The following is a 68,903-nucleotide window of genomic DNA, read 5'->3' as shown; positions in this document are numbered from 1 at the left end:
GAACCAACTGCTTTTTAGTCAATGCCCGGATGTTTCAGCAATGATGGAGAGATTGGAAGGTCGCCTGTCATTTTGAAATATTGCATTATTAAGGGCCTATCTTCTCAGTGTTTTCAGAGTCGCCGACTTCTGAGAGATAATCAAAGTACTGAAGAAATATTTTCAGTTACAAGGTAAATATTAGGTATTTTTGTGACACAAAACAAAAAAAAAAAAGTTAAACATGAGAGTATTTTGGGAACAATATGGGTATTGTTTACATGATGGGAGGGTTATCAAAATGTTTAGTGCCCAAAATGTGTCACTGACGGAAAAACACGCAATAAAATGGGTTGAGTTAAAGGTTAAGAAAAAAAAGTGTCATAAGAATGATTCACAAATAAATATACTAGTCTATTTCTCTTTTCTGCTAATGTCTTTGTGTTGTGCTGCAGGCAAGTCATTTGTCCATCCGATTAATTATCAAACACAGCAGCTCTGAATCCATGTCTAAAAAAACAAAACGGCAGAAATTCAAAAGAACTGAAATTAAAATAAGAGTTTTTACAGTGAGAATGCGCAAAAGTGGCACAACTTATATTTTACTTTTAATTGCAGTAAAAGGCCCTTCAAAATGTCGAGTCTTTATACGCAAAAAAAAAAAAAAAAACACACACACACACACTAAATTTTGCGTAACTCATACGTACACCTTCTGGTTTTGAGAGATAGTGATCTTTGTACTCGTGTCATAATACATTCGAAGGAAAATACAAGCTGACAAACTTCCCCTAAGACCCGCTTACCCACATCCTGTCATGCTGACACAAAGAGAGAAGTGAAAATCTGAGAATCTGCACATAAACTAGGTCAAACAGACAGACGCCGAAACACACACACACACACACACACACACACACACACACACACACACACACACACACAGCAAACTGACAGAGGGGAAAGGAAACGATGAGTACAGCGACCGGCGGCAGAGATATGCGGAGTTATCTGCTGCTGCAGAAACACTGCAGTGCTGCAAACACAATCCTCCTATCTGTTCAAAACACAGAGAGAACAACGGAGATCAGCTGTTATCTCCTTCCCTGAGCAACTTTTAGTTGCGTCGTACATTCTGTAAACATGCGAGCGCCCCTCCGCGAGGCCGTGAGAAAGGAAAACTCTCCGTGACGTGAATATTTACGAGACAGCTATTTCATCACAGGACAGCTGTCCGGCCCCGCTTGGTGAGCCGCCGTGAGTCACGGCCTGTTATGTCACCTCCCGTCACGCTCAGAACAAGTCGTGCATGAGTCTCGGCTGTCAGACAGGTGAATGTGTCGGAATGCAGGTGACTGTTGTCTCGCATCCACAAAGGTTACACATGAAGGACGCTGACAGTTTTGTTTCTTGTTTTGCGTTGGCGTGTCGGATTCTCGACCAGCGCTGACAAAAGAACATCCACTGTAGTTTCTGGATATCCGTTGTCAGTTTCATATACTCATCTGTTTTTTAATCATTAGTTTTCCCCCTGCATTTGTCATTTACTGCTTTGACAGTGGCAGTGCCTCAGCTGGTAAAATACACTTTGTTGTCGTCCCAAGTTAAACCCAAGTTGGTCCCAATGGAGGTCAGGCACCATGCATTTGCATGGCAGATGCCATCAGTGTGTGTGAGTGTGTGTGTGAGTGTGAATGGTGACTTATTGAGTAAAGAGAGTGCTTTTAGACCACTGAAGCGGTTAGAAATGCTGAAGTCCATTTACCATTTGCATTCTTAAAATTCTTATCTGAACTTGTAGTGTACGTTTATTTCATTGATCACTCTGTTTCCATGAGGTTTTTTTTAATTTGACCTTTTTTTTAAATTCTGATTTATAGTTTTTGTGTTTGTTTCTCACTTATCTTATACTGTAATTACCGTTCTGATCATCTGTGAAGCACTTTGAATTGTAGTAAACTGCATGAAAGTTGCCGGGAAAGCAAATCTTGATGGATTGAAACAGATGACGCACAAGTTTCTTGGTACCTTGATGAGGTGGATCTTGTCGTTGGTATCTTTCTGGAAGACCGTGGCCTCCTCCGACTGCGACTGAACTCTCTCCAGTGCCACAGAGAGTTTATCCTGAGAATCACATGCAATACGTGATTAACAAGCAGCGGCCAATCAGATTATACTCAAAATATCCAGTTAATTTGTTTGGTGTGCCACTCTGAACAACAACAACATCCCATCTTTAATCTGAGTCTTATGATGGTTACCCAACCTCCCCTGAGCTCCCGCGACCACAAGCTCAAACAAAAATGGGAATTTAGCACAGAGAGGCCTTTCAGACCGAGGCTCCCAACAAACTGCGAAGTTAAGAGTGTGGAGCTGACACCGGCCTGCTGGTTTCCCATGAAACACTGAATACCCAGGGGTTACCGGGGTAAAGAGGGAGGGTTCCTTTAAAACATGACAGTCAGTCAGGTCTGTTCTTTCACTGGCTAACTCGGTCATGTTTAACGACACTCAGCTTTACTTACAGGGGTCGACTGCACTTTATGCTTTGTTTGTTAACACTGGAACAACTCTGTCAAACTGCTTCTTCAGTCAAGTGGCATTTCAAGCAGTCTGAACCTTTAACTTAAACTTTTTCCTTGGTCTTCAAACTGTGTGGAGAAAACAACTGAACAAGCTATGGAGCCCAAATGAATGTTTATTAATCCGTATTTCTAAAAGGTGATGTTGGCTTCCAGGGTAGGAGCTAAGAAATCACAAAAACTCACATTAATAGTAATAACAGCATTTTAGGGCACTTTTAAGTAGCTGTACTCCTACTTGGTTACAGATTACACAGTGTTTTTCACCTTTCAAACTCATAAATAACTTCCCACGGACTGAGTAACTTTTCCTTAACGTGTTGCTTTGCACTGACATTTCTACATTTGTGACATTTCTGCTGAAGTCACGCAGACTTCTGGTCGCCTGAGGAAACCTGGGAGTCAGGCGATCCCAGCCTACCTTGTAGATGTCGAACGCCTCGGTGATCGGGATGACATTGTGCGTCTTGTGGTCGCGGGACATCCCGCACACCAGGCAGATGGGGAGCTGGTCGTCCTCGCAGTAGAGCTTCAGCTTCTCCTCGTGTTCCTCACACATGTCCACACCCAGGTGCGGCCAGTGCCCGATGGACGAGGCCACGCTGCTCATGCTGGACCCGGGCTCGCGCTCCTCGGGCATCTCCAGCGCGCCTTCGTGGTCCCATCCGGACGTGCCCGCGGCCGCGTCCATGGCCCGGGCTTTGCGCACGCTGTCCACCACGTTGCACAGGAGCGAGTTGGGGCGCAGCTTGCGCCCGCACGACTTTCTGCACTTGGGACAGCTCGACAGCTCGTCCGCCTTGGCCTCCCAGCACTGGATGATGCACACCTGGCAGAAGTGGTGTCCGCATTCCAGGATCACCGGGTCGTGGAACAGCTCCAGACACACCGGGCAGGTGAGCTCCGACTGCAGCTCGTCAAGCGCGCTGCTGTCCGCCATTCTCCGCTGCGCGCATAATCCTGAGCGCACAGAACGCTGGATGGCAACTCGGCGACAAGTAAAGACTAGACTGCTGCTGTTCTCCGTGAGAGAGGGAGGGAGGGAGGGAGGGGCCTGACGCGCACAGCTGTGCAAATGTTTTCAGCAAAGGATGCGGAAGGCGTGCAGGGACAGGCTCCGCCGCGCGGCAGGACAGGACGCACGGCTTTATCCACCAAACTGGTTTCCTCAGACAGACTCGGCTGCAGCAGAAGGAATGAAGAGCATTTCCCTCATTAAGAAAGTCAGATGTGCTTTGAGAATTTTTTTTTTTTTCATTTCAAACCCTTTGATGATGGAACCACGCCCTAATAAAAAACAACTTGTTGCAGAACACAGCTGTATGAAGGTGACAAAGGAGAAATGTTTTATAATTGTGCTGTACGGATCAGATAAGTGTCGAATGGTGTGGTGAGTAACTTCAAATACACACCCACAGCCTCTGAGTCACCAACACAAAGAAGGAGGCTGGAAAGTCGCTGACATGACGGGGTTTAGACTCAGCAACTTTAATTTATGTGGAAACTAAACTAGCACTGATAATATTACAATATGAATTCCTTCTTTGTATTAACAAAACAGATAACGTCTTCAGTGACCTGCAAATAGAGACGTATCACTCCAGGCCAGGGAAGTTTCACAGACTTGAAAGTTTCATTGTTCCAAAGTCAGTCAGATGTCATACAGTCAAGTTTCCACGAGATGGAGACAAAGAGTCATTCACACGGTGCTGGCCTGAAACTAAGTTTAATCATTTTGACATAAATATCCCTTCTCTTTATGGATATAATATTAATTGATGTACTAGAATGATAACTAAAGACAACGTCGGCTTGTCAGAGGCTCCTCTACATGCCTTATTATGCCTACATTAATTTATCTCGTACAGAAAAAAATAAATGTAGAAATGATAGAAATATTGTCATATAGATGGAAATTATAAATAGCAATAAAAAAGGGGAAATATTTTGTGGTTTTGGTATTTCGTGTCCAGGTTATAAGCAGTGTTGCTGTGTGCAGCAAATCGGTTTCTTTTTGTGGAGGGTTACCTAACTGTTCCATACAACGTACCAGTCAGTTTACAGGCATGCTCTGTAGTTTTTTGAAAATGTATTGAATACATGGACACTACCATTATCTTCATCCCATTGTACACAATAAATTTGTTTTTTTTTTAATGGACTACTCAAATAAAAGTAGCATGTATTTTTCAGAAGAACTCAACATCTCAAACATTCTGGATCTTGCAGCGACCGTGCAAGCTGACCATCCTGTAGCGGGGAAGCCTTCACCTTACGGTCATGATGTGCTTCACAATGGTTTTCTGCAGCATGTACCTGCTTTATGGCTCCTTCAAACACCTGGAGTCTGGTTTGCTGCTCCACAATCCAGTCATTTTCATTTGTTGATTTGGAAACTTCTCTGAAAATAAACCCTTTAAAATATTTCTAAACTAAAACCAACACTTTCCAACTCTAAAATACCATTTTAAAGCTACATTGTCATCATTGAATTATATTTAAACTTTGTTATGTCGCTGAGGGAGTTTAGATTACAGTATCACCTCTTACGTTGTTTGCTGTAAAGGAACAAATGTGAACAATGGCATTTTAGTTAGTCTTTTATGAAAGTCTTCAGAAAAAACTGATTTAAATCACACAAACGTACTGACAGTGGAATTATCTGACAGTCCATCACAGTGAAGAATCAGTAAAACACTGTTCAGTAGTCTTTAGTCTAAAACAAGTCTGAATTTCAGTTGGGATCAAATTTTAGTCAAAGAGATGAAACTACTTCTTGACCACAGCAAGGACCAGAATACCAAAGACAGTTGGGCAGTACTTGACGATTACAAAAAGTCTGGATCCACCGAGGGCCATCTCATTTCCCCACTGATGATGCAGCTGGAAGAAACAACTCAACAGTCAAGACAATATTTTGCCAGTGAACGTCACAGTGAAAACAACAAAACGGGCCTCTGGCGTGAAGGAGAGGCCCCTCGAGACTTTGGAACACATCCTGGCAGAAAGGCTTGGAACAAACACGAGTCTGTTAGATTGAAACTGTCAGAGAAAAATCAAAAGAAGAATTTTCATTTTACACTCCAATTTCCAATACTGAAAAATTTTGAAGGTGAGCCTGAACAAGTTAGACTGACATTTTCTTCTGACTCGTGCTTCAGAAGCAATAAACCAGCAAATGAAAGTGTTTTGATGTTTTTATTGAATACAGTTAAACCAGAAATTCTCCAGTATTTGTAAAACTGACGTGATTAAAAGAAGCAACATGTCCACTTTTGTCAGTAATATAGGAAAATTTGCCCTTCGTAAAATCAGTGACACTGTTCATGCCATTAAGTGTCCTTTTTTAAAATGGAGGGAAGTACCCTTAATAATCATTAGCTCATCTTAAAGGAAGTTTAATAACTTCTCAAACTTCTTTATGAACAAAGTGCAAGAAATCAGGGCTAATATCAAACCTCCCTCAAAAATTTGATTTGCTCCAACATTTCCTTCACACTCCTGGTCCTCCTTCTCTCCTGTCAGCCTGCAGGAGCCGAAGGCTTTAGTCTGCAGGATGAAACCATCATCAAGCCCTGCTGATATTGTGCTGATTCCACTTTTCCAAAATGCTTTTGATACTGTTGCTCCTTGAGTTGTGAAACTGAAAAATCTTTCCCTTAAATCTGGCTGACTATTCATGCTTTTATTTCATCTCGTATTGATTGTAATGTTCTTTTAATTTGTTTTAACACAACTGTTCTAATCAAACTCTTTGGTACAAAACTGTCCTGCAGGTTCATCCAGAACATCCCACATTACCCCTGTTCTGTCCAGTCTTCACTGTCTTCCTGTCAAGTCTCGGATTGATTTTAAAATTTTAGTTCTCACTTTCCGAGCGTCGCATGTGGCATGGTGGACCCCCGCCCCCTAGTATATTACACACTTGTTGAGCCCCGACTCCTCACAGTGAACCCTTTGGTCTTCAGGCCAGAAACTCCTGAAGATCCCAAAGACACGGTTTGAGACCCGGGGAGACCGATCCTTTGGTCTCTTCGTATGACCGAGTCTGTGGACTTGTTCAAAAAGGACTAAAAGAGAAGCTCCATTTAGAGAAGCTCTTAGCTGAATATCTCACCAGTAAATTCTATATGTAAATATATATGTTCTGTGCAGCACTTTGTGATTTTATCTGTGAGAAGTACTTTATAAATTAACCTTACTTACTTTTTGGGCTTGTCTACATGTCAGTGATTTATCTCAGTTTTGTTTCTACTGCTTCCAGATGTCACTGTTTTTCACAAGAAGCTCGAACATCCAGATAAAAAAAAAACAGCTTCCTCAAACTGACTGATGTGACTTCAACTAAACTTAATGTGTTAATCAGTCAGACTGACCCGCACAGTGCTGACAGATCAGCTAATGTGACTGAGCACTGCTTAAATATTACAGCAACTTGCGCATGAAGGCGAGCCTAACTCAAAAAGACACGTCAAAGTACCGCAAGACATACTTTCCCAGGTAACGTCCTACGTCTGTATTTACTTTAACTTGTTGTCCGCTGCTTTCAAATAGGTCAGTGCAATTAATCATGATGTTTTTCATTAGGTTGCTCAATGCTGGTCAATAGTAGCATAATGAGAAACCCTGTATTCATCCATCTTTAATACCCGCCCCGTCCCGAGTGTCTCTTCCTGCTGGCGCTGTTTAAAAACCAGGGTCGGCTTCACACTGGACAGGGGGACAAACATCCATTCATCTCCTGTATTGTTTTGTTTGATATTGATTGGATACTTTAGGGCGCTGCAGCCACTCCCAGATGACTCGGAAAGTCTGGTTACACCCTGAGCAAATCTCCAGTTCATCACAGGGCAACCTGCAAACTGACATGTGACGTGATGATAACACGTTCACTTGAAAATCTACTGGAGTCAAGACTCCATATTTTCACTTGGAAGATACAAGTAAGCACTCCACAGAAGCACAAACAGTGACGTATTTCAAGTGGGCCCTGGTTTTCAGTAGGGAGGGTATTATTTTGTAGCAGGTGCTGCTTTAGTGGTTCAGTACAGGAACATGGAGGGGGCAGTAAAGGTAAGGCACTGCCGAGCTTCCAGCTGGAGTCTTCCAGTTGACTGTGGGTGAAGGAGCAGAGGCAGCGACAGTACAATATACTCAATTACACTTACAGCTTGAAACAAATCAACCTACAGTGCAAGCTTTATGAACTTTAGGAGGTCACTATAAAACCTGGAGGAACCTCACCAAAAAAAAAAAAAAAAAAAATGATGTAAACAGAAAGGCCCAAAGGATCGATCCACAGTCTCTCAGTATGAGGGTGAAAGACCCACTGCTCCACTGTGTGGGCCTGCAGGCAATTCTGCATATGTGCCCTGTAATTCAGTTTGCTTTGGAGACATCTAGTGTTGAGTGCCTGTTGCTTTGATCAGTTTAATTTCTTCTCTGTACAATAATATTGTGAACAGCGCACTACATTCAGCACATGGATGCAAGCCTCACACGATCAGAAGGATGTGATTGTCAGACTAATATCTACCGACAAACATAATATTACCTCTGTCATTAAAGCAAACATGTTCACTGTAAATAATAAAGCTCATAAATGAGTCTTTGGATGAATTGAAAGGTTTATTTCTTACCAATGTGACCAAAACACAAACATACAAAATACTGAACCGTCAATTATATTGTTGGAAAAAGACAAGGCCATCGGCTTCCGTGTGAGTTAAGCAAGTTTAAAAACATAAAAATGTACAATTTTTTTCATTTTAAACAAGTTCCTGCTTTGTACATACATACACATATGACCTCCAGTTGAAATGGCTGAGATTGAATTCATTCTCCCCTTTATTAAAAAGAAACACCACTTACAGTCGACTGTCAACTTTGGGAAGCAGCTTTCTCTGCTTGACAATAATAATCCGCTGTGTATGTGCTTCTCTATTGTAATCATTGCGAATAATACAAGAATGTAACTGTCACTTCCCTCACCTAAATTCTACCACAATCAAATAAAAGACAGCTATGTTTTTTTCTTTTGTTTGTTTAAAAAGAAAGTTCCGCTGGAGCTTTTAAGGACGAGGCTTTAAAAACACTGGTGGTTTTTAAGCTGCTCCACATCGCTAAAGCCTGTTCCGCAGTTGGAGCACTGGAGCGTTGGCTTCTCACCGTTGTGTATGAGCTGGTGTCTCTTCAAGTACTCCACTCGACTGAAGCGTTTTCCGCACGCCTCGCAGCCGTACGGCCGCTCGCCGGTGTGAATGCGCTGGTGCCGCTCCAGGTTGCCGAGGCGACTGAAGCTGCGTCCGCACTGCAGACAGCGGTGCGGCCTCTCGCCCGTGTGCACCAGGTGGTGGCGCTCCAGCGAGCGCGAGTGCGTGAAGCGCTTCCCGCAGATCTCGCAGCTGTGCGGCCGCTCGGCGGCGCAGGCGCACTCGTGGTTCTTGAGGGCCCAGGCGTGGCTGAAGGTGTTGCCGCAGTGAGTGCAGGGGTAGAGCCGGTCCTCCTCGCCGTTGTTCTGCATGTGGGCGCCCCCCAGCGGACAGGGGTGCTCTTCCAGCTCCGCCTCGGAGGTGAAGCCTCCTCCACACTGGGGGCAGAAATGGAGCAGGTCTCCGCTCCCCTCCTCCTCCCCTCCGCTCTCCCCGACGCTTCCTGGAGCGGACAGGTGAGGGATATGCTCCGGCTCTCCCGGCTCCACCATGTTGCCTCCGGGCATCCCCGCGGAGGAGTCGCCCTCTCTCAGCTTCTTTGGCCAGCCTAGCCTCATCTCGCCGAGCAGCCCGGCTCGCACGGACTCTTTCACCCTGCTTTCCCTGCTTTGCCCCACGTGCTCCTCTCTGTGCAGAGTGGGTGGCTGAGGGTCCTGCTCGCCGTCCTGCTCCATTCCATCCAGACCGATGTACTTTGGGGCCAGGCTCGTCTCGCTGGCTCGCACCAGCTCGGGGTTAGGGCTGTCAGACTGAGAAGCCGTCATGGCAGCCTGCTCACGTCCTCTCTCGGCTCTTAAAGCGGACTCCAGACCCCTGAGCTCCTCCATGGTCATTCCTCCCTCTGACGGTTCGGCCGAGTCGACGTCCCAGTCCTCCTCTTCGGTGTCTCCTGGATGAAGCGTCGGGGGGCGATCTGACAAGTCTCCTGAGAATAGCGAGGGGAGACAGAGAGCTGCTGTGAGAAACCGTTTCCATTTTTCAACCTACTGAGCATTTGACTAACTTGCCCTCCCTCAGTAAGGAAGACGTGAGCTCATTACCTTCACTTTGGGATCTGGAGCCAGAATGGAGGTCCTGGTTGGGAAGCTCCATCTTCAAAGCCTCTTTGATTAGATGGAGAGAGGCGGGCGGATAATCTTCTGTTTGAGAAAACTGCATCGAGAAGCACAGAGAGCTTTAAGTAAACATCTGCGTTGAGGCACATCGTCATGTTCAAGTGTAAATTTGCAGATGTTATTTAGAGCAACCAGGCACACAATGAGATACAGCTGCATTGCACACAAAATCAAACTGCTGTCATTGACTTTACTCCATTGCAACATCTTTAAAGACTTCACAGTGACAATCAGAATATAGTGAATAATTTGAATATTCAGCTCTGGAAGAGTAGGAAGAGTGGATATTTGCCCGTCAAATTGGTCATGTGGTGTAATAGCCAAAAGCTTTCCACCCTACCAATAGCATTTTATCCAAAGGCTGACAGCACTCGAGATGTGAAGGGCCCTACTGAACAAGTCCTCTGGAAGCTTAACATCAGATCAATGGCCTTCGTTTTACCCACTACATCGCTGTAGTGATTTGATGTCTGATCCGCACAAAACTCATCTCTCATTTCTGTCAACACTTTTTCTTGGTGCATATGAAGCTGCTGAGCTGTGCAGAGATGCTGTGCCACTTTCTCCTCCTACTCCTCCTCTGAGAAAGATCGTCTCCCTCACCTCCTCTTTGATGTTGGCCGTCTCCTCCCCCTCACCACTGAGGCTGCCCTCCCCTTCCTCGTCCTCCACCATCCCTCCCTCGTCTTCTTCATCTCGGGGGTACTGAACGAGGTACATCTCTCTGGCCTCTTTCCCCACTCTTCCTTCTGCTCCTGCTACCATCCCTGTGGCTCCTCTACTTCCTCCTCCTCCTCCTCCTCCTCCCCCGCCACTGCTGCTGCCGCTGCTGCCGCCGCCGCTGCTGCTGCCGCCTCCTCCTCCTCCTCCTTCCTCCCACACACCTTCAGGCCAGGCTTTGCCACAGGCTGCTGCTGGGCCCTTTTTTGACTTGCCTCCTGCGGAGAAGGGAGGGCAATGAAGGAAGGGAGAGAGAGTGATGAAGGAAGGGTGGGTGGGCGGGAGGTGAAAGACGGAAGAAAAAGTGTGAGGGGGTGCGGGTAAAACGGAGAGCATCGGGAGACAGGAGAGAGAGCAAGTGAAATATGAGGGAGAGAGAGGTAAATGGGAGGACATGATTGGAAGGCCAAGCGAGAGAAACGGGTGAGAAGAGGGTGGAGAAGTAGGAGATGAGGAAGAGGATGACAGGATTGAAGAGGCAGAGGGAAAAGGAGGAGAGGAGAGGGAGAGACCAAAAGGAGCTCAGAGGAGGAGGAGGAGGAGTGAGCATGATGAACGAGTGAGGAGAGGGGGCGTAGAAGGACAGACAACAGAGCGGGAAGGAGAGGAAAGACACGTGACAGGGAGGAGAGGAGTGAGAGAAGCAGAGGAGAGGGGAAAAAGTGGAGTTTGGGAGGGTCAGAGGGGGGAGAAAGAGGGAGAAGGAGGAAGAAGAGGAGAGGGAGGGCATGATGAAGGAGACAAAGATGAAGTAGGATAAAAAAAAAAGTGAAAAGAGGAGATAGAGAGAGCAGAGAAGTGGAAGTGGAGAGGGAGTGTGTAATTATGGTGGGTGGTGGAGGTGGAGAGAAGGAGAAGGGGAGCGGAGGAGGAAAGGAGGCGGGGGAGTGTGTGTGCACCGTGATGAAGGAGAGAGCAGAGCAGGAGGAGGTGGGGGAAGGGAGAAGAGGAGGAGGAGAGGGCGTGAAGAGAGAGGAGCAGGAAGGGGAGGAGGTAGACAGAGAGGCACAGGAGGAGGTGGGGGCAGGGAGAAAAGAAGGAGGAGTAGGAGGAGAGGACGTCAAGGAGAGAGCAGAGCAGGAGGAGGTGGGGGAAGGGAGAAAAGAAGGAGGAGGAGCAGAAGGAGGAGGAGGAGAGAGCAGAGCAGGAGCATATGGGGGAAGGGAGAAGAGGAGGAGGAGGATTAGGAGGAGGAGAGGGCGTGAAGGAGAGAGGAGCGGGAAGGGGAGGAGGTAGAGTTGGAGAGACACAGAAGGAGGTGGGGGGAGGGAGAGGAGCAAAGCAGGAAGGGAGGGAGTGAGCCAAAGCACAGAGGAGTGGGAGGGACAGAATGCAGTGGAGAGAGAGGAGAGGGGGAGGTGAAGGACAGAGGGAGCGATCATGAGGAGGAGGCGGAGGAGGAAGGGAGGAGAGGAGGAGGAGGGAGGAAGGAGGGAGGGAGAGATCAGCTCTTGCCAGATGGTTTCAAACAAAACAAGTGCGTCTTCGCATAAGCCGCAACTGCATAACAAGAACACTGCTTCTCACATTAAAAAACAGCAATGTGTAGGATGTGTTGATAAAGTGCCATTTAATTGATATGGCAGCTGTATCACGTAACACAAAGGACAGCTAGTGTAATCATTAAAGAGAGGCATTCAAGTTATCCACCACAGAAATACTTACGGCCCGGGTTAACTCTTCGCTTCTTCCGACCTCCACCTTCTTCTTCTGACAGTCCCGCGTTGCGGCGGTTGGTGGCCCAGTCCATCCCGTACTTGCGTTCATTTCTCAGCTGGTTCTCTGTGTGCCTCAGTCGCAGTTTGAGTGCGTCGTTCTCCTTCCTGTTGAGGGACAGCTCCACCAGGTAGTCGTTCACAGTCTCCTGGAAGAGTTTGGTGATCTCACAGACCGAGGCTCGGATCAGACTGTCCATGACAGCCGTCAGGTGTGTCTCAAACGTGTTCACTGATTCCTCCATCATCTTTGCTGGAGGGGGGCTGCAGATCTGATGAACAATTCAACGAGATTTTTTGTCAATACTCAACAAAATAATTAACAAAAACATATCTCACAGTTGGTTTTAGATATATTTTAATGATTTTTTTTAAATCGTCTATATAACCTTTATCGTGTCATAAACTGCCTATAAATCATTTTTAAATGTGTGATAATAAGGGTGGTAATCTTCATGTTATTAAGCCAGCATTGTAACAGTTTTCCTGTTCGGATCACAAAACTTCTAAATTGTCTCATGTTCGTGATGAAGCCACTGATGGATACGTCTCTGATCCATATGCCAAGCGTCTGTTAACTTTACCAGACAGCTCGCTTTTAAAGCTCATAATAGCGTCAGTAATGTCGGACAGGGCTCAGTAACGGTGTGGTAACTGCAGCTCTGTTACAATTCATTTATACACGACACCTTCCCTGCTTACTGACTCAAAGACACTACAGTTCAGTCGACACACAACACGCAGTCTGCGTCATGTTAGCCTGAGAGAAAACTTGTAATGCTGGTCGACATGCTATCGTGTCAGAGTAGAAAGGGAGCAGCAGCCTCGGACGCTGGAAAGTGTTAGCAGGTCGGCTAATGATTTCGCTCGGTATACGTACCGTGTAGGTGGGAGGAATCGGGAGGGCTAGTGCTGGTGTGAACCGACGAGAAGAGGAACGGTGTTACAAATCACTGAGGAGCCTCGTAGCCGTTGGTGAACTCATAGACGCGGCGACAAAAGAAAGCGCCATCCAACTTCTGCCCCGTCTTCCTCTCGTTCTCTCTCTCTGCCTGCTACTGTTTTCCTGATCGCCTCCTCCTGCGCTGCCTACGAGCCTGAAGACACACTGCGCATGCGCGTTACCGTAATCACCCGAGTCGGGAGCAGGCGCACGGTTAAAAAAACACACGTGCCCTCATTTCAAGATTCTTTTACTTATGTAACACCAATTACAGCGCCGCCATGTCAAGGAACATAGATTTTAAAGAACTAGATCTGAAACAAGCGATTTCCTTGTAAATTATCAATATAATTGTATTAAATTCAATTCAGTCAGTACTATTCTATTTTGTTCAACCTAATATATTTTATTTTATTTGTTTCTAAACGATTCCATCCTGGTTTATTCAATTAATTAATTAATTAATTACCTTAATTGAATTAAAATAAAACAAGGTTCAAGGTTGTCAGCCGTCTGTCTCAACCAGTTCAGGTCTGATGTCAGAATATTATGGAGAGGAAACATCAGTTAGGAGAACAACAAACAACTGGCAACATGTAGCCCATAATTACACACTCAAAGCCTCAGACTCACAGATACCTGCAAGATGATAAACGTTCCAGAGACAGAGAGAGAGAGAGAGAGAGAGAGAGAGAGAGAGAGAGAGAGAGAGAGAGAGAGAGAGAGAGAGAGAGAGAGAGAGAGAGACAGAGACAGAGAGAGAGGGAGAGGAAAAAGTAAAAAAAAAATCAAGTTAGTACATGGACATACTATATGCAGAGACTAGAGTGTTCTCTACATTGAATAAGGTTCTGCAGAGGCATACTATGGCAGTCATACTTTAGCCAATACCTTAATATAAGATCATTTTCATGATCATCTCAAAATTTGACAGTGTTTGGCGTCACAAAATATAACTGATTCTCCAAGTAAGGTGACTGACAGCTTATGTTCAACCTGTAAAATCTGATGACAATAGTGAGGGGTCATGTAGTGACACAATCAACAGGATGAAGCAAGGGAGTTGTGGGTTCAAATCCAGGCTAGGCCCTGTGTGGTGTTTGTATGTTCTCTCTATGTGTGAGAGTTTTCATCAGTTTCCTGTCATAGTCCATAGTCCAAAAACATTCTTGTGAGTGTGTTCGTCTGTGTCTCTGTTTGGTCTGTGATGGAAGCCCTGTCTTGGTTTTACCCTGCCCTTAACAATAGTTATCTTGGATTGTCCAGTGTGAGTGTTGATGTAGTGAGAATACATGCCCTGCATGTATGAGGTCTCTAGATAAATACCCACCTTGCCTTGTGATGGACTGGTGATCTGTCCAGGGTTGCATCCTTGCACTCGCCCATACTTGAGATTGCCTGTGACCATACTTGCTTGTGACCCTGAGCAAAGTAAAATTGTATATAGAAAATGGATGAACAGAAGCAAAACCTGTGACCTTGAGACGAATGGAAAAATGTGAGTGAGTTTGGTTAAAAACACTTTTATGTGTAAAGACGGTTTTGTTTCTACTTTTTTGGTTTGCTTGTTTTGTCTTTCTCTCAAGGAATCACAAGTATTGTCAGGTTGTTTGGGGTTTCCCTAAATTGGGAAACTGGGTGAAACATTAGACTGTGTTGACACAGGACTAGATGAAATATTATCAGCAGCCTTTCACATTTCAAATAGGTGCTGGATGACTTTGTGATGGTTGTAATCAGTGAAAGGGTTTTTCTTGGCTCTTTAGTTGCACTATTGCACTCTTGGAAATCCTATTTGTGCTTCCATGTTATTTGAATATTTATTACATTTGTTAAGCTATGTGTGCTTACAGCATGTCCTTTACTAACCATTAGGGGTTTTTTTTTCTTTTTGTACATGGGCTGGTGGATAGCATCTGATTTTAAGACGGACCTCCTATTCGATGAAAAATCCACCCAGTCAATAGTGAAGCCATGACATGGACCTGGGATACCCACTTTCATGCTGTGAGTTTCTTTTTTCCATTTATCATTAGAACAATACTAAACCTGAAATACTTCACTGTTAATTCTTTCACTATTGCATGTCAATAACTAATTGTCTTTTCTTTTAAACTGTAGTGGAACTGAAACGTTGTGATGTGTTTTTTAAGGCCATTAACACTTTCACATGTGGATTAACTTGCTGTCTGTGTCAACTTGATCATTTTTTTCTGTTTTCTTTCTCCCGACTCCTTCCCAATCCTAAACTCCTGCTTTTGAAGTGCCTCATCAACAGGAGCCAGTCTCCTAAACCAGTACACTACCCTACACACCAACCTTCCGTTTTTTTCATTAAGTAAAGCTCGCCCTGACGTTTGTGTATTTGTGTGTGGTTGTATGTGGCCCCTCCCTGACAGAGGGGGCGCTGTGGTTAACATCAGCTCTCGCCCTGCAGCAGAGGAAGACCGCCCTCCCCCGTCTTCTCTCCCGCACGCGCACTCTGTGTCCACTCTGCAGTTTGAGAGGAGACGGTCTGCATCAGAAGAGGAAAACATGCCGGTTTTCGCAGTGAACACTAACGTGGCCAAGGGCGATGTGCCGCCGGCTCTCTTGTCAGAGGCCACGGAGAAGCTGGCCGCAGCAATGGGTAAACCTGCACAGGTAGGCCGGGACGGGGCTTATCCTAGGCTGAAAGGGCTGTCCGTCTATCGCCACCATTCTCCTCGGATTTCTGCATCATTTAACAAGAATTTTGCAGTGTTTGTTGGGATTACTTGATTTTTTGGGGGTTTTAAATTCACAACCAAACCGTTTATTGCCCCCTTTCCCTTAAGTATATCAAAAGTAAATCATATTTAAAAGAAAAAAAAAATACTGAACTTAAGGGGGGGAGAAACTAATTGACTAAAATATGCAATCTTTAATTTACTAGAGTTTGTACAGTCTGGGATCTCTATATGTTTAGTTCCTCATAAGTGTGAGACGAGATGTGCATTTGACTGTTATTTTACTGCTAGATCACCCCAGACCTGTTTGGATTGTGAAATCATGGAATCACAACAGTGACCTTTTTGCACAGAGCCTGAAATAGTAAATGATTGATGAAGTTCTTATTATTTATTACGTTGTAAAGTGATTCAGCATATTTTTGCACGGTTCCAGTTTAGGCATGTCTGGCATGGAGCATTTAGCCGTGAACTTTGCAAAATGTATCGATGACTAGCATGTCACTTTGTTACCAAAAGATTTCCATCCATGTGTCTTCTATACTTCTTGATCTATCTATAGTCACTGTTGAAACACATTAGAGATTATGTGTAGATTTGGTATTGCTCAAGTAAACTAAACTATAAGCTTCAAATGTATCATTCTCGACAAATGTCATTAGAAATATTGACAGGCAATTTTAAATTCTATTTTATTATTCAACATAGTTTTCTATGCAATTATAATATTATTAACAATACAGCTCTTTTATAGGATCAAATTGTCAGATGTGGTCCATGTTGGGTGATGGTTACTTATCACATTGACCAGGGGTTTCCAAACCTGGTCCTAGAGTACATCTGTTCTGCATGTTTTAAGTCTCTCCCTTGGATGCACCAGATTGTAATTGGACTTTCTTTGTTGGGCTTTCTGCTGAAATGATTATTCGTGTTCAGTTTTTTTAAAGCACTGATTATTGAAAACATACGTGACTGACCTCGACTTTACCACTGTGAAGCCTGTGCCTTCCTCAAGCTGCTTTTCAGTGACTCATCTTGTGGATGAAACCTGAATATTTCAAAGTTGAAGACCCTTTTGAATTTATTTTAAAGACCAGGAGCACATCACATTTGTTTTTAATCTCATGACATCTTTACTGTTTTTTTTTTCTCTTTCAGTACATTGCTGTCCACATCATTTCTGACCAAACGATATTGTTTGGAGGAAAGGGGGATCCTTGCGCTCTTTGTTCACTGCACAGCATCGGCAAGATCAGTGGAGCACAGAACAAGGAATACTCCAAACTCCTGTGTGGACTACTGAACAAGCACCTGGGAATCTCTACTGACAGGTAATACATAATCAAACAGCACAATCAGTGTATGTAATGTAATCACTTATGATAACATGATTACGGCTTCATACAAACTCAAAGAGTTGTATATTTGCTCTACATTAATGCTGGCTTTCATTAACCTATTTTTCATGGTTTCTGTTAGGATTTACATCAACTTTTTCGACATGGATGCTGCCAATGTGGGCTGGAACAACTCTACATTTGCCTGAGATGGAGGGCTATCAAAGTGAATTAGAAGGTCATTCCTAAGTGTTTGAGTGTGGTTACCGCTTAAATAAAAAAGAGCAAAGATGAATTGTAATCCACACTGTGATATGTTGTATGACTTACAAGCACTTAGCCCCTTAGATTTGCACTGAACCTTTTAGAATGCAATAAAGCACATCGAGTTGACCATGAATATGCTGTTGTCATTGTTTTATTGCAGTTGTTGAATAACCATCACATTTTACAGTGTTCCAATATTTCTTTAAAGCCTGTGGGACAAAAACCATCCATCGCTCTTCATTTATAACTGCTTCATCGAACTTGAAGTTCTCTGGAGCCCATTATTTTCATCACAGGATTCAATCACAAACGTAAAAAAAAAAAAAGGGGGTTATTAAATGTCAGGTTTTGTGTGTGAGAGAGTGAATCTCCTCTGTCTTATTACATGAAGGTTTTTTTTTTGAGACTTTTCATTATAAGTTTTGACATGGAACAAGCAAGCAACAATAGCAAAAGCAGACAGGCTCAGTACAGGTTCAACTTGTATTAAATCAAGAACTGGATTGGTGATAGTGTAACCAAAAGCTTTGTCACTGAGACACATTGTTTGTACATGAGCTTCACCTGTATCCTTAGAAAGGGAGGGGGGGGGGGGGGGGGGGGGTACAAGACTTCACCTCACTAAAAAAATAGAATGTGACATCAGTATGGAACAGAAGAGGACTTTCAGAGTTTTTCACTGCGGTCCAGCCAGCCGACACTCTTAACAGTCAAAGTTTGCCGACATGCTGCTTAGCGGAGCGCACATATTCTAAGCATTACGGTAGAAGCGAAATGAAGGGACTGCATGATAAGCGTGAAGTGCCACAAATCACAACCCACTTTATAATTATTAATAGACGTATTATTACTGTTGCTAAAAAACTTAACCGAACGACGAAGTACATCAAGTAAAGCTTTAATAATGCTGATTTTGAGTCAATAAGTGGCAGAACGTGGCACTAATTGCACTGAGACGCTACAATTTTCATCAAAATATCAATAGAAACTAGTGACAATATTAGCAGCTTCAACAACGAGGTGTGTCTGAACCAGACACTGTTGTAATGTGATTCACAAGTGATTTGAGATCAATAGGTTAAATAATCTGGAAGCGATTGAGCTAAAATGCTGAAAAATTCTTAAAAATATTAATAAAATTATTGAAAACATTAAAAGCTAAAAGAAAGAAGTGTGTCTGAACCAGACAATGTAGTAATGTGAATTACAAGTGTTTTGGAGTCAATAAGTCGAATAATCTGGGAGCTATTGAGCTAAAATACTGAAATTTTCATAAAAATAGTGAACAAAGGGGTGTGTCTGGACCAGACACCATAGTGCTGTGATTCACAAGTGAATTGAATTCAAAAGGTCAAATAACCTGGGAGCAATTGAGGTAAAATGTAATATTTTAACACTCCACATACTTTTTGGGGGGCATTTTAATGAAAAATATGGTATTTTAGCTAAATATCTCCCAGATTATTTGACCAATTGGACCTATTGATCTCAAATCACTTGTGAATCACATTACTGCAGTGTGTGGTTCAGACAAACCTCTTCGTTTTAGCTTTTAATATTCAATAATTTTTATTAATATTTTTATGAAAAATACAGTATTTTACATTGCCCTGGTTATTTGACCCATTTACTCCAAATCACTTTTGAATCACATTACTACAGTGTCTGGTTCTGACACACCTAATTGTTAAGGCTGATATTATTATCAATAGTTTATAATAATATTTTAATTCAAAATGTTGTGTTTTTGCTTAATTAGTGCCAGATTATTTGACTTATTGACTCAAAATCAGCATTATTACAGCTTTCCCTAATGAACTTCGTCATTCAGTTATGTTTTCGCAACACTAATAATACATCTTCTATTATTTATAAATAAGGTGGGATTGTGATTCGTGGCACGTGACGCTTATCGTGTAGTGCCTTCGATTTCCCTTTTACCGTAATGCAATATGTGCGCACCGATAAACAACGTGTCGGCGGACTTGACTGTTTTTCAGAGCGTCGGCTGGCTGGACCGCAGTAGTATTTTCGATGTGAATTGCTCTCAAAAGCGCTCAGTAACTCGCAACCTTGCATATCTCTGCCACCCTCACCACCTGTAGAACCACGCAGAGCAGGAGATCAGATCTGATCTCCTGCTCTGAACAGGGGTCCTCGAGGACCCTCCCCGTTTGACCGATCGGCGGACGTTATTAGTGTATGAAGGATTTTATTACATGTTTGCATTTGACTTGATTTCCTTACTTAGTTTTCACGTGACCATTTTAATCAGATTTTTTTGGGTCGCTGTGATTACTATACATGCTACGTCACTACTCGGCGCAGCGGGAAAACCTAAAATGTAAAGGTTTACTTATTTCTTTATAGTTGTTCCTCACAGCAACGCGAACCGTGTACAACCAAAATAGAACACTCTTGGGCGAGTTTGTTACGTTTTTTTTTTAAATGTATCTACTGTGTAAAGGAGTTACACGTTTCCGTTTAGGCCACTGTTGCTATAGTAACTGGGGTGGATACCAAAAGTGTTTAGGGATTTTTTTTTCTGTCTTTTACTGACACTCTGTGTTGTGAAGCATGTTTGAATTGATACTTCAAACTGAAATTAAAGCACGGTGCGTGAAATAATCGGGTTTATTTGAATTTGCAAGAACACTGCCTGTCGCGGGTATATGACGTCACTGCCCATTTAGCTTGAACCGCCGCGGAAGAGATGGTGGAGCTCTATTCAGGCTCATTACTCTTCGGTTAATCAACCACAGGTAAACGCCGCTGTTTGGAATTTTTTAGTCTTTACCTAGATACCTAGTGCCTAGTTTTATGTTACATATACGTATCATTGTGGTCTGTTTTCGAGGCGAAGCAGGGACTGGTCGGTATTTAGCGTAGACTGCCCCCCGTTACCCGCCATGTGACCGCCCTGCTTTTCTGAAATGTTTTACCAGCATCGTTCCAATCTTTGTTTTCAGTGTCACGGTCATAGCAGTGAAAACCTGTGACTGATTACGCAGGTAGATAGTAAAGTGATGGCGACAAAAGACTGTTTTGTGTCGTTTCTGTCACTTTTTGTCGGGAACGTGACATACTGGGGAGTCGCTTTAAGATTATCTGAGATAATTTCAGTAGCGGAATCAATCCTGAAATGTGTTGAACGTTGTGGTACATATGCATACACAACGTGATAGATAAATCATATTCAGGGTCCTTTATTGGTTGACAGCTGGCCAATAGTAATGAAATCTGTCTTTCTCTAGGTTGGAGGAGCCACCCCTGCAACACTTTAGGCTTTCTCTCTTTAATCTGGAAGCATCTGTTCGCCACCCTGAAGGATGTCGGACACTCTGACCAGAGGGTTTCGTTCCCAGCTGACCACGTCAATGGACGTAGTCTTAAAGAGGACTGTGTTGGAAGTCATGAATATTTTTGAAAACACTGTGTACGAATATCGAATGCAACTTTCATACAAAGTCAAAGAGGTGTCTGAGCTCAAAGCGAAGTTGCAGACAGCAGAGTTGAGGCTGCAAGCCCTGCTGCATGGGAAGGATGGAGGACAAGAAATTACCCAAGTGGCAAGTGAAACTCAAACACCATCTGAAGCTCCTACACAAACCCGGACACAATCCACTGATGTGTCCGAAGTTGATGGTATGAATTTAATTTGAAAGGTTGACTCTGATATGTCCAGTTTGTTGTATGCATGTACAGTCATTCAATATGGCATGACTTTGTAATGCAAGTTAACCATGTGTCTTTGTTGATGGATTTAAGCTGTACCTGAAGACTGGTGTGAACCTGTGAGCTCCGAGACTATGAGCGTTCAAGATGTTGGTGAATCTCCTGGTGTAAAACTTCGCCCGCTGTCCATCTCTCTTTGGAATCTTCCAGTCCGCAAAACTGAGGTGTGTATATGAAGTGCAGAGCATTATGCTGATGTGATCAGTTTAGGATTCAACTGAAATTATTTGATAAGTTATGTTGAAGAAAGTTGAGATAAAAAGTGTTGTTTATCAATATCTCATTGGCTAGAGTCATACAGAGTTACAGTGACTGTGTAATCACAGATCATTGCTTGAGATACAAAGTCACTGTGAAATTTCAAGAATGCCTTATGTTCATTGCCTTATATGATTTTATGTACCTGATTATCATGTGGGTGTCATTTTTGTTCTCGAATTTGCAGTGCTTTCTAAATGTGACTCAAGTTTTAAAGATACACTGCTTACAAAAAATTTGGGATATTAAGCTTTCAAGTGAAATTTCAGGATGAACCCAACCTGCATTGTTTACAGGTGAAATTACTGTGACCTTCTCTAAACTTTTGAACACGCATTTCCAGCTGTTCATTGTTTCAGGACTTCTTGCATGAATTGCTGTTCTTGAACAAGGAGCTTGCCATCGAAATCCAAAACAGGTGTTTGATCCGTGAATATACCATTACATTTTCCGATTCAATTTGGATGATCTTTTAAATCACCATAGCTGCTTCATTGAGAACAGTGACTTGTGGAACTGGATAATGAGTGGTAGTCAACTTCAGACATGAATGGTACAGTGACAAGCCCATACTACCTGAATATCATCATTAATCTAGTCATTGTGCCCTACATGAACTAAACAGGCCTAATCTGTTCTTCGTGGATGAAAGTGCTTCAGCTCCTCAGTGGCATCATGAGGGAACATTGGGGAGACTGGGGTACCTGAAACGGAGTGACCTGCACTGTCTCCAGACCTGAATCCCATAGAAAACCTCTGCGACAGAGTCTCGGTGTAGAGGCTTGTAACTCTGTACCCCAGAACCTTAATGACCCAAGGGCTGCCCTTATAGAGAATATGATGTCATGTCTCGCAAGACAATAAATCGACTTTTGAAGAGCAGTAGTCATTGACAAACTGTAATTGATGCTCAAAGGCACATGACAAGTTATTGAGACATTGACATGTTTTGCTGTGGTATATTCTCCACTGTTGTTGGTTTTTGTTCAATAAATTGTTTGACTTGAGGAAATTACCATTATATGCTTCTTCATGCCTTTTGTGAAGAGCATGAACTCTTTACCTTTTCCATAAATTTCACCTGAAAGCCAAATATCTAACTTTTGTGAGTACTGTCTTTCTGTTTTACTGTGTAGTTATTGTGGTGTGTGATTGGACAAAGCTATTTGTATTGATGTGTTCAATTCCACTGTCTAGGCAGGAAAAGATGATTGACGTTTTCTTTGTCCTGACAACTGCTGAAGATGAAATGTAATATTCTTGGTTTAGGGGGGTTACTGTGGCATTGACTCACACCTCAAAACCTGGAATTCCACGAGATGTGAGTTTGACATTTAATTTTTTTCTTTAGTTCATGACTTTATTTTATAAATAATGAAATAATGTCACGTGTGTGCTTGTCAAAAACACTGAAAGGACAATTGGATCTGCAAGATACAACAATACAGTAGGCTGAGTTAAATGTAAGGTGATATATGCTGATAACTGGGGGATTTTAATCAACTATGAACCCTGCAACAGTTTTTCAGTGTAATGGATAAATCTTGTGCCAAATCTTAATTTCTGAATGTGAATCATTTATTTTAAAATTCCAGCTCCCTAATTCATTCTCGCATTTCGGTTTCTCTTTTCTCCATTCAATTTCAGTTTTTCATTTCAGTTTTTCAATTCATTTTGTGCCGCACATCTGGGATCTGGCATCATGCAAACTAGCCACTTTTCACAGTGTCATTTCCTCCTAGCACAAGATTGATACCCTAGCAATGACTCGGTATTACTGCTATGGCTTGAAGCAAAGTTGAGAAGTTTCAAGTATCTGATAAGATATAAAAATCAGTCCCTGGTTTGTGTTATAACTTTAACTACGCTAACAGATGTAGCACAACACTGTTGGCTTCCAGAAATAAAGCAGTGACGGAAAGCTTAATGATAAAGCACAGTGTTTACAATACTGACGTTCAAGATTTTACTAGTTAACGCTGGCTGTGATGCCACTCACTGAATATATTGCAATATATTTACTGTATGTTAACCTAAATGTTTTTCTTTGTAACATAGACACTATGTCCATTTTAAAACGTTCCTCATTCTGCAAATTTTTAGAATTTGTCATTTTCTAGCTCATTTTGTTCTCACCTTGTCATCATAAAATGATACATGCACACAAGTTTTTATTTCTTTATTTTTTTTCTTTCTCTCTCTCAGTCACTGCTTCAAACAATCCGAACATGAGTAGGATTAAAACTTTTCCAGTGCCAAACTTGGAACAAGAGTCACCCGACCAAGCACAACTCGAAGATCTGAGAAGACGCAAGAAAATGTCAGCAGGAGAGGTGAAAAAGCAAACGGTGAAGAGGAAGAAAAATAAAAAAGCTGCAGAGGCCAGGTCTACTGAGGTGAACACTGTGGAAAAAAATGTAGGCAACATGTACCCTTGTAAAGTTTGCAACAAAGTATATGAATCAGATTATGGCCTACATGAGCATGCACGAATCCATAAGCAATGCAGTGGCTGCAAAAAAATCTTCCCGTCAAAAAGGTTGTTTATTTGTCACAAGCTGTCTTGTAGAAAATTGAAAGTGCAGGTTCCAGCAACAACCAGCCCTCCAGAACTCTCCCATGAAGGAGAAAACGCGCTCGCTGCAAGCAAAAAGCTGACCGCTATTAACAAAAAAAGGACACCTTCCCTTGGCAGTAAATTGGCCACAAATAAAGGTGCTTCCACCAGTAAGTATGCTTGTCCACACTGTGATGAAACGTATGCGAATCCGTTCTTGCTAAAACAGCATGTAAGGGTTCATTTCAGCAAGAAGTTAACCCCTTGCACTGTGTGTTCAAAGATGTTTCGCAACAAGAAAGGCATGAAAATCCACAGGGCGAAAGCCCACGAAAATAAAATGAATGCAAGTGACGGAACAGAAGACCTCGCATGGACAGAGCCTGTGGAGGAGATTGATAATGAACCACATGATTTGATTTCCATCCACTCAAAGTCATGTCAAAAGTCTAGCCCGAGTGACGAAGAAAAACAAAATTCAGTGATAAACGTGAAATTACAAACAACGGGTCAAGACACGCAAAAGGGTTCCAGTTGTTTATTGTGTCTGAAAAGGTTTGAAAACAACTATGCCTTGATTGAACACATGGCCAGCCACAAGTAAGGCACTGGTCTCTTGAGAGAAGTGTCGGGTCAAGTTTGTTCAAACCTGAAGCAAAATTTATCATTCAGACTAAATGCGCTCACTGATCAAGGCTTCTTTTAAAAGCTTATTTTATCATTACTTTTATTTTGAAGTATATCCATAAAGTAAATGTGTACATGTTGTGGTAGGTCAGGTTGTTAGGAAAACTGGCTTCAACGTTCTTTTAACAGATGTTAGACCAACTTTGCACATCTGTGTATTTATATGATATCTATAGGATTTAATTTTAGTCTGGACTCACACTTTTCTGTTCACTGTCAAATTAACCTTGCAGATCCAAGTGGTATGAGTACTCTACTTTTGTTGATGAAAAATAGAAAATGCGGCTGCCTTTCAGGATCTCCTTTTGCTGGGCTGGAATATGACACTTTTGAGTATTGTCACATTATTTGTTCTGTAACAAGTTAAACCAAAATGTTTTGAATGTATTTACCATTGTAATTATCTCCAAAAAAAGTTACATCTGTGTATGATTTGTTTTACCATAAACCTGTGATGGAACACACTATTTTATAGGACTTTTATATATCCTTGAAATCGTCAAAGAGTGACCTTTTATGTTTTTTGTAATTTAACTATTCGAATATGTGCTTGGGATTCATTTTATGCAGACTGTATTTGTTGAGCTTTATTCGTGGCATTTGTTTTGGAAATAAAGACTGATGGTAATCTTTAACAATCGCGTCATTAATCAGAAATACCGTATCTTCTCGCGAGACTTGCAGCGACGGTCGGTCACACCACGGGCACCAACCTGCTAGCTGAGCAATGAGTAACCGCATCTCTGACCTGGACTTGAAAACGCGTTATTGTAAATGTACAGTTCACCGGAGCGGAGATTTGACCCCGGGCTGTGTGATGCTCTTCCGACCGGTGTCGGTGCTCGTTCCCGGTGCTTTAGCACAGTTAGCATCAGTGTAGCTCAGCGGGGCTCGTGCAGGCAGGCTGCGCTTCGTTGGCTCGCTTGTTTGCACGCTGAACGGAGGTAATGTTTACTGACTTCATTTACTTTCACCAACCCAGTATTTGTCATGCAGCTTTGCTAGAGTTCGTGCTCTCACAACAATGCCGCCAGTCTCATTTCGCGACACCGCTCCAGTTCTTACTGTAAACAGCAGCGGCTTCAGCTCGCGAGGTGAACCACATCGTCTTAATTTCCCTTAAATATTGACCGCCAGTGTTTGTCACCTTGCATAAGACTTCCTCAAAGATTGACCGCCGCTGTAAATGGAGTAAACACTGCTGCACAGCAACATTTCATGGCCTGTAGCTGCCCGGACGGAGGACTATGCAGAGGTAGCCACATCTGATTCCAGAGGACGACCGCCGAGGACAGCAGCCGTGTCTGTCAGTTGTTTACATCCAAAGTGTTTCGGTGAAACAAAGGACAATGGAGTCCGCGAGGAGCGCCTTCCACGCTCAGCTGGCCTCCGTCATGGACTCGCTGCTGGCGGCCGCCGTGTGCGAGATCGCCAAGATCTTCGAGAGCAGCCTGTGTGAGCAGCAGGCGGAGCTGGCGCAGAAGACGGAGGAGATCTCCGTGCTCCGATGCAAGCTGGACAAGGTGGAGAAGAGGCAGAAGGTGAAGGGTGCAGGGAGCGAGGATGGAGAGCTGTCCTCTGGAGACAGAGAGGGCAGCGCGAGGCAGCAGACCCTGACTGGAGCAGGTAGGACAGCTGACTGTCATCCACCCAACATGGACTGTTTGGTGTGTGTACAACCACAACGAGGAAGTAATTTAAAGCTGCATCACATGTAGTATACATTTTAGTGAAAGTTACACGAATGTCTAAAATATTGCTTAATTTCTCTTGTTAATCCTACTTTAATTTGCTCATGCCGACAGTTGTGAGGCTGTCAAAGCGGAACTCACTGTTTCACAATCCTCTTTCTCAGGACCAAGTGTGGAAAAAGATTTGTCCTCGCCTTCAGATCCTTTAGATGGGCTCTGCAGGCTGAAGGAGGAGGTCCCAGGTCAAGATGGAGTTTTGATAAAACATGAGGTTAGAGTTAATCCCACCTCTCTAAGATTCAGAAGTTGATTGAAAAGTTCAGTTGTAATGTGAGATACTGCATATTTGCTTCCCTCTTCTAAAGTTTGACATTTTTTGTCATTTTATTGACAGCGTGCAGCATCGCGCTTGAACCAGGCCTCTGCCGCAGCCCAGACGTCGGAGGAAAGCCTGTCTGCAGCAGAGCAGAAGCAGATCGATGCCCTGTCTACTATACAGGTCAAAACAAAATGTAAGATTATCTAACTGTTGGGTGGCGTTCTTATTCATAAGATAAAATGAAAAGTTATTTAAAAGTGGGTTCATCATAATTATGGAAACAAAAGTGCGTAATTTCTGCGTGTTTCAACATTATTTTCTCTTCAGTAACCCATTGGGATCAGAGCGCTCGTGGTGCAGACCGAAGACTTCTTCGGGATCAAGGCTCTACCCCTTTTCTCGCCATCTCTCAGAGTGGCCGTTGCTCCCCAAGGACTGACCCAAGCCTAGCTCAACCAGGGGAGTGGTTGGCTGGGCTGGAGCCCACCCGAGGAGGTGTGACCAGTCTGGAGAACCTGCAGGCGGATGGCAGCAGCACTGGAGGAGACGCGTCTTGTTTCCGACCTGGTTTTGGATCGGATGAAACCAGCAATGAAGGTGAAGAATCTTTTCCATTCCTGGACCAAGAGCCGGAGAACCAGAACTCTGATCAGAATTCAGTGCAGGGACAGGGCGTGGGACAAAGGGGGACTCAACAGGATCAGTCCCAACTCACTTCCAGTGACTCACCATGGAGATCAAGAGACGACAGAAGCGGGCGAGGGCCCGTTAATAACACACGGCGAATCACAAATTTTGGCAACAGAGACCCTCTCCGGCTGCAGTTGAATTCACAGTCGCTCACTCTGCGACACTCAATCACTCTGAATCACCCTCCGGCCTCTGGCGGAGGGACGGGACGCCCTTACACCTGCCCCTACTGCACAAAGTGCTTCACCTACCCCTCGCACCAGCGCAGACATCTTCTACGCCACACTGGCGTCAGGCTGCATCCCTGTCAGTTTTGTGAGAAGAGCTTCCTTACACCCTCTGAGCTCACTGTACACACTCGCACACACACAGGAGAGCGGCCTTTTGGCTGTACCCAGTGTGGCAAGCGGTTCGCCCGCAGTGGAAACTTGAGAGCCCACCAACGGGACGTTCACATGGGGAAGAGGCCCTTTGCCTGCACCGAGTGTGGAAAAAGATTTGCCCACAGGGGGAACCTGAGGGTGCATAATCACAGAGTCCATCAAGGAGATCCCTACTACTTGGACGACCAGCCTGAGCCTGACATTGGGCCGAATCCCATTTAATGAAAATACAAGATACTACTGTTCTGCACTTTAAATTTAGTTCTCAGAATAAAGGCTGGGAGCATCATGCAAGCAAATCTCAGTGTGAGCCATTTAAATTTGTTATGAATGGCATACATTCCCAACGTAAATGATTGAAGTGCAATAATTTCAGTTTCTGCCATTAAGATTGAAATGAAGAACGTTGTGCTCAGTGTTTTTCAAATGACTAGTTGAAATGATCCAGAAATAGAAAAGATTGGCTATTGTCAAAAATGTAATGCCTGATTTGATTTTGATCATGTTTTGTCCTTTCATCAGATAAAAGTGACTCAATGGACCTGAGCACCTTTTTCTCATTCCCAGTGACAGAACCACAGCATACTGTATTTGTGAAGAAAAGAGTGAAGTTGATGTTAGGTTTAGACATGTGGCATGCCGAGGTAGGATACCCCGTCTCTTCCCACCGAAGTGTGTATGTATGAGCCATCTCCTCAGGTATTTATTTTGATTCTGTTGTAAGAGGAAAATATGTTATTGCAACGAGTATGTAACCATCTTCCTGAAGAACTGTACTCTGATTTTTCATCCTGGTTTTGCAATGTGAAATTAAACAACATACTCACGAATTCATTGGCCTCCATAGCTTTGATCACGATTGTATTCCATCGATCCGACAATCTTCCGTACCCACTCCGCACAGTTCACTACACCGGTCTCATGAAGAGCATTTTCCAAAACCCTTTCAGAGTCTTGCATTTCTCTTTACCGGTCAGCAGAGGGCAGTCATTCCACATGTATAACACATGGAGCACTGGCAGTACATGGCAACTGGTTTTTACACAAGCAATGCTTTCTCTCCATGTTTTAGCATGTTGCCCTATTTTTTATTTTTTTCCCTGACACATGCAGTTTTGTCAACATGCCACCTCACACGTAGGGGTTACCCTACAATGGTGCTGATTTGACAGAATCAAAATGTAAGTAACTGGGTCACTGGGTTTCCCTGCCCGAGACTCAAATGGTTCATTGATGTGACAAAAAAGGTCAATGTTATTGTCTAACTTCAAGGTTAAATTCATAATTCTCAGATAATGTATTTATTCTAATAACTCCAGAAAGTACCCCCTCTGCATCTTGAATGCATTCTGCTCAGGTTTCTCTCAATCTGCAAAGAGGCCTTGAGCATTTGGATTGTTTAGAGGGTGATGGGGTCCTTGGCCGTGTTTTCTACCACGCATTATCTTTCGCAACAGCTGAGTGAGGATTGGCTGTTCTCACTGCACGTATTCCCCGAGCTGCTGAGTCCTTGGTTTGCTCATAGAAAGATTACAGCCAATGACCTGCCCTCCCCCCCAAAGGTCACCTGTATCCACTCTCCCACTGGGCTGTTGGACCACAGCCATAAAGAAAAAAACAAAACAAACTAGAATGGATTTAATAGTGCATGGCCACAGGCCCACTGTTGACTGGAAAGAACGGATTGGCACATGAATATCACACTTTCATAGTTAAAAATTTGTGAGTCAGGTCAGGGTAACGTGTGTATTTGTGTTAATGCGAGAGGATTTCAACCCCGCTGAGAAAAGCTGCAGACCTTTCAGGATACTGTTTAAATACTGCATTTATGTGTGGATGAAAGCTTCAGATCAGAGAAAAACAAATCTATACACAGATTTAGGTCTCCAAAAAGGTCGGGGTGTGTGTGTGTGTGTGTGTGTGTGTGTGTGTTCATGTTCAGCAGTCACACAGGATTTGCCATGTTTTCTGTTTGTATGTTTGGTTATGTGTAATCTCCTTTCTGGCCTAAGCAGCTTTTCTCCATGCAGGAGGGGAAAGGCAACAAATGAACAGTTGACCTGACTGGAAAATCTGCAAAACTCAGATACTTTAAGTTTATTCAGATGTACATTATTAAGATGTTTCACTGGAGAAAACTTACTGGAAATGTTCTAGCAGTACCACCAACGGTGTTTATCACATGTTTGGAGGTTTCTGCCTTTATTTTTCTTGAGGCGCTCTGTTCACCTGCATGTTCCTGAGTTTCAATTTATTTCTTTTGCCCTTCAAATTTAACATGCCTCAAATTAAAAAAAAAAAAAAAGCTTCTGTTGGTGCCATCTTGCCACCTTTGGCCCATACAGTCATTCCATCACAATCTCTTAAACCACCCTGGGTCAAATGATCCCCCTGACACTCAGTAAGTGTGCCCCCCTCCCCAAACATGTCACACAGATGTAAAAGCCAGAGGAATTATATACCCCCTCTGAGGTATCAGTCAAGTCTGAACTCTATAAGGTCTGTATTTATTATTCTTTGGTGTGTGCATGTGTGTGTGTACAACTGCCTTTTTTCTATTATCAACCACACACTCTTTTGCATGTTATGGTTGCAAAAATATGTGTGTGTGTGTGTGTTAGGGTCTGTGAGGGATTTAGCATCGCCCCAAGGCGGTTCATAATCTACCCAGTCTCACTGCTCCCCGGGGTCCATAGTTTCATACGGTTTGCCATTACTGTAGTGAACCCCCCCTTTAGGGGATTACAGTGCTGTCTCCCGCTCAAGGCACTGAGTTGATCCATCGTCTGCTGACTGTATTTAAGCACTCACTTAATGTGCTAATAGCGTTAGACTGGGGAGACGCTGTGGAGCTTTTAACTTTCATCTCCTAAACCTCTTTGTCTGTTGGAAATGCTGATTTCATGGCTGCCAGCCTTAAATCCATCAGTAGGCAGTCAAAAATCAGAAAATATTAATTCAGGTTCTGGTTGTAGATTCATGGGTTGTAACAGGGCTTTTTTTTTTCTTTTAATCAAAGATGTAGTGAAATTGTGTCTGTTTCATACGATTGAATGTATTGACCCGTCTGCTCTCAGGTCCTGAGTTTTGTGTTTTCGTGTGTGTGTCTGTTCTCAGGTCCTGAGTTTTGTGTTTTCGTGTGTGTGTAAGTGAGGCAGTGGCGAGCAGAGGGACGCGGCCGCTGAGCCGAATCTCTTCCAGACATCAGGATTGACGGTGTCTCCTCATATCTGGGACTGGACTGAGAGAGAGCATTATCTTCCCGCTTCAGCGTTCTTGGTTTTTCCAAATGTGTCTGTGTCTGTCAGCATGAGCGTGTGTTCCTATGTTGCCAGGCAACCCAGTATCTGCACAGTGAAGTGGGGGTGGGAAGATGGTGAAGCACCAGGTCAACAGAGGGAGGCACAGGCATCGCTGCATCTCATTGGACACTTTGGCACTCCTGATGAATGATGCTGATCATTATCATGCTGACTGGAGTTACTTGTATCAGAAGCTCAAAGTCCAATCCCTCTCTTCACTGTGCAAGAAAAAGATGATGTACACAGACTGATTTATAAAAACATATTCTTTTTTGTTGTTAGTCACTTCATATGAACAACAAAAAAATCACATGTTTTTATCAATACAGAGAACTGATGAGAGGTTTCAGTGTCCGGTCACATCATCTCATATTTCTGACCTGTTTTCCAGTGGATATAAAAGAAATGTTCTTTTGTACAGAAATAGCTTCTCCCTTGCTAAGAGAGCACCTCAAAGGTACAAGACAGAGCTATATTTGTCCAACAGTGGAAAACAGTTATCCTGTCCAATTCAAACTGTGTTCTTTACAGTAATTGAGATATAATACTGTTGCTGGATCAAGATGGTATGATCAGACGGATCCGATGATGTCTAGAAGGAGGGAAATTATTTGTATTACATTTCTGTCCTTTAAGTATCTTCTTACTTTATTTGCTTTGCTGCCAACATCTGCCTTTACTCCCTCCACTTGATAGAAGTATATACTTCTCTCTTTCGTGTACTCTCAAAACAGGCTCATTTCTTCTTCTACCCTCTACAGACAGTGAATCAGAGTGACGGTGAAAGGGTCAAAGCTGCTGGAGTTTATTCGTACTGCGGCTGCAGATCTGGACGAATTCAAGATGAGTCCAGTGAATGCCGAAACAACAACTATTTTTATTTTCTAACTCAAACATATAATGAAATTTGATACTTTTTCCTCATGAATGCTGATCATGTCATTTTTATGAGTTAACAGTGGAAGAAAAAAATATGCAGAGGATTCAGTGGTTCACTAAGCTCCATTTGGTTGTGATGTACAGACAAAAACAAAAATGTGATTTGAGTGTTCTGAGATTATGAGACCAGAAAAGAAGTTTGTTTTTAACACATTGGATTTTTACTTTTGTGACTAATATGCGGTGACAAATGGCTTAATAACCAAGTATCAGACATGGTGACTGTACTGTGTAGCTTTAAAAGGTAGCTACAGATCAGCACGTATTAAAATGTCTCTTAATAGATGTAGGATCACAGATGAAATAGTCAAAAGATACTATCACAATAGCTTCCATTTTTATGCATTTCGAGCTGCTAGCTTGAGCTGCTCACCATTTTCTTGTTTTAGAAACAACAATAAATCATAGTTTAATCTATTTTGGCATTACAGATTTTTTTTTCACCAAGTTTTCATTCATACAGATACGCTTTTCTTGTATGTATCAGATTCATTTCATAAAACTGAAACACGTTCTGCCTGTTACAGGTAATTTTGATGTTTTTTGACTCTCAGCGGATATGAATTCTAAATTTAACGTCTCAGTGAATTAGAAGAGTTGACTGTGTTGGCTCTGGATTTGATTAAAAAAAAAACACGGCAGCTACATAGACAGGGACCAGTGTCATCACAAACTGAAATAATAAAGATTCAGGGTCAGAGTTATGCAATCTTTGACAAACGATCTGTAAACTAAACTGGGTTTAATCTGTGACTCAACTGCAAATCACCATTTTAAGTTTGTTTGTTGTTTCTTGCTCACGGCTAAGTTTTTTCCTCCTCATGAAATTCAAACTAGAAGAAACCAGGAGACTGTTCTGTGTTATTCTCCGACTAAATCTGAAGCAAATTATCTGGATGCTTGAATACGGACTCGCATGAAGTAGTTAGATGTTAAGCTGAAGACTTGCAGCATCCACACCATCTGCACTGAAGCAGATGATGCGAGTCCAACAAAACTGCAGGGCATCGGGGCCAAGAGAGGGAGGGGATGGCGGGTGGTCACGCTCTTCTGTCACCAAGGAAACAGGTCTGAGGCCAAGTCTTCACGGCTGAATGGCACTGTCTCGACAGCAGACAGACCCGAGGCTTCTGCCGCGCAGTCAGGTCTGGGGTCAGGCACGGCAGGTTAACAACTGGATTTACCATACCTGAACAAACCTGCCGTATGGAGGGGTGATGGGAGTGATCACAGCCTTATGGTGTTTCTTACAATGGAAGTAAATACAGAGAGAGGGCTGGACCAGTGTGCATGTGCACATAATTCAAAGCCTTTCTTTTTTTGTTTCTTGAATTCATTAGAATTATTATTTATTGAAATAATTCATTTTTCAATAAAATGAACTACAGGTGTTTTAGTTCAAGGAACATGACACTCACGCAGCTGAAAGGTTTGTGTTGCAGCAGTGAAAGCTTGTTAGGCAAGCCACACTGAGGATAGCTTTATGAACGGATTCATCTTGAAGGCTGCAGAAATCATGCAGCTTGAAAAGCAACACACTTTTGACAATAGTCTGAATGGAAATATAGCTGAAAAGATGAATTGAAAGCTTTCTGCAAATTGGCCAAACAAAGAGAAAAAGTGGAATTGTTCATTACATTTATAGAAGCAAGAACACTAAAAATAAAAATATGGGCTCAAGGAAATAGACATTTCACTTGTTTTATTTAGGAGCCACTGTTAGAAATTGCATCATGTTGAAAATATTTTTATTTATCTTAAAATTGGTTTTAGGTTTGTTCTTTTTAAGATATTAATTAAGTGCAGGTTTTTCATGAAGTACTCAAACCTCAGGGCATCATTCAGCACAAAGAAACATTTAGATTTGTCTTCTTTTAAAGGTTTTTTGACATAATCTTGCTGGTCTGAGCAACTGTAGACCACATTAAGCTGCATATGTCCAATAAATGAAAACACTCACCCTAAGCAATTTCTTTTTCATGATTGTAATTTAACAACACTGGCTCAGTGGTTATGTTGAGATTGTGGGACAATGCCAGAGAAGAACATTGATGTTTATTTTCTAAATGTGACGTTTGTTTATGGAGTGTCTTTGAACCTAACAGTTAGTTTTTTTCTTGTCTCTTTTTTTAGGAAGACAGTTTCCTGTTTCTTTGGTGAGAATTGTTTGCTTTAGCCACTCCCATCCTTTACTCTGCTTACTTGCATTCACCATTATTGAATACTTCTCAGCTTGTATTTGGGGGACCAGCCATAGCAGAAAGGTCAGTGGAGAATTATGATGAGAAATTTATCTTAATGGAATAAATGAAATTTTACTACATGCTGCATGCAAACAAAACTCTAACAGATGTTTCTGGAATAAGGAAACTGTTATTAGCATGCTAGCATGGCAGCTGCTTTGAACACATGAAGAATCATTTGTGTTTTTCAAACTATTGATGTTAATCAGAAGACACACACGTCTGTTACTTGTGTTGTATGATTTTGAATCAAGAAAAAAAATTGGTTAGCCTCTTGAAAAACATTCTGTGTGGAGAGTGTGTGTAAACTTAAGTGTTTGTTAGAAGCATCCTTGCTTATTTAGATAAATATATTGCTGATACTTTTAAGCTATGTTAGGTTACATCCAGCCACTGAAAGATATAAGTCAGAAACATTAGAAATAAGGTTGAAACAATTCCTAACATTTTGTGTCTCTGGCTTTGTGGCTGTATGGTAAACAGTGGGTTTGCTTTGTGGTGATGTATGGCTGGCAGGGGGCAGTTTTCAGGGCAGGAATGGCAGTGGCATGTGCTCGTCCTCAGTAAGTGGTTGGTGGGGGTGGGTGGGGGTCGGTGGGGATGGGTGCGCTGGCAGTCTTGGAGTAAGTGACATAAACATCGCCTTTTGCTCCCTGGGAAGAGTGGGTTAAAGCCTGGTGGCACGCAGCCAGAGGCAGTGATGACACCAACTGTCACCGGTAGCCCCTCACTCCCTGCTGCCAGGCCAACTAAAGCTGGAATGAGTGTGTGTGTGTGTGTGTGTGTGTGTGTGTGTGTGTGTGTGTGTGTGTGTGTGTGTGTGTGTGTGTGTGTGTGTGCGCGTGTGTGTGTGTGCATCCTTTTATGTTTATCTATTAGTGGTTAAGAACTCAGAGGGAATTTAAATTTGCAGACTGCCATTAATTAATTCACGCCGTTGTTACAGATGAGGTGTAACAAAATAATGATTTACTATGAGTCTTTTGTGTGGATATTATTAGTTATAGTTGATGGAATTGGATAAATGATTAAAACACTTTTGTTGAAATAGAATTGTTTTTATAGACCCTTCTGGACTTCATCCGTCTATCTTCTATTCCATGTTATCCAAGTCGTGGTTGTGGTGTTGGAGCTGATCCCAGCAGACTAGGGTGAAGGCAGGATCCACCTGGGATACGTCGCCAGTCCACCGCAGATAAAACACAAAGACAGACTATCACACACACTCACTTTCAATTAATAGTTTCAAATGCAAGCTTTTGGACTGCAGGAGGAAACTTGAGTACCTGAAGATGCACGAACAGGGAGAACACGAAATTCAAACTTTCTAACAATGCAGTGAGGGTGGTGATCACTACAGCACTCGGTGACCGTCACTCACAGTTAATCCAGTAAATCATAACACATATAGCATCTCTTTATTATAATTACGGTACTTGCTGGTAACTTTGTGGTATTGTCTACCTGGAGTTCAGAGAAATGTAGCTTGTTTTTTTCAGACTATCTTACACAAGAAGATCAATTCTCTGGTCGGTCTGGTAAACATGGGCCTTGAGCCAGAAAGCCGATACAAGCGAGACCGACCTGACTCACCAAAGGTAACAAAACTGATACAAAAGAGCCGATAAAGAGAATCAAAACATGTTTTTTAAGTAATTAAATCTGCACAGAAATGTAACTGTGTTGCTTAGATGCATGTGTTGACCTGTTTTTAACTTCCTGGCGTTTCTGTTTTGTTACTGTTTGCTGACCTGCTTCAGTCCCACATAATTTAGCAGAAAAACACAGCTTGTTTATGTGTTCTTTCTGGGTATATAGCACAATCCAGCAGCGTTTCGATTGTGTTGCTGACCTGTAGTGGTGGACAAGAAGTTAGACCAGTGGACTTGAGATTGTGAGTTTGCAGGTTCAAATCCCATAACCGAAGTGACCCCCATCACACCTGGAGTGCCCCAATGTGACTCCATCTCTGTTTCCTAGAAATAGGAATGATCAATGTGAAGGGAAAAAAGGAATTTGGGAATAACAAAAGTCTATGTCAATGCAGGCATGTCTTCTAAAATCTGTGTCAGTACTGTGTTAGTATCCCACAAAGGGATAGTTTGTGATTTTGATTATGCCTCCAGGTTAATCCTTTCGTTGTCACTGAACTGTGGTTCATATTCAGCACCAAGTCAAGTGAAACAGTCCGGCTCTCAGCCTCTCTCCTGCTCTGTCTGCTGCTTCTCTCATTAATCACATCCTTATAAGACACTCAGGCGCTTCCGCCGTGCCACCCACTCCGCCGTCCTGTCTTTTTCTCCCTCATATTTAATCACCTGCAGTCAGTGGTCAGGCAGATCTGGAGTCTGTGACGATTGGCCCCGCCAAACCGTGGGCGGGGCTTCCTCTGATGCATCACGCACACGTACCAGCGCAGCAGGACCGATCCTCTCTCACTCGCCCTCCCCCTCTCTCTACCTCTCTCTCACTCTGCCTTTCATAGATACGCCAGAGCACAGACTGCAGCAGAACGCAGGACCAGCAGGGCTTTCCTCCTCGTACTGAAGCAGCTGAGAAGCCGGAGAGTCAGTCACTCGCTGAGGAGGAGAGACACATTATTCATGGAGCATCCAGTGAGGAGGAGCTGACCCACAGACTGAAAGTGTGTGTAGGTGAGTGTGTCTGTGTGTTTTAATTCCACCGTGTGTGTGTGTGTCCATGCGTACGACTTCACTGCAGAACCAGCAGCACTGCAGATACACCGACCAGGGGCTCTGCTCATCCCTTTCTCCCCTCCCCCAACTCTTCTTCTCCTCATCTTCTCCTCTCCTCCTCATCTCCTGGAGCTTCCCTTCAGCACACAGTGACTTTGCCCATTTCCGAGGAGCACAGGACCAGTGTGTGTTTTTTGTGTTTGTGTGAGAGAGGAGCTGGTCTGGCCACACCTGAACTCAACAACTGCAGGGTGGATTCGAGGTGTGCTTGATTTGCACTGCCTCGCGAGTGCTGCTTGCTCTTATGGGGCACAAATCCGGCTCCAGCTCCAACAGCCTTTCCGATCATTCTCCCTCCGTAGGCTTTGCGTCCGGCTCGCAGGGGGCTGCAGTGTGGACTCTCCGACGCACCCATCCCTCCTCCGGGACTGCCTCCATCCCTCTTTACCTGCCCTCATCCTCAGTCAGGGATAGGATGCCCGGCTGCGCGCCCCTGTGCTGAGGAGGCGTCGGCGGGCAGCAGTATGGGAGCTGTGCTGGCCAGCATCCCCACCACCCCCTTCACCACCTCTCTGCCACCACCACGCTGCCCCACCAAGAAGGGCGCTCCCCCCAGCCCCGCCGATGGGCGAAGACACTGACGCCACCTCGACGCTCAACCACCGCGGCTTCCTCCCCGACCACAACTATGTGACTGAAGGTAAGAGAGGGGGAGGCTCTGCCATTGTGTGTTTAAATGTCTTCCACCATGAGTGCGCGTCCGTGCATTGAACTTTTGGAGTGCGTCTGTGTGTGACAGAGTGCCTGTGTGCTTGTCTCTCAGACGAAACAGGCTTAGAACGGCTTCTTAATCTCCCATAAGCCCCGGGTTAAGATAGAGCAACAAGAGGTAAACATTTCCCTCTCTGTAAAATGAAACTGTCTGAGGCTTTCTTTTCCTCTCTCTCCTTCTCCCCTCTTCTCATCCTGTTTTTTTGGTTTTCCCCTGTGCTGTTTATACCTTTTTTTTTTTTGTTTAGCTGCTTTGCTACCTTGTGTAACACTTCTATTTTGTAACACTGCGGGGAAGAATTGATCCGGTCAGTGAATGAGTGTGTGTTCGTACGTCTCAGTTTGTGTCTCCGTGAGAAATAGAGAGAGAAGGCAGGATTCTCCTGCAAATAAAGAGCTGATTACTCGTACTTACTGCACTGATTGTCATCTCTCGCATCATAACAGAAGCACAGGCCTCCCACTCCTTCTGTATAACAGGTGCAACTGTCAAACTGCATTAGTCTCAGTAACTCAGCGAGGCGATTACTCAAAAATCCTTGAATGGTTCAAACCCGTGAATTCCTTCGCTTTGTTTCATTTAGCAGATGGATTATAACTCTGGAAAATCACATTCTGCTAATCTCAATAAGACAGCTAATCTTACCTGCACCCTGGCTTCCCCGCCTGCTTTTTCTGTCTGTGTCTCACACTCGGCTCATTGTTCGCCACGCCTCTTCGACCAGAACAGCGGATTATCATTTAGGGGTCATGAACATGTTGCAACCTCATTTATGATCCTTGTATCACCGCGCAGAGGGAATTGGGCTTCCTCTGTCTGTGCTATAACACGATTTCTCCTTGCACAGAAGCACATGCTGAAGCCAGGGGAGACCTGTAGTGAAGCCTGTTGATCGTGTTAAATGTTTGTGTACGTGAAAGCTGTCTCAGTGTGCGCCTTTGTTCGTCTGTAGGTGCGAATGGGAATGCTTGTCTGTCTCCCGTCATGAGAAATGTGTGCTTTTGTCCGTTCTGGCGAAAATGGTCTTGATGAGTGAGGGGCAAAAAAATCTTCTTAACATCCATCACCAGCCATCCATTATTGCCATAGAAACAGTCAGTGATGATAAACATGCTGCTTTTCATGCTTGGCCAGTATGATTGACAGGCTGTCTCCACCCACCAATAATGGCAGTATTAATTATTCCACACATGCGAGGCAGACACAGAATTATTCAGGGTGAATTGTTGATGAGCCCACACTAAGGTGGACACACCGTGAGCACGGTCGGCGTGAACGAGCTGCGTGGCGCCCTGTGGCAACTCGGATGATTTGGAATCAATTGAGCTCCGACAGTCTGGTATGCAGGAATTCATCCGACGACCAACAAGTCTGGTTTTCTTGTCACATGCGAAGAGGAAAATGTCATCACCTGCCTCATCATCTACCTTCACTCCAACCCCCTCAACCTCGTCCTCAGTGCTCACCCCATCCCCCGTCCTGCTCCCCGTTTTCCATCCCCCACTACCACGCCGCCACCCCCATTCTCCCCCCCCACCCTCTTTCCCTCGCCGGCCCTCTAATGCACCTCGCAGCATTGCCCGGTGCTGAAGTGGTGCATCTGCCAAACAATTATCCAACAGTGCTCTAAAGGCTGCTCAAACACAATGTGCTTCTGTATGTGTGTGAGACGGACAGAGGGTGGTCGAGACAGACGGAGAAAGAGAGTGGGGACATGGGATTTTATGCTTGAGCGTGCTCCGCCGTCTCCTGTGTGTCTCCATCTCTCTGGTTGTGTGTTTTTCGTGTGTTCAAGTTTGTGTATATGTGTACATGTGTATGTGTGTGTGCCTGCGCATCCGCAAGTGTGTTGTGTGTTTATTTGTGTGCATGTGCATACATAACTGTGTGTCTGTAGATCTTCCCGTGGGGATTCCCTTGCCCTTTGACTCCTACAGGGGAGGGGAGCTTAACCTCCCGCTTCCTCACTGTTCCCCCTCGATCCCTCCCTCCCTCCCTCCATCTCGTACTCCCCTCGTTTCACCTTCTTCTGCCTTCCAAAAGCTCTCCTTGCTGCAGCCTCACTTACCAGTTGAGAAGCAACAGATTTAAGGCTGGATGTTCAATATTAGTTTGCAGCATGCATAAATGAGTCTATTAATTGGAAATTGCAAACTTCTTCACCTGAAAGGAAAAAGAAATCATGAGTAGTTATGTTTCTGACAAAAGAATGATACAATGTGATACAATTTTGAGTAAAATCACACATTTTCTTGACTTATATATTAAAATGCCTTTGGGAAAGGTCATATATTCCTTTCTCTGCATTTGATACCACAATAAATACTGTTATACGATGATGTAATGTGTTACTGTATTTACAAACCAAAAAGTCAAAATTCATTACAAGTTTCTGTGCGATAGGAATAGATCCACATTGTAACTGGCACTAGATTCATAATAACAATGCATGATGTCAATATGACAGTTTGAAACAGAAGTGTTGTCTAGTTTCATATTTCTATGGAAATAATTCAGAAGTTCTACTTGTTTCAATGCCCAACACCACTAACTTAATTCTCATCATTAGTTTTATGGTCTATTAAAGAAACACACGTGTTATCAAATATGGTGACCTGCCTGATAAAGGATTCTTTGCCTGCCAAATGGAGAAATTGCAAATACTACTTTTATGGTATATTTTGGTAGGCCAACCAAATAGGTGGGATCATGCTGGACAAAAAGACAAAAAACAAAAGGAAGTTGTTTTTAGTGATTTGATGATCGCAGATATTAAACTCTGTGTGAAAAAGCCATGCCAAATGTGGAACCAATCGCACAATAGATGTCAGACAGCACACGAAAAAAAAAGTTCCACTCGGATAACAAAAGTGCAAGAACTCACAACTCGGACTGAAAAGGATGACACGGTTTTTTTCTGTAGTCCTTTAGTTTCATTTAGTCTCTTGTATAAACATGAGTTTTGAAGACAAATCAAAGCTTTTGCTTCAGGAAAGCAACGCGTGATCAAATCCAGTTATTTTGAACTTTCAGGGATCATATACTTGGAGAGTTGCCTCAGTGTGTGCCTCAGTTTTCTTATGAATGATCTTTGTTAGCATCGGAATGTTAAATGCATCTCATATTGTCAATCCTAATGGGCTTTTTTTTTTTTTTTTTTTTTTTTTTTTTGCTTCTTCTTAACAAAATCACAGAAACCTTCAGAAAGATTTCAAAAATCAAATTTGTGAGTGCTACAGGCGAGTGCAATCAGTGGACCATAAACTAAAAACATATAAAAGTGTACAGAAAACCATAAATATTAACTTGAAGTTGAAACTAAATCCCTCTGAACCATTCAATTAAGTAGTCGTTACCCAGTTTGCGGATTTCGTCATTTTCTATATTCTGGGATCAAATCAAATTGAGCATAATGAAGTCACAAGTTTAATGTGGGCGTAATCCACATGCCATGATCTGTCGTCTTCCTTGTGGTATGCAGTCTGTATTTTTATCCACACCTGCGATGGTTAATTTCCTGAAAGCGACCAAAGAAGTCTGTGTCCCATTAGGCGTCTGTCTCCATTCATCCTTCATGTCCTGCTAGCCTCTTCCACCAAACCCCACATGTGAATATTTCATGTGACATAGATAAAGTGTGAGTATTAATACACCACCAGTAGATATTCTTTGGTGAGTGCTCATGACCGGATGTGGTGATGTAGTAACTCAGTCCCTACCCTTAACCCCACCCTTTACCTCTCCCTGCCCGTCAACCCCTGCCTCCTTCCTTCCTTCCTTCCTTCCTTCCTTCCTTCCTTCCTCCCTGATCCTCTGCCCTTTCCTCTGCCTTCCTTTCCCCCCTTCCGTCCATCCTTGCTCCTTTGCAGGGCTGCTCCTGGCTATAGCCTGAAGAGCTCCGCCCATCCTGTCCACCCCTCTCCACCCTGGAGTCCTCCCCCAGGATGTTGAGCCCCATCCAGGTCCTCTGCTCCGACATCACTACCCTTTCTCTGGAGCCTGAGCCGTTTGCCTCTTACACTGAAGGTGTGTGCTCTATCCTCTTTTATCCCGAAGGTCATATCTATGTCACACAACTGCGCCACATGACCCCAGAGTGGGAAACGGGAGCGTGGTGTGTATGCATATGAAAGGCTGTGTGTGTGTGTGTGTGTGTGTGTGTGTGTGTGTGTGTGTGTGTGTGTGTGTGTGTGTGTGTGTGTGTGATGAGAGGCTGTGTGTGACATGAAGCGTGTGTGCAGTTTGAATGAGTTGAATTTCATGTGCGTCTGAGTGTTATAAATATCTCCAGCATCACTTTGTCTCTGTCTGTTCATCACATCCTTTCGGTGCAGCTCTATTTTTGGACAAAACTGCCTTTTTTTTCTTTTTAGTTTTGTCTCAGTTTGCCTGTTTCTGTGTGAAGTGTGTTTGTGTGTGAGTGAGAGAGAGGAGAGAGAGAGTGTGTGTGTGTGTGTGTGCGCGCATTGGATTGATGGCTTTAAATAGTTTGACCTAATGACTCTACATCTCCTTCAAAGCATCCTGTGTCTCTTTCTTTTTCAGTAAGACACACACACACACACATACACACACACACACACACACACGCAAAGCTAAGAATGTTTTTGTTTAAAAGTCTTGTCTATATTATTTTCTGAATCTTTTGAATAATAATAGAAGGTTTTAAAAATTGTTTCAAACAATGACAAACAGCCACAATATCACAGAGATCATTTCACACACATAATGACAGACTCAGCTGTTTCTGTTGGGCTTGCAGTCTTTAAATATTCATGCAGTTTTCCTGCATGAAAGACAATAACACAACTGGCCAGAAGTTGTCATGCGTGGAAGACCATTGAAACATAATTTCATTAAACCAGATGGCATCACAATCTGGAGAATTGGTCCCATCTGCCATCAAAACTAACCACGAAACACAGTCTTTGAATGTTTGGTGAACCAGACTACTTTGTACTGCATCACTGTGGTGGAATCCAAGCAGAAGTCCTGTGTGCATTGAAGTCTTTGCGATAAACACCTTCCTAAAGGCCTCATGACAGCAGTAAAGCTGTAATGCTGTAGCCTGCACAGTCTTTAGAAGTCACATTGTCTTGTTTGACAGTGACAATAGTCACCTTGGAATTCTTCCAATCCAGATTAGATCTGCAGGGGGTCGGCGCTCAGCCCTGCCAACACGGGGCAAACAGCAGGGGGGCACCGTGTACAGGTGTCCAGCCCACCACAGGGTTAACAAAGAGAGACACACAATCACCTCCAAACACATTTATAGTCAATTCAAGGTGGATTCATACTCTGCAAGAACAGAGAAATGTGTGTGCTTCTTCAAGAAAAAATGTTATGTCTGATGAGGACTGTTAGGAACATATTCTATGCATTAGCCACTCACTTCATTCAAATTATAGTTGTCGTCCTTCTTTTCTTGCAGCAGAGAGAGAGAGATCACATTTCTCTGGATTTTTGAAGAATGTATCGACTCTCAGTCATCCATTAATCTCCCCTCAACAAACATGTTTGTATTGTGACAGAAAGCTCGAGTACCTGGTGTAAAATCACAACGGCACAGGGAGAACATGCAAATTTCACACTGATACGCACCATTGGCCAGCAGGTTTGAGCCAGGAACTCTCATTAAAGCAGTCAAGATGGATGACATTTATTTCACCTTTTTCATTGTGTAGAGATTTTTTTTGTACAGTACAAAAAAAAAAATCATAAATCATTTCATTGTTGTTTTCCTCCTTCACTAGAACAGTCAAAGTTGTTTTGAGTACGATAATCTCATAAAGACCTTGCGATCCCCTGCAGGGACTTTCTCAAAAATTCAGACATTAAATTACCTACTGTAAAAAAACAGAAGAGATGAATAAAAACTGTCATTGCTGTGCAAAAAAACCAGCAAATTCATTACCATATAAATCACCCCATTGCATTATTTACGCACATGCTGAGCGAGGGGGGAGTGGGACAGCCTATAAAAAGTACTGCTATTTATTGAATGTAGGATTACATTTCATCATTTATGAATCCTCCCCACATAATCTGGGTTTTCAATATTGCGGGGGTTAGACTGTGTGTAAACGCTGAAAAGCTCAGCTCCTAATCTATTTTTCATGCTGCAGTTCTTACAAATCCCGTAGCAAAAAATGAATTGATTTATTCTTGAAAACCAATCACTCTTTGCTGCTCTGACAGTTCATGCCATTAGTGATTGTTTTTTGCAGCGGCAGGATTACAGGTGTTCTCCGTTCACGATGAAGCTGGCTCGGTTTGCGGTTCTAATTGTTTGTGTCTATAACCATTAGGCTCACACCAGCTCTGCTCCTTTGTGCCTGTGTGTGTTTGGAGAAATGGCAGGTTCCCTGCTGTGTTGAGCTCAAATCACCCCTCTTCACACATGTGCACCTCAAACATGAACACATGCACCAGGTTTTTTCTTTTTTTATTTTCCCCCGTTAACTCCAAAACTGCAGGACAGGGATCCATTCACCGTTTCCCTCCGGCAGTCTTTCCCCCTCATCTCTTTTCCTCCATCCTCCTCCTCACTCCTCCAGCCAGTGTGTTTCTGTACCGGGTAATTGAGTACATACACTTGTGCGCACGTACACAGGAAATGCAGGGTGCTTGAGCTACTACACACACATACACACACACGGACACACATTCAGTACATCCCCTGCTGTGTGGCGGCTTGTTCTCGCTTTTGAGGAGTGTGTGTTTTTGGCTCGGCTTTAATGGTCTGTGTTTACCCAGACCTAAGATATCTATAATTGGGACTGTAGGACGTCTGCTTCCCCTCGCTGTCCCTATAGAAACCTTAACAATAAAATGAGGAATTCCCCCTCCCTGCCGGCACCCTCCTCTCCTCTCCTCTCCTCTCCTCTCCTCTCCTCTCCTCTCTGTTATTTTGTCCATTAATCAATTATTTTTTGCTTTGCAAGACGTCAAAAACGTAAGTGCTAACCAACAAAACAAATTCAAACCTCTCAACCATTAAAGATAGCTTTTTGGAGTTGAACTTGTTTAATGACAATTAAGTCCTTAATCTGAGACCTGGGAAAATGTGTTCGTTTACTCATAATATTTATGCAGATTCTTATCAGTCTCATATTTTGTTCACCAGTTGGACACTGTACCAAGTGCTATAAAGTTGAGATATTGTGAAATTACTTGTTTTTAATCAATACCCCCACAACAAAAGTGTTTGCCTTGTATGAAGTTTCAAAATATTTCACTGTTCTAATGAAAACCACTGTTAGGTTGTATTTGAATGTTTGTGTTTTTGTAACAATTTCATGTTTGCTGCGTGTCATCGGGTTCATTCATGTTTCTGTGTGGCTTTGGTGTGTGTGTGTGTGTGCTTGCGTGCATGTGTGTGGGTGCGTTGCACATGCAGTCACAGCGTGTTCCATCATCATCTTCAGCGTGAGGCAATGAGTCAGAAAGGCCTGCTGATGCTAATGGACTGTCTGTGGGAGACCGATACAGCCAGCTTGCTGTCTTCCAGCACACACAACCTGATCTGTGCAGTAAAACAATGATTTACAGACAGATAATCCAACACTCGCACACACGTATCATTGTGCAGGGCCAGTGGTACCTCTTGGGGGAGAAACACACTGCACACGATTGTGCTTGTTTCTGCTGAGATTGTTTGTATGGATAGTGGTTTACTTTTCTGGAGTGTACTTCTAATAAAGAAAGTGAAAGAGACAGATGGCTGTGAATTATGTGTGTTCGCACGCGTGTGTGTGTGTGTGTGTGTGTGTGTGTGTGTGTGTGTGTGTGTGCTTCAGAGGGAGGTTGAGAGCCGGCAGAGGATGAGACAGTTGAGTGTGTGCTCCATATTTTATTCAGCTGTGCTCAGTGCAGCTCCCGTGGTTTTCTGCTGAGCTGAGCTCTTTTTCCTTGTGTGACTTGACGGTCGACACAGCCCTCTGTTCGCGCACGAGGCGCTGGTCCATACACACCGTGTCGAGCCCACACATTTGTTGTACATCACGGGGGTGCCCGTGTGCATTTGTGAGTTTGTTTCATTCGAGTCCCGTCAGGTGCCTTCATTAACTGCCTTCATGTCGCACCGTCTGCTCCACCTCCTCACATTAATTCATCCACATTTGTTAAAGGACAAAACTGCAGTCGCATAATTACTTTGCCGCGCTCCTTCCTGCGCGGATTGGATTGGATTGGATTGATGAATCCCACTTCCTCCTTCTCCACACTTCCATATACGGCGAACCGCCACGAGTGCCGCCACTACTGGTTGGCTCTACACGTTACCGTGGCAACCCCTACTCACCAGAGTACCCCTCCACCGCCTCCGCCCCGGCGCCGCTTCCCTCTACCTTGCTTTCCCATCGTTTCCACTCTTCCAGCGGCACCACCACCACGTACATGCAAACATACAGCCAGGCAGCAGAGAGTTGTGGGGGAGGGCGGAGAGAGCTGAGTGTGGACAGACAAAAAAAAAAAATAAACGAGAGAATAAAACTGGTCCCAAAAAAAAAAAAAAGAGAGACATTGGGGTGCGAGAGAGGAGAGATGACAAAGGGACCATGTGATAGGATTGGGATTGAGAGGAGTGGAATTGAATTTGAAAGGTTCTGCAGAACCTCTCAGTTCAAGAAATTGTGTAATAACGACTGGAGCGACAGTGGAAATGGAGAAAGAGTTTGCCCCTAATACAGACTGTGGAACAGCATGGGTAAGGTTAGGTAGCTGTAAAAATTGAGGAGCAGTCTCTGCCTCCCCCCATCGTAAAATCTCTTTCAAGGCCACTACAAAATAGGCAAGGCTACGGCGCTGAATCGCTCTGACTCTCAATGAATACTCTCAGCAGCACATTGTATTTTTATTACTGCCAGTGGAAGATCATCTACTTTTCTATCAAAACTGAGCCTGGAGCATTTTTTTTAAATCTAACCTGTAAGATTTTAAAAGATATTTGATTATTCAGTAGGGTGATCATTGGATTGAGAATAAAAATGTCTTCCTTTTTCCATTTCTGAGAGAAATACCTGGAGAATCCAGTTTATTCAAATCATCTTAAAATGTGACAGGGTGTTTTTTTTTTAGATGAAATTTTAATTTCATTTTCTGTTTCTTTCTTTCTTCTTTTCCTCTATTTACTTCTTTCATTTCAGTGAATAAAATCCAGTGAAATAAAGAAATGTGAATGTAGGGAGACATCAGCACGTTGTTTGAAAAACAGAAGTGCACCTCTTGTTGGTTTAAAGTCATGCACTCATCGAGGTTCCTGGAGGATTATTCCATAACACAAGCTGAGCCAGAATAGTTTGTGCGGGGGCGAGATAACCTGAGATTACTCTGTACTATGTTCGGCACATCCTTTCTTACGCCATCTATTTTGTCAAACCTTCAATCTGTAATCTCTCTGAATGAGCTTTAACGCAAATACTTCCGTGTTTGTGATGCAGGTTTGTCACAGAATAAGTATTTACAGCCAAATCTTCAATCTGCAGCACAAAGCAGGAGTGAAATTAGAATAAGAAGTGGAATGAGAGTAGATTACAGGCAAATTTAGAACAGATTTCAATCTCAGACTCATGTGATGCTCTAATTATACTTTGAAAGCACCGAGGTAATGCTAAGTGATTAATAAGGTGTTCTTCAGTGTCAGTCACAGTGTGTTGACTTTTCAGGGATGACTGAGTTCCGATGTCGCAAAATAAATGAGTGAATGCACGAAAAAGGCAGTGATACTTAATCACTGATTGAAATACACATGCTCTTTCAGGTACTACGGAGATTGAAGGGTACATATTTATGTCTGCACAAGATGAACTCAAGTGGCGCTGTAATCTTGTGCGTCACTGTGTATGTCATAGTGGATCACAGATAACACCTGTGCCTACTGTGAGACAGCTGTGCTTCAGTGTGTGTGTGTGTGTGTGTATGGTTGTTTTTATGAGTATTTTGATGGGTTAATATGTTCTTTATGGGATGAATCTCCCTGAAAACGCTCAGACAGTGGTGGAGGCGATCAAATGTGATTTCTTTCCCTGTGTTCATTTACCTGTTTCAATCCACTCAGCTGTTAATGCACTGAACACTGGTTTGGTTCAATATTTTACAGGCAGATAAGCAATATAAAAATGAATGATGAGATGTGGTCAATCCAGTAATGGCTGCCTGTATTTCTCCTCTCACGCCACGTCTCTTCTTCTCTCCCTCTCTCTTCGTGGTTCTCCAGCTGACATCATCTCCACTGTTGAGTTCAACCACACAGGAGAGCTCCTGGCCACAGGGGACAAAGGAGGCCGTGTGGTCATCTTTCAGAGGGAACCTGAGGTAGACACACACACACACTTACACACATACAGTACCCTCAAATATACATTGTCATTCCAGCTGGGAGGGCAGTGATGAATGCGCTCGGTTCCCCTCCAGCGACTCTCTTGATTGGTTGATAAATAGTTTATGCCCCTGCTGTGTCAGAGAGTGTATCATTATAGCTGTGTGGAGTCTGTGCCTTGCTGTTTCCTCACATGATCAAGGTTAAGGTCACTGTATCAGGTCGCGAATGTGACACCGCTGTGTTTGTGAGCCAGCGCCGGCTTATCGTTCACACACGCTCACTTCCATTTCCTCCTTGTGTTTCCACAGAGCAAGACTGAGCCATTTTCCCAGGGAGAGTACAATGTCTACAGCACCTTTCAGAGCCATGAGCCCGAATTCGACTACCTTAAGAGTCTGGAGATTGAGGAGAAGATCAATAAGATCCGATGGCTGCCTCAGCAGAACGCCGCACACTTTCTGCTCTCCACCAATGGTGAGACACTGAGAAGCTGTGAAAGTGGGGCTGTGATCGATACTTTGTGGAACTCACTTTGCCTGAAGTAGTCGATTAAAGCTTGATTAAAGCTTCAAACTAGATCATACATGTGAGATTTTTTCCTCCATTCATCCTTTCTGCTCATGCAGAATGACTTTTTAAAAAACTAACCTCTTTAATAAGGTTGGTAATGTGGCACATGAGAATCTCCTAAAGTCCTAACAAGGCAAAAATGGAGGGTTCCAACCACATCTCCATTTTCACACTGAAACCTGTTAAGCTGCTGCCCCCGCACTGGTTGTGGGGCCTTGCCGATGTTGTTTATGTAACTTCTGACACGAGACAAACTCTCGAAGGTATACGGGTTGGCTGACGCTGCTCCCCACGCCAGATAGACACTTTCACTCTCACAAAGGGGGATTGGGATGAGTGGATGCCGGGTCAATGTGAAAAGAAAACGGATAAAATTCCAATTCAGAATTTGTACAAGCTCCTCACATCCATCAGTTTCATCTGACTCATTTGTAGCTATACTCAGCAGTTTATTTGTTTCAAATTTGCGAGATCTTTTAGGAGCTGCTGGCAGGAGGTCCCATTTTACAGTCTACATTCAATGTTTATGGCTATAAGGGACAATCTATACATTCACCCTGAGAGCTGTGTTATTGATTTCTTTAAGTGCTGTATTATTTATAATGTAGGGTAAAAGAAATTAGACCTGTTTCAGCAGATAGGTGGAGATGGCTCTGAGACAGCAGGCTGTCATTTTTTTTCGAGAATAATACAGAAAGTCTGATACTGACACTTTGGAGCGTGGTGGATTATCTTGTTCAGATGTTATTTGCAATAGATTCATGAGCTGACTGCCTGCTGAGATCCTAAAACAGCTTTATTGAAGCCTTTTAGGCTTTTAGCTTTGTTAAAATCAAACTTGAGATGAAAACTTATATTCAGAGTGGATATTTTCAATTACATCTAATCTGAGATCTCTTTGCCGTGCTCTGAACTCAGATGATTTATCAATTACCCTTTTTCATTCATCACTATTCTCTCTGATGAGATATTGTTCACCTCTGTTTCTCTAGATAAGACTATTAAGTTGTGGAAGGTGAGTGAAAGAGACAAACGGCCCGAGGGGTACAACCTCAAAGATGAGGAGGGTCGCATCAAGGACATCTCCACAGTCACATCCCTACAGGTAACCTATCTATCTATCTATCTATCTATCTATCTATCTATCTATCTTTCTATCTGTCTATCTGTCTATCTATCTATCTATCTGTCTGAATGTGGAGTTTTGCCAGTAAAACTGGGTCAGTGGGTACAGATGTGTTTGCATGTGCAGAAATGGGTCACTGGCACAAGGTGCATGTGAGTGTGTGGGAGTGTGTGGGGGTGGTGAAATCCTCTATTTCCCTCTATCCAGAGAACCAGCCCAACATCTGCACGTGAACTAAAATAATGAAAGCATCAGCGTTTCTTTTTTTTTTTTTTGCTAGTGTGTTGGTATTCATAGAGCAGGATCTCTCCGTAGTCGTGGTAACCAACCGGGGACTCTCATGTTCTTGTTAATAGTATGAATCAATTTTTTTTTTTTCCATCAGGACAGTAATATTGGTGCCACAGAAAGCGGCGCAAGTAATGCATTAAATATTAATTCATAATACGATGAAGTGATTTAAATTGAATCCACTGTGTGTTCACTGATCATCTCTCATCTTTAATGAGTGTCGAGGCTTGTTGAACTCTCGGCGGGTCTCTCCCAGGTGCCGGTGTTGAAGCCCATGGACCTGATGGTGGAGGTGAGCCCTCGGCGAGTGTTTGCCAACGCCCACACCTACCACGTCAACTCCATCTCCGTCAACTCCGACTATGAGACCTACATGTCGGCCGACGACCTGCGGATCAACCTCTGGCACCTGGACATCACGGACCGCAGCTTCAGTATCCTTGGCGAGCACGTGAATGACATGAACGCCGGCGATGAGACGGGAGAACAAACACAAGACGCTGCGCTGTTTACAAAGCAGCGCTGGATTTATTAAAGCGCACGGACAGTGATAATGAACGCATACATCAAAACACAGACGCTTATATACGCATTCTAATTGCCTGCTGCCCCCACACACACAGATACATTACAAATTCCTACATTGGAAAACACACTTTGATGTACATAAGGATGCACAAAGACACACTCGGCGTTGGGGGAGGGGAATATTATTCTTGAGGAGTGAAAATGTATCTTAATGAATAATTCAGAAGCCGCATAAATATTTCAGCCTCTTTCTGAGTTTTAATCCCGCTCAATAGGACACAGAACGGGCACGTCCCTGACCCAGACAGGATTTAAAATATAACAATTTAGCTGAATATGGAACTACTTTCCTATCGACAATCCCCCAAGACATATTTTTATGGATTTTCTCCTTCTGTAAATTATTACATTTATGTTTAAATGTTCCATTTGTGTGGGCCTACTCCTGAAAAATAATATGGTTAATTGTTTTTCTACTAACAAAGGGATGAATGTGTGAATGAATGACTGAATGAACATGCTCGGTGTTCAGGGTGTCGTGGTAACAATGCAAAGCACAGTGCCTGTTGTTTCCCTGAGCAGCGGCGCTTCCTCTCAGACATCGTGGATATCAAGCCAGCCAACATGGAGGATCTGACGGAGGTGATCACAGCGGCGGAGTTTCACCCCCACCACTGTAACTTGTTTGTCTACAGCAGCAGCAAAGGCACGCTGCGCCTCTGTGACATGAGAGAAGCAGCGCTCTGCGACAAGCACTCCAAATGTGAGTACACCTGCTGAGAGACAAGCAGGTTTCACTTTTATTAACTGTCGCCCAAATGTTTTTATTTCCCAGAGCATATTAATATTAATGTAAATATAAATCCTTCTAAATTTACTCATTATTTTGTTTTTGTTAACATGACGAGAGACAGTTTTAGCAGTGGTTGTGTTGTTACAAAAAATAGTATTTCAAAAACCACAAAAAGGAACATTTATTTTTCCCTGAGGAACCGAACATGTTTATCGTCTTTTACTTTGAATGCATTACTTTGACGTCTGTTGGATGGGGGCCACAATATAGGGCGTTTGCTTTCTTCTCAGGACTCTAATAAAATATTTTTTTTTTGTACCTTAGGTCAGTTCTTGTATTAGTGAAGAACAGGAATGGTTTCGCCATAAATCTCCAGCTCCTTCAGGAGCGACAATTCACACCATGACACCGTTTTTCTCGTATTCGAGAGTCTTGCTTTTCTAACTTTCTTTCTTCCCACTTTTTGTTCCTGTTGAAACGTTTTCCATTTGATTTACGGCTCTGACCATGACTCACTCATGCAGTGATTCTGCACAAGCTGTGCTCAGCAATAAGAGAAACTTTTGTTTGTTATGTCCGATTTCTTTGTACAGCATCACACGTACATGAAGACACAGCCGCCATCTGTATGATATTTTTGCTTCCCCAACTAAAATCAGCCTGTCAGCTCCTTTATGTATGCCTATAAATGAAATGAAATTTATTTGTGCAAAACATGGACTATGTTGCAGTATGAGGTCAAATAATCAGTGTGTGAAAAATTAACTAAGCAGTTCAATATTATTCATGAACATTTACAACAACAAACATGCTTTGTTCTAAATTCTGTAGCAGAAACGTCGGGGTGCCAAATATTCTGAGAACTGTTTCTGACTGTGTTTGTGCCTGGCGTCTTATCAGCAACTCACCCTCCTCTCCCTCTCTCTCTCTCACACACTCTCACTCACACACTGCTCAGTGTTTGAGGAGCCAGAGGATCCCAGTGCCCGCTCTTTTTTCTCCGAGATCATCTCCTCGGTGTCAGATGTCAAGTTCAGCCACAGCGGTCGCTACCTGCTCACCAGAGACTACCTGACTGCCAAAGTCTGGGACCTCAACATGGAGAGCAAGCCCCTGGAGACATACCAGGTGTGTGACCGGCCACGTGGAACAAAAACAGCATGCTGTGTGACAGCGACAAAAGAAAACACTTTAGCTTATAGCTTCTTTAGTACCCAACAGTTTCAAGGGAGAACCTCCAACCTTTTAATCCCATTTTAAATGAAGGGCGCTTTTGGAGATACATTTCAGTGTTTCTCAATCTGAGACACTGACAAACTTAATCTGATTAAGTATTGATCTGATTAAAATAATATGTATTCTGCCTGATTAGATTGACCCCACATGATTGATGCGATGATCGTATTGGAGGAGGTGGTGTAACCATGTTTATGATCCACCCACAATCGATGTAAATCCAACATGGAATTGATTGCCACATGGTACGTTGTTCAGGTTTCTTTTGTAAAATTGACACACGGTTTAAGGAAAATGGCATCTGGCTGATTGAATATTCTTGGTGCCTCAATCTGATCAGTGTTTTTTCATTGTACATGTAAACATTTCAGTCTGAATTCTCAGTTGAAAGATTCATTCAGACTGATGGAAAAAAAATGACAGTGTAAAAGTTAGTCACCCGCATGCATGATATTCAAGGAGCTGTTGTCATAAAAATAACTTATAGTTTCTTTACTTTTACATTGCTATCAAAGAAAAAAGCTTGAGCGATGAGTTTTTTTTAAAATTTGATTTATGTAAACTTATGTATGAGGCCAGCATGGCTCAACAGTTATTGATCCTATTGACATCCAGTAACTGAGTTAAACTAATTTAATGAGCGGTAGAGGTAGACCAGGGCAATCTTTCCAACATTGTCCAAAGGAAAGCCCACAGATACGGGGCATTTAATCTGACTAATGGTGCTACTGCTCCTGCTTTTGTCATTAGAAATACAATTGGCTGAAATGACTGAATTCATTTGTGACCACTGTGATCCACCTCCTCTCTGGCCAAGAACAAATGTTGAACCAAAATTTGTCAAGCAGAGAAAACTTGGTTGTTGTGTTATGTTACGTGTTATGGATCTCAGAGGTTTTCTTGAATCTGTCCTATTTGTCTTTAATAAAGCAAAGTGTCCATTATTTCTGGACCTAAATCCTCCTGCTTGCCCCAAGCATAAAGTGCTGTTTGTGTAATTGTGCATGTGCTCTTGTATCTTTGTGTACATGCACAAAGATACAAGTATGACATATTTTTTCATTCTGCACGACAGTGACTACTATGATGTGCTTTGTTGTAGCCAAGTGTCCTATTTACACACCTCTGTCTAAGAAATCAAACTCTACAGCAGAGTTGTTTGTTTTAATCGTGCGCTGCTGCAGGATGTATGTGATTCGACTGAATTCAGTACGGTTGTCCAAACAACGCCGTGACTAACTGTTGGGCTGCTGAAAGACAGTTTTATCTTCCCGGGGAAAAAAAAAAAAAGTCATAATTGGAGAGAGAAATGAATCATGGGCAGAAGGTGGCCTCTCACAAACACACTACTTATTCATGATTAAAATTTTGCCCAAACCTTTTAAAGATAATTGGATTGATTGGAGGCCAAAGAATTGACTTCTCATCAGCAGGAAAACTCACCGCAGCCAAAGTTTTTACCTTCAGACTATGGTCTCCGGGTTGTGTGTGTGTTCTAACGATCCAAAATTACAGACAGCAAATGAGTAATGTGTGTGTGATAGTGGATAGTAAATGTGCAGACGCCACACGAAGTACTGAACCAACAGATATTTTACTCATGTATGCTTTGTGTGTCCCTTGTGCCACCTCTGAATGATTACAGCGGCGCCACAGCAGCCACTGTTCATGCATTTATAGGAAGAAGAAGTGTTTGTCAACATTTTTTTTTTTCCATTGTGTGTTTAATATTCCTGCCATGTGTGTGTGTGTGTGTGTGTGTGTGTGTGTGGCTGCCTGACGTGTGAGGGCCTATGAGGCAGCCGGGAGTGGGAGGCTAAGACGCACTGGAGCTATTTATAGGCCGTTGAGCCTCCCCTCATAAAGTAAAGCGGGAAGGAGCGATACCTTGCACAGCGCCTGACACCTAGATCTGCAATGCAGCACAGAGAGGGAGGAAGAGGGGACGGAGGGAGCAGAGGGGTGAGGGTTTGGGAGGGATGGGGATGGTGTGATGAGAGGAGGAGAGCAGAGGGAAGAGAGTGGATATGTGGTGAGATGAAAAGGGAAAGAAGCGGTTTTCAGTAAACAGTAGCGAGATATTAGTCGTAACTCCAAAAAAACTCCATCTGTTCTGACCAATCAGGGACAATACTGAATGTTGAGTAAGGCAAAACTCCAAACTCCATAGTGAGGACATCACAGAAGAGGTTCAGTGGAGTTTTTCCATCCCTCTTCTGAAGGTCTCACTGTGTTGTCAGTGGTGGTGGGATCAACATTCAGGGTAGAAATGAGGTAAATCTGTGGGATTTCATAAAGTTTTTCTTGTGCAAAAGAAGTAAGTTGCAAATTTACGCTTCCGCTCCTGCTGGAACACAGAAAGTACCCACAAATTCACGAGGGATGAGGCGCTGTACTCTAAATCAGAGCTCGTGCGCGCCGAAGAATAAATCTGTACATTCAGCTCCAGCTGACACGCTTTCATTTCACCGTGCGCAGAAAAACCCATAGGGGAAAAACTGAAATGTCACCGGGTTTGATGTACCACCATGAGACGACCTCAGCTTGACCATATATCGATCGCAACGAGACTGTTGATTTGCTGACTTTATGCAGAACGTAGAAACCGGGGGGCTTTGATGCAGCGCACGGCGGCTGGAGTCAGGTGTGGGTTTCAGCCTCTTGCATCAGAGCCAGAACAGTGCTGACACAGGCAGGTCGGCAGAAAGCATGAGGGAAAAGAGTTATTAGTCAGTTAATATAGGTGTGTTTGCGCTTGCATCTTTGCATGTGTGTCTCTATTATCACGCCCTTGGTGAGTATGATAATAGAGACCCGTACGTTAATGGATTTAGTGATATGGAACAGGAGTTTAGATTAAAATGTGCTCCTGGCCCTGCTATTGCTGAGGCCAGGTCTTGTGTCTTATTAGTATTGCCATCAGGGAGGCTCGTGTTACGGCTTGCCCACATTTAATGTGTTTTGTCTGCGCTGTGCCTCGTATGTGTGTGCATGTCCCCTCTATTTATAGTTTACGCTGAGAGTCAATAGCTGTGAGTGGAGCAGCTGTGTGCCAACTCATTTCTAATCAAATCTGTTTTTGTGTGTGTGTGTGTGTGTGTGTGTGTGTGTGTGTGTGTGTGTGTGTGTGTGTGTGTGTGCGCGGTCTCTGTTCTCCTCCAGGTTCATGATTACCTCCGCAGCAAGTTGTGCTCCCTTTATGAGAATGACTGCATCTTTGACAAGTTTGAGTGTGCGTGGAACGGCTCGGACAGGTACCTCCAATGCATCTGGCTCTGTCTTAGCTCTTTGAAAACTAAATTTATGCTTTTAGTTTTGAAGTTTTTATAGATATGAACGTCTTGTTTCCAAATGAGAAAAGGCCGAGACTGGCAGCAACACACAAACTGTTTCAAAACATACAGATTAAAAGAGAAGGAAGATAAAAAAAAAAATACGTTAATAGATAAGATATATGACATCCATTAAACAACTTTAGTGCCAGATGCTGCTGCTAGATTTTTTTCTTTTTTAATGCTCTGAATGTCCTTCCTGATGCAATCTGGTAGATAATATATCAAAATGACCTTACACACTAAAAAGAGCAACTCGTTCTGATTTAAATTTTTCTTTAATTAATTCCAGTGGGATGGAGCAGCGAATGATTTTCTTATTTTTTATGAAGACTTCAGGTGTAGTTAATACAATAAAATACTTTTTATTGAAGCAATACTGATGCCAAATACCTGAAAAATTACCAAACTCTGTCATTTGGCTCGGAATTAAGAGGAGAAAACATGAACTGATGAAGCCACATAAATAAATGGTGAACCACCTTCCAACACATGAAAAGCTCCGACTGGCCTGATTAAAATGCTCTGAAATACCTGCAGGACTGAAATTGTAACAGCATTTCATTAATGAGCGCTTGCTGCTAAAATGTGAAACATAATACAGCATTTAGTGAACTTAATAAAATATTGCTAACTCATCAGAAGACACATGTACGATTGCTTCTGAACTTTTAAATTACAAATGAATTATAATTTTAAAATCCTCCAATAATCACTCCAACACAATATTGTATAATTTTGTATAATATGTTTGCCTGTGCAAACAGTAACTTCATATTTTTTCTATTTTGCATCCATTTCTATATATTAGAGGTAAAATCACAGGTTAAGCTCAGTCAAATATGCACCTCAAACTCTAAGCAATTTTCTTTAGACTATACTTTTAAAGACAATTAAATGTTGACACTTACAGTGATTCGCTTGGCAGACATCAGTATGCTAAGAAAATATTCTTGTGTGTTGAAGATGATCAAGTATAACTTTAAGTCTGCGCAGCTTAAAACAGACAGTGTGTTTCTGGGTTAATCTCTATTAACAAACCAGCTTGAGGCTGAAAACAGGCTTCATGTTATGTCTTGGTGTTACTTAATCTACTCCAGAAAGTACAGTCAGTAGTTTAACCTTTCAATAAAACTAACTGTTGGTCCTCATTGGTCCACTGGGGTCGGATACAGAAGCTTTCCTCTTTTTCTTTCGAGATTATAATTTTTTCTCAAGAAATTTCAAGTGAGTTGGATTTCATAAAAAAAAAAAAGTGCACTAAATTCTTAGATTTTTATGAGTATTATTGTTTCGCATTTGAACCAAAGAGCATTTGGAGTTTTCATTATTTACAGCAGGGCTTCTCAGCCCCGGTCCTGGAGGCTCAGTGTCCTGCATGTTGTAAGTTTCTCCCGGTTGCAGCACACCTGATTGCAATGAGGCCTCGTTACTGAGCTTCTTCACAAGCATGATGAAGACGCCGTCGACACCAGACTGAGGAGGGAGAAAACAAGCAGGACACTGGGCCTCCAGGAGCCCTTGTGTATGAGTTACTTCTTCGTTCTGCTGAGCCAATCCAAAAAAGGTCAAATGAGGCTAAATGTGGCCCTGAAATAAAATGACTTTGATCCACGAAGATCCTTCTCCAGAAATGCAAAAATACAAGTGATATTTTCCAGTGATTAGTAAATGTGCTTCTCCTCTTCCCTCGCTGTGCAGTGTGATCATGACCGGAGCCTACAACAACTTCTTCCGTATGTTTGACCGCAACACGAAGCGCGACGTGACGCTCGAGGCGTCCAGAGAGAGCAGCAAACCCCGGGCCGTGCTGAAGCCGCGGAGGGTCTGCGCCGCTGGCGGGAAGCGCCGGAAGGACGATATCAGTGTGGACAGCTTGGACTTCACCAAGAAGATCCTCCACACGGCGTGGCACCCGACGGAGAACATCATCGCCATCGCCGCCACCAACAACCTGTACATCTTCCAGGACAAGCTGAACTCTGAGATGCATTAATGAAGGAATGTCAGACAAACCAGTTTACACCTGAACACAACTATGCCAGAATGTACACACGACCAGACAAACACTCTGTCACACTCCCGGGAAGATGCCTAACACACTCGCCCACCCTCACGGACACATGCGGCTAGACTACAATACATACACACATTTAGGTTTCCCATTTCACACAGTCCTTCACCACCTCCTCCTCCTCAGCCTCCCAGAACTGAAAGGACCTCGACAGGGCTAGAAAGGGAACAGGCTGGATTACGCAATGGATTATGGTTGCAAAATAGTCTGAATGGAGGATTTTCTTGATTGTTCGCCTCTGGATTGTGTTTGATGGCGTGTTGATCGCTGCAGCGCAGCTCGTGAGCAGGATCAACCTTCCCCCGACTGGAGAGATGTTTATATGTCTTTTTTTTTTCTTTTGGCTTTTTTTTTTTTTTGCTTCCCTCTCTTCCCGCTCCTCTCCTCTCTGCGTTTGTGTGGTCGAGCGAAGCCAGCTCTCATCCCGGGCCCGCTGTTTTGTGTAACAAAACCCTTTGTGGCCGTCTTCTAACAGCGCTGATGAGAAATGGGGCGTTTATATAACCGGCTGTTTGATTTCACATCAGTTATCCCACTTACGTTCACGTAACTTCATGCTTATTGATGTTGATGGTGGTAATTATGATGAAAAGCTTGGTGAGATGTGCGAGGATGATCGCGGGACTCCCTCCCTTAAACCGAGTGCACCGGACGCCTCTGAGCTCTCCCCGAATCCAGGAGAGGTGACCGCCGACCGGGCAGCGTTCAGCCAGGTGAAACTTATAAACGCAGATGTTACCAGATTATCACATCATGGCCTAAACGTGCGAACACACACTCGTATCCGCTCAACTCTGTGTGTTCATTGTTTGTATCCGTTCAAATGGGCCCGGAACTCCTCCGACTGGGGGTTTTCCGCTTCCGGTCCGAGGCTGCATTGTGTGCTACTTTGACATAAAAATATTCAGATCAAGCAAAAATTAAAAAAAATAAATAAATAAAAAAAATCTAAAAAATACCTGAAATATTATGTCAACAATCAAGCAAAAAGATGCTGCATGTCAAACAGATTTAGCCTAGGTGTTTATAAGTCTGAACTAAGACTGACTGACTTGGCTGCCTTCTTAACCATTTAGACCCAGCTGTACAAAGGCTTCAGGGGCGCCGGGGCTCCGTGCAGCACGAGTAACCATAAATGACCGAGCTCTCCTACCTTTATTTGTGTCTTCGGACGCTGAAGCATGTTTACCAGTGTTCGGTTCATTACACATACATTTTGAATGAAGCCGTCCGCAGGTCAGTTTCTACTCTCCGGAACTGAGAACCAAGAAGAATGGGGAATGTTTCTGATTATTGTTGTTCTCTAAAAGAAAAAGACAAAAAAATCTAAGGGCCTAAATTGTGTCTGTATATATCAGCTCTGTTTTTTTTTTTTTTTTTTTTTTTTTTTGACATGTATGAGGTTTAGGGTTTTTTTTAAGCAACTTTAAACAGACTGTGATCATCTGTTCTGATGATTATCTCCAAAGCTACAGCAGAGAGATGGTACTTTAATCTCGTCGGCCTTCCTCACTGATTCCTTTGCTGATGTGCAAAAGGTCTTATTTTTTAGAAAACAGCCTGTTCTTTTATTTTCCCTTCTGTTTTCTAACATCTGTCAGTCGTTTCCACATCCTTTACCAAACTAACATTGATTCACATATTTTTGTGTTAATGTATGTTGACGACAAACCTGTCGAACGGGCAGGTATAAATAATGTTAATATGTTTTTTTTCTGAATAAAATTTCAACGAAATTGCATCCAATGAGCGTACAGTTGTGATTTTTATTGCAGTGTAATTTGATAGCTGATAATAGGGCCATTATGTTAATTTGCCCCCTTTATAGCTTCAGTATGGAAAGATCTGTCAAGGTTTCTGTTGATGTGGGTTTGAAGTCATGTTGCAGCGCCACCTACTGTTGATAAACACTTGCTACATGTGGCAATGAAAAAGTACCACTGTTCAGGGTTTGTGACCTGAGATGCCCTCACGGTAAGGTGCAGACTGATTAACAGAGTATTATTTGAGAATGTATCGATAAAGTGCCTTATTCACTATCTATATTTTTGTTCACAAAAGACTTTTTTCGCGGTGATATTCCAAAGAATCATCTATATAAAACCTGCCATCAGCAACATTACAATAAGCATCATTTTATCGCAAAAAGGTAAGAGCCTGCTCCACAAATTGAGTATAAATATAATAAAACACAACAAAAACAGCATGAAGTCAAAGTTTCATCATATTTATAGATCGCATTTTGAAAAACAGTAGTGACATCTCATTTTCAAGCACACCATCACTGGGGGACAGCAAATATCTGGTATAATAAAACCCTGCACAGCAGAGAAGGAGACGAACAAGACAGGAGAAAAACGTGGAAACACACACTGCGTTAATTCATCATTAATGTTAGAGTATCTGGAGTTACAGTTTTCAACCTTATTATTAATTCTAAGGAGAGAGCGAGTAGAAACACAATGTGGGGAGGATCAATTCCAGCTGACAGCGGTCAGGCTATCACTGAGAATGTCTCATCATGTATTAATGATATGCTTGAAAAGTCTTAGTATTATATTAATCAGTATTGTGATATGACGTGATAATTGATGTCTTTGTGTTTTCAAGTAACAGTGTTGTTTCTCTTCTTGGACCCAATTGTAACCAGACACAACCGCACTGTCCTTTTCTTGTCTTGATCACGTGGATCTGTAGCTGAATTTCTGTGGTTTTGACTTCTGTCCTGATGGGTTTAGTTTTGGGGCCTTTCTATGAGGAGTTTGCATGTTCTCCGTGCACACGCATCTCTGGGTACTCTGGTCTGCTTCCACATTCTGAACCCATGCATCTGAGGTATTTGATGTCTCCACATTGCCTGAAGGTGTGATGGTTTGCACCGTGTATCCTGCCTGCGCTCAGTCAGCTGGGATCGGCTCCAGAGATCCTGATCTTAATTCAATCCCAAAATAAAGTACAGATCACACTGTAGCAAATTAAGCAATAAAAAAAAAAAACTACCACCATCACAGTTTTGAATTAATGTGATGTTCCTGTAGGTGAAAGTGCTGCTGGTTTCAGCTGTCTGAAAGTGGCTGTGAGATCTTCTGGTTTGTTGCTGTCAACATTTTTTTAGTGTTTCTCACTAACGTGAGCTGGACATGAGAGCTTTTCAGTCAGAAATACACCGATGTGTACATAAAAGCATGAACGCTGAACTGTGTGTTAAGAGCATGACAATGAATTAAATTCAAGTTTGGGCGAAGCCGCAGATAGCCTGAATAAAGAGAAGCTTTTAAAGGTAAAATCAGGGGCAGTTCAGTCTGTTCTCTCCGGCAAATCACATCTGAAGTCAAATCATTTAAAGGCACTTGAAACCACTTCACCATGACTCACTTCAAACACAATGTAAAATGTTTGAGGATCAAAGGCTCGCGTAAAAGAAAACCTTTCATGATCTCTTTTACAACTGCGAGCTAATTTCACCGCTGTAATTCTCGGCCACTCAAAAACGAGCACGGGTCAGTCAATACTGATGGCTTCTGCCAAAAAGTGTTACGACAGTCTGTGTGCGGCACACAGCATGATACAGTACACAAAGACAAATGAGCTAATTGCTAAATCCACACATGCAGCTTCAACCGGATGAAAATTTAAGAACAAAAAAAAAAAAAAAAAAAACTGAGGTGAGGAGTTTTACATCCAGGTTTTCCATATTTAGTATTCGGCAGTAAATTGAAAAACTGCATTACTGTGCGTTTCTCCCATTTGAACATAAAACATGATCAGAGGATCCGTCAGCCATGGCAAAGTAAATAACTCCTTGATATTGCAAACACTGATCATTCCCACCTGAGGGAAGCGCCTCCGTCGTCTCCTCCGCCCTTCATCCTTCATCCAGAGTCACAGTTTCCGTCTCATTCTCCGTTTCCGGGTGCTGCTCCAGCCGAGCGGTCAGGAAAGGGTTGAAGAAGAAGTCGAAGCCGAACTGCAGGGCGCTCTGAGCGGTGCGCCTCCAGTCGTGCTCGATCTTGTACTGCCTGCGGCTGGGAACGCTGACGTCGCCGCACGAGATGCAGTTTATGGCCTTCAGCTCAAACACGGGCCACTTGGAGCCCAGGCGGCCCTCCAGGATGGTGCTGAACTCCACCAGGCTGCCGGTGTTCAGGTGCAGAAGCACGGACTTGAACTCGTTGCTGGCGCGCAGGACGATGTCCTTCGTGGCGTCCTCGTCCTCCACGATGGTCCCGTTTTTGGTCTTGCGCTCCAGCGGCATCCCCATCGTGACCTCGAACTTGTACCGGTCGAAGCGCTTGATGTGACACTCGTGCTTGGCGAGCTTTTTCAGCTTGCAGAGGGGGTTTTCAGGAGGAGGCGCCGGGGCGGGCAGGGGCCGCGGCTCGGCCGTGGCGTTCTCCTCCTCGTCGCAAAGAGGGTACGGCTCGCCGTAGAGGCACCTCATCCAGTTCCCCACGAACACGGGCAGCAGGTTGATGACCGAGTGCGGCCCGTTCTCGATGTCCGTCACGCGGACGTACTTGAAGCGCCCCGTCCAGGTGACGCGGTGCCCCTCCAGATGGGAGCAGAGGATCTGCGTCTGCGCCATGTTGGACTCCTTCCAGGCGAGGGGGCCGCACAGGTTGCTGTACTCGGGCCACGTCAGCGTGGAGTTATACACCTTCATGCCCTCGGACCGGTAGACGTACATCCAGCAGAAGAGCACCACGGCGCTGAGCCACACCAGGATGAGCTTGACGATGCTGCTCCGCGACAGCGATCGGAAAACGGCGATGGGGTTGAGACTGAAGCGGGTCCAAAGCCTCAGGACCACCGGAACGAAACAGATGGTCAACGTGACCACCATCTTGGTCAGCTCCAGAGTGAGGAACCACTGCAGCAGCTGGATGATCAGCATGGCGGCCAGGCCCAGCGAGAGGATGGGCAGGGCGAACAGGAAGAGGAAGTAGCCCACACAGGTGCGGATGAGTCCTATCGCCGAGGCGTTGTTGAGAAACACCAAGCAAAGTTCGCACCAGGTGAAGCACACCAGGTAGGGCACCAGGCACAGGTACGTGCCCTTGAAGCCTCGCAGCTGCGCCATGCGGAAGAGGAGATAGAAGAGGTGTCCGTAGAGGAGCCACGGCATCCCCAGGTTCAGAGCCACGGCGTCTCCCAGCGGCACGCTGACGAACGTCAGCCCGAACACCCTGAGGAACCAGAGGGAGTCCGGCAGCAGGTACGTGAGGGAGCACGCTCCGGAGAGGACCTCGGTGGCCAGCGCTTTACGGGCAAAGAGCTGGGCGGAGGCGTGGAGGCTGAGGAAGGCAGTGATGGTGAAGAAGAGAGCGACGGCGGCCAGCTCCGAGCAGGGGATCCAGGACTTATCCGCCACGGGGAAGGAGAACACCACGAAGACCACCGAGAGGAGAAAATACCTGGAGACACAAAGACACAGCAAGAAAGGTTTTTTTATTTACTATATATTTTAATTTGACATCTTTTTAACCTCTTGAGGGTTACATAACTTTAATAACAGAAACTTTTGGTATTTTAAATTCTGATGCATGGCTTTGGAAACCAGAAATATGTTGTTTAATAATGCGAACGATCTCGCTGAAAACTACATGTCTGAACGTTTGCGTTAGGCAACAAAAACGTGTTATCCCTTCAAGATCAACCAGTAAAACCAGAAAACGTTCCTCATTAAAGAGAGCAAACACTAAATGAGGAAAAAAAGACCGTTCTTGTAATAAAGATGAAGAGAGAATGTGTTACAGGTAAGGCTCCAGGTGTGTCCATCCAAAGTTGGTCTCAGCTTGTTCCAGATCGAGACCAGGTTCAAAGTGAGAGAGCAGGTCGGTCAGAGCCCGGAAGTTCTCCCACGCTTTGGAATTCTGTGGGAACATTTTTTTTCCTTAGTTGTAAATATCTCAATATCTCTTCAACAACACAGATTTAGGGACGCAAAACATTGCGAGACAGAGTCGGAGGACAAACCTGAAACACGCGAAGTGTGCAGATGACCATCGAGAAGAAGGACAGGTAGAAGACCAGCAGTGGTATGAGGAAGATGAAGAACTCGATGGTGAGGTTGGAGATAATGAAGAAGAAGATGAGCGCGTTGACGTGGTGGGTGGGGATCAGCGCGCTGAGCCACTGCATGCCGGCTCGTGAAGCCCAGTCGATGAGATGCTCCTTTATCTCCAGCAACGCGTACAAGGGGAACTTCAGAAGCTGAGAGAGCCACAAGAAAAGAGGAGGAAAGAACCAAGGTCAACAACAAAATCCTAAAGCCAAGTGAACAAATAAAAAAGCTGCAGCTACAGATGATCTTTATTATAAGTCACCTTCACATCACTGGTAAACTGATGTAAAATATTTTCTAAGCTCCGATTCCAATGATCTGACAGTGCCAGCTGTCCTCAGATATTCTGGAGGTTTGATCAACACATGAGCAGAGAAACTGAAGCCTGTTTCAGCTTGTTTCATTTTGCTCCTGGGGATGCAGAGCAAGTGTGCTACAGATGATCTGAGGAGGTTGTGCAACTTCACATTTTCAGTGAAATATCAGCCAGAAATAAAAGTAATCAAGAAAAGTAGAAGTCAGTTCTTCTAAGCTGACAAAGCTGCAGGTGAACAAAGTTTTAAAATGTGCAACCACATCTGGGCGTAATAAACAGAAGTGAGGGGTGGAGCAGAGAAATTCCCCACCTTCTGATGCAGGGGGAGTTCATCTGGATGCTTCACTGGCACTTCATCGTCGTCGTCGTCATCTTCGCCTCCTGCAGCTGCCAAGACCGGAGGCGGTGCGATGCCCTGAGCATACTTTTTAGTCATCTCAACGAAGTCGTCAAGACCCACGTGAGAACTGGCTGCAGAGAAATGCAGAAGATGAGCTTGTTTCACCAGAACCACTGAAAAGGTTCATACAGGTGATTCTCCACACCTACCCTCACTGGTGACCATCGTCTCCAGGACTCTCCTCTGTTTCTTGGCAGAGCTGTTCAGCGGACCACGAGAGATTGGTTTACCTGTAAATACAAAAAAAAAAAAAAAAAAGGTACCATAACCTCATCAAAAATTCAAACATATCTAATGATACAACTGATCCGTGTCTCTCTGTTTTCACTGAAAAATCCCCCCCCCACCCCCACCTGGCTCTGTGTGGACATGCTCCACATTCTCCAGCATCTCAGAAACCGCCACAGACTTCTTCTTCTCAGGATTCAATTTCCAGTACATGAGCAGAGCCGCCTTCCTCACCCCCCTCTCGAACCGGGTCTCTGTGCACAGCTTCTTCACCTCCTCGAAGTTCTCCAAGGTGATGCCTGAGAAGCAAAACAAACTCCATCTTGAACACTGCATCGCTGCTGCTGAATTCAGACAGACCGTATAAGTGGGACACTCCCGTACCTTTCCTGGAGGATAAGCACTGCTGCAGCAGTCTGACGGCATCCTTACGGCCCTGTTTTGCAGCCTGGATCAGCCAAGTGACCGCTGTGCAGTTGTTGAGCTCCTCATCCCTTTCTTCTGCGAGTGCCAGAAAGTACCGGCCCATCTGGATACACACAGACTTTCAGACTTGCAGGACAGGCATTACTGTGAGTCATCGACCTGTCCTTGCTGTCAAAATGTCACCCTAAGATGACAATTATCATTGCTTGGCTGTTCAGCTCTGTGTGTGTGTGTGTGTGTGTGTGTGTGTGTGTGTGTGTGTGTGTGTGTGTGTGTGTGTGTGTGTGTGTGTGCACCATATGGCCGTTTAACTCAGGAGAATTATCAATATGCTCACTGCTACTGACCTTGGTTTGAGCTTTTGCGTCACCCGACTTTGCTTTCTCCTCCAAATCTTCAAAACTGACTTCCTCCTCTGGCTCTTCTGAAACAAACAGGAAAACCTTTTTGAGACAAATATCACACCTGGTTTCAAACAGATACAGCTTTCCTACATAATTATGAAGGCTAAAAATATTAATGGAAATAACTATTTCTTACAGCAATTTTACATCTCTGTCTAATTGTTCCTTTCTTTGTGGCCATGAACACGGCACGGTAGCTTATAACTTTTTACCTATTCTTGGCTTAAAATGCAAGGCACACATGACCCCCACAGACTAAAATAGCCCACGTAAATCAGGGCAACGTGGCAGTGGGTGACAGAAGCGCTCGCAGCATGAGTCAGGCCCTTCCAGTGACAGCTGATACGACTCTATTTCTGAAAAGTCTTGTCTTAATTATCATCATCTTTCAGCTAATGGCTTCTGATACTCTGAAAATCCACTTTCCTGGGGGAGTTTAACATCAAAAATGTGTCACATTTAGTGTTTAAAAGAAAAAAAAAAGATGGAGGCGGCGACAGGTTTCCCACGTTCACGACGCCCACGCCGTGTAAGTGATACTGGTGGGTGTCGGCTTGTGCCTGTCTGTATCAGGAGGCAGACGGAAACGTGATGAGATCTGGTCGCTCTCATTAGATGCTCCTGGGATGCTGCTCAGCTTTTAGCCCTCCGCATTAGCACGCATAAGCACTAAAATAACTGCTTGTTCAGCACTGTCAACAGCAGCTGGTAGTTTTCCTGATCCTAATGAACAATCTGTTTCCCCTTTTTAATCCTGAAATGTATTATATTTCCTCTGTTTTAGACAGATAGACACGTAATGTATTGCATGTGTTTTTTTCAGTTTACTTGAAGTGCAAAATATGCTTGTAACGTGTCTGAGGTGTCAGTTCTCACACTTTAACACAACGCTATTTCTATTTGTATGTCTTGGTATAATTTCAGACACATTTAGTACATAAAGTGTTTCTTTCACTGTTGCTCAAACCCCTCCTACTATGTGAACACTGCATGTGGCGGCTGGTGGACTGAAAAAGCTGATGGCAAGCTTTTTCTTTCCCTTCAGGTCAGCTAAATGGGAGAGGCTGCTTTGCATGTTGTGGTACGCGTTGTCATGGTGACCCTGCAGTACACACAGAAAAACTTGGGAGTGTTGGCTGCACTGATTGCTGAAGCCGTAGAAAGTGAAACCATGATACAAGACTTTATTAACATAAAGGGAATGCCACAGGTCAAAGGTCAGATTTTCACGCTCACCTGGCTCAGGTGTGGGAGGAGTCTGTGGCACCGTCCCAGCAGCTGAGGATCCACTTATGGGATTCTCTGTGGAGGCCGCATTGAGCTGAGATCTGCCCGTCTGAGAATGGCTCCTCAGAGGCTGGCGGAGCGGTGAAGCCGTGGGGGTGGAAAGTGAGGAAGAGCGGGAGAACAATCCCGGAGAGGACTGAGGGGAGGTAGTGGAGGGAGAGGACGAGGGCGTTGATGGCGGAGTCGGCATTGAGAATTTGGGCCTCGCCCGTTCTGAGGCTGGTGTCACCGTGGCAGGTGCTGCGTTCAGGGACGACGGGCCTGGCCTCAGGGTGGTGGGAGATGATGTGGACAGTTTGGGGATGGATGACTTCCCGTTGGCATCCATTGCTGAAAAAATATGTCAAAACAAATCATACAATAAATAATATGCAATAAATATTCACACTTCACTGCTGTAATGTGCATAACAGACGCGGATAGCAAGATAGACGACAAAGACAATCTTTGATTTCATATATCTCAGAGCATTTGTTATATTGTCATCTGAATACCTACAGTTATTCAGCTATGTATATCAAACAAAGTGTAGCACATGAACCAATCAAAATATGGTATATATATTCCTTAATGCATGAAAAAGATGGAAAGCATGTATTACTGATATCCCACCACTACTGAGGACCAAGATGCACTTGAAAAACTTAATAAAACATTCTCAGTTTACACTGTTTGGATCTCTTTCTTTTTCTGATAGTTTTTGGTGCTGTCTTTGGATATAGCACCTGAAACCAAATCAGTTACTTGTTAATGACAAGAAGATTTAAATTATACTTTTGATATTTGTAGCTAACAACATTATGAGTGAAAAAACTCTTAAACTGGAAAGCCTACAATGATATTTGTTATAAAACAGATATGATACTGAAATCTGCAACGACACGGTTAGGACACTTTTTTACTCTGTTGATCTATTTTACTGGTTAATGACATTTGATCTTACAATTTCTTTTCCTGAAAGTAAAGCTGACATGTGGTCCGCGATCTATTTCGGGCAATATTCAGTGCAGCCTGTGCAGCTATATTGAGAAGGTGACATCCTTGGAGGACAGCAGAGGGAAGCCCCCTCCTGACCACCAAGACTGGGATCCTGTGATCATCAGTGGACTGGTACATAAAGTATTGATCCTAATACAGCAATCATAATATACAGCAAATGGTTTTCCAACAATCAAAACACTGTGCGCTGCTGTGCAGATGTCATTTACCAGTCAAACAGTTACATGAGTTCCAGCTAATGCTAACTCACATTGACATCAAACTTCTGCTGCCCGCTCACCTTTTACACGGTCGATTTCGAATCCTCTTCAGATTTTAGTGACAGCTCAGTCCCCTCTGGAGTCCCTGACACATTGTTCCTGTTTGTGAGAAAGGTGCAGCCTGTCCTCTCCTGTCTCTCTGTGTGGTCAAACTCCAAAAACAAACATCCTGCAGGAGAGTCTGCCGACTGCACCGACGGAGGGACACGCCCATTTTACATTCTCGACACTGTCATTGGCTGAAGGAGGGGTGACGTAATTTATTTGGGGAAACCGATTGGCCTGTTGAAGAGCAACGTCATATACTTTCCTAGTCCGGAGCAATCGACCGTCGGTAAACTTTATGACAGTGGCTTGCAAAACCGTAACGGTGAACAAAGATCTGCTAGATTATCCAA

The 68,903-nt window shown here is 43.6% G+C and overlaps 7 protein-coding genes across 9 annotated transcripts in view; 4 read left to right on the top strand and 3 right to left on the bottom strand.

Annotated features, from left to right (window-relative positions):
* LOC115404317 (zinc-binding protein A33-like) overlaps window positions 1-3,580 on the bottom strand; it is a 7,422-nt gene extending 3,842 nt beyond the window's left edge. The window contains exons 1-2 of the mRNA XM_030113601.1: window positions 2,983-3,580; window positions 2,008-2,103 (exon numbers count right to left, since the gene is read on the bottom strand). Of these exons, the coding sequence (XP_029969461.1) occupies window positions 2,008-2,103; window positions 2,983-3,501 (615 nt within the window). The 5' untranslated portion in view covers window positions 3,502-3,580. The remainder of the gene's footprint in view (window positions 1-2,007; window positions 2,104-2,982) is intronic.
* Window positions 3,581-8,176: 4,596 nt separating this feature from the next.
* On the bottom strand, window positions 8,177-13,397 carry LOC115404308 (zinc finger and SCAN domain-containing protein 2). The gene is made up of 5 exons (XM_030113590.1): window positions 13,204-13,397; window positions 12,274-12,595; window positions 10,492-10,826; window positions 9,814-9,925; window positions 8,177-9,698 (listed from the first exon to the last, which is right to left on the bottom strand). Exons 2-5 carry the CDS (start codon window positions 12,569-12,571, stop codon window positions 8,647-8,649), a joined length of 1,797 nt encoding a protein of 598 aa, XP_029969450.1. The 5' UTR covers window positions 12,572-12,595; window positions 13,204-13,397; the 3' UTR covers window positions 8,177-8,646.
* Window positions 13,398-15,715: 2,318 nt separating this feature from the next.
* Window positions 15,716-28,754, top strand: mif (macrophage migration inhibitory factor). 2 transcript variants are annotated; one of them, XM_030113684.1, is made up of 4 exons: window positions 15,716-15,909; window positions 17,133-17,305; window positions 17,454-17,556; window positions 28,312-28,754. In XM_030113684.1, exons 1-3 carry the CDS (start codon window positions 15,802-15,804, stop codon window positions 17,518-17,520), a joined length of 348 nt encoding a protein of 115 aa, XP_029969544.1. In that variant the 5' UTR covers window positions 15,716-15,801; the 3' UTR covers window positions 17,521-17,556; window positions 28,312-28,754. The 2 variants fall into 2 exon arrangements, with proteins under 2 accessions (XP_029969544.1, XP_029969537.1); XM_030113677.1 differs by lacking the exon at window positions 28,312-28,754 and having other exon boundaries at window positions 15,717-15,909; window positions 17,454-17,705.
* LOC115404334 (zinc finger protein 445-like) lies at window positions 20,271-25,450 on the top strand. The gene is made up of 5 exons (XM_030113624.1): window positions 20,271-20,340; window positions 20,833-21,223; window positions 21,347-21,477; window positions 22,841-22,892; window positions 23,777-25,450. The coding sequence occupies exons 2-5, from the start codon at window positions 20,908-20,910 to the stop codon at window positions 24,730-24,732; spliced, it is 1,455 nt and encodes a 484-aa protein (XP_029969484.1). The 5' UTR covers window positions 20,271-20,340; window positions 20,833-20,907; the 3' UTR covers window positions 24,733-25,450.
* On the top strand, window positions 25,515-28,127 carry LOC115404326 (zinc finger protein with KRAB and SCAN domains 1-like). The gene is made up of 4 exons (XM_030113612.1): window positions 25,515-26,441; window positions 26,671-26,777; window positions 26,901-27,018; window positions 27,153-28,127. The coding sequence occupies exons 1-4, from the start codon at window positions 26,165-26,167 to the stop codon at window positions 28,118-28,120; spliced, it is 1,470 nt and encodes a 489-aa protein (XP_029969472.1). The 5' UTR covers window positions 25,515-26,164; the 3' UTR covers window positions 28,121-28,127.
* An 8,686-nt stretch (window positions 28,755-37,440) lies between the features above and the next one.
* On the top strand, window positions 37,441-58,321 carry LOC115399436 (serine/threonine-protein phosphatase 2A 55 kDa regulatory subunit B gamma isoform). Of its 2 annotated transcripts, XM_030106788.1 has the most exons (10): window positions 37,689-37,778; window positions 41,720-41,876; window positions 48,067-48,164; window positions 48,480-48,645; window positions 49,734-49,846; window positions 50,415-50,592; window positions 51,285-51,449; window positions 52,438-52,607; window positions 55,878-55,969; window positions 57,749-58,321. In XM_030106788.1, exons 2-10 carry the CDS (start codon window positions 41,795-41,797, stop codon window positions 58,041-58,043), a joined length of 1,359 nt encoding a protein of 452 aa, XP_029962648.1. In that variant the 5' UTR covers window positions 37,689-37,778; window positions 41,720-41,794; the 3' UTR covers window positions 58,044-58,321. The 2 variants fall into 2 exon arrangements, with proteins under 2 accessions (XP_029962658.1, XP_029962648.1); XM_030106798.1 differs by lacking the exon at window positions 41,720-41,876 and having other exon boundaries at window positions 37,441-37,778.
* A 1,929-nt stretch (window positions 58,322-60,250) lies between these two features.
* wfs1b (Wolfram syndrome 1b (wolframin)) lies at window positions 60,251-68,664 on the bottom strand. Its single transcript, XM_030111743.1, has 10 exons — window positions 68,526-68,664; window positions 67,196-67,576; window positions 65,903-65,979; window positions 65,514-65,658; window positions 65,255-65,428; window positions 65,051-65,131; window positions 64,812-64,972; window positions 64,098-64,334; window positions 63,876-63,994; window positions 60,251-63,535 (listed from the first exon to the last, which is right to left on the bottom strand). The coding sequence occupies exons 2-10, from the start codon at window positions 67,572-67,574 to the stop codon at window positions 61,987-61,989; spliced, it is 2,922 nt and encodes a 973-aa protein (XP_029967603.1). The 5' UTR covers window positions 67,575-67,576; window positions 68,526-68,664; the 3' UTR covers window positions 60,251-61,986.
* Between the last annotated feature and the right edge of the window lie 239 nt (window positions 68,665-68,903).

Source organism: Salarias fasciatus, chromosome 2 (assembly GCF_902148845.1).
Source record: "Salarias fasciatus chromosome 2, fSalaFa1.1, whole genome shotgun sequence".
NCBI lineage: Eukaryota > Metazoa > Chordata > Actinopteri > Blenniiformes > Blenniidae > Salarias > Salarias fasciatus.
This window is presented reverse-complemented; position numbering and strand designations above follow the sequence as displayed.

Excerpts from the sequence above, each read along its gene's own strand:
- LOC115404326 (XM_030113612.1), top strand. The coding sequence starts at position 26,165 with ATGGAGTCCGCGAGGAGCGCCTTCCACGCTCAGCTGGCCTCCGTCATG. Across the intron at positions 26,442-26,670 it reads GCAGACCCTGACTGGAGCAG|GACCAAGTGTGGAAAAAGAT; the intron begins GTAGGACAGCTG and ends CCTCTTTCTCAG. Across the intron at positions 26,778-26,900 it reads GAGTTTTGATAAAACATGAG|CGTGCAGCATCGCGCTTGAA; the intron begins GTTAGAGTTAAT and ends TTTTATTGACAG.
- wfs1b (XM_030111743.1), bottom strand. The coding sequence starts at position 67,574 with ATGGATGCCAACGGGAAGTCATCCATCCCCAAACTGTCCACATCATCT. Across the intron at positions 64,335-64,811 it reads AACTCCCCCTGCATCAGAAG|CTTCTGAAGTTCCCCTTGTA; the intron begins GTGGGGAATTTC and ends TGGCTCTCTCAG. Across the intron at positions 63,995-64,097 it reads GCACACTTCGCGTGTTTCAG|AATTCCAAAGCGTGGGAGAA; the intron begins GTTTGTCCTCCG and ends ATGTTCCCACAG.
- mif (XM_030113684.1), top strand. The coding sequence starts at position 15,802 with ATGCCGGTTTTCGCAGTGAACACTAACGTGGCCAAGGGCGATGTGCCG. Across the intron at positions 15,910-17,132 it reads CAATGGGTAAACCTGCACAG|TACATTGCTGTCCACATCAT; the intron begins GTAGGCCGGGAC and ends TTTCTCTTTCAG. Across the intron at positions 17,306-17,453 it reads CTGGGAATCTCTACTGACAG|GATTTACATCAACTTTTTCG; the intron begins GTAATACATAAT and ends GGTTTCTGTTAG.
- LOC115404334 (XM_030113624.1), top strand. The coding sequence starts at position 20,908 with ATGTCGGACACTCTGACCAGAGGGTTTCGTTCCCAGCTGACCACGTCA. Across the intron at positions 21,478-22,840 it reads TTCCAGTCCGCAAAACTGAG|GGGGGTTACTGTGGCATTGA; the intron begins GTGTGTATATGA and ends TTCTTGGTTTAG. Across the intron at positions 22,893-23,776 it reads AACCTGGAATTCCACGAGAT|TCACTGCTTCAAACAATCCG; the intron begins GTGAGTTTGACA and ends TCTCTCTCTCAG.
- LOC115399436 (XM_030106788.1), top strand. The coding sequence starts at position 41,795 with ATGTTGAGCCCCATCCAGGTCCTCTGCTCCGACATCACTACCCTTTCT. Across the intron at positions 41,877-48,066 it reads GTTTGCCTCTTACACTGAAG|CTGACATCATCTCCACTGTT; the intron begins GTGTGTGCTCTA and ends GTGGTTCTCCAG. Across the intron at positions 55,970-57,748 it reads GCGTGGAACGGCTCGGACAG|TGTGATCATGACCGGAGCCT; the intron begins GTACCTCCAATG and ends CTCGCTGTGCAG.
- LOC115404308 (XM_030113590.1), bottom strand. The coding sequence starts at position 12,571 with ATGATGGAGGAATCAGTGAACACGTTTGAGACACACCTGACGGCTGTC. Across the intron at positions 10,827-12,273 it reads GCGAAGAGTTAACCCGGGCC|GAGGCAAGTCAAAAAAGGGC; the intron begins GTAAGTATTTCT and ends CCTTCTCCGCAG. Across the intron at positions 9,699-9,813 it reads CTCCAGATCCCAAAGTGAAG|GAGACTTGTCAGATCGCCCC; the intron begins GTAATGAGCTCA and ends CGCTATTCTCAG.